Source organism: Macaca nemestrina, chromosome 1 (genome assembly GCF_043159975.1).
Source record: "Macaca nemestrina isolate mMacNem1 chromosome 1, mMacNem.hap1, whole genome shotgun sequence".
In the NCBI taxonomy this organism is placed as follows: Eukaryota; Metazoa; Chordata; class Mammalia; order Primates; family Cercopithecidae; genus Macaca; species Macaca nemestrina.
The window spans coordinates 211,662,997-211,734,816 of NC_092125.1; the positions used below are offsets into that span (position 1 = coordinate 211,662,997).

Sequence of the window (71,820 nt, forward strand, 5' to 3'; positions counted from 1 at the left end):
TTGCAGTGAGCCAAGATCACGCCACTGCATTCCAGCTTGAGTGACAGAACGAGAGTCCATGTCAAAAAATGAACTGAAATGAAATGAAATGAAAAAAGTAAGTAATAAACCTGTGGCCAGATTGAAGCTCCTTAAGGGTAGATCTGAGTTTAATTCACCTCAGACTGAATTCATCTCATTCAAGTCACAAAGCACCCAGCTTTACAAATAATGGGGTGCTTGATAATATTTCAAGAGTGAATGAATGACTACTCCCCAAACTGAGTATCGCTGAGTCTTACGTGCTACAGCACAGGAGTTGTGTAATGATTTATAAGAATATTTTCCTCTTCGGGGCTTCCATCATTTGCCTCCAATGGCTTAATCTCATCAAGCATCGCACATACAATTTCAAGTTATTTCTTGTGAGGCCATTATCATCGCTGGGTGGTGGTGGTTGTCGTTTTTTTTCATTTGGAATTATGTTTCTAAAGCATCTCCTTCCCTGCAGGTTTTGAGCCATCTGCGATAAAGGAGGTACTTAAGATTTCAATAACAACGAAAACAGATTAACTAAAGGTTTGCCTTTCATGTTGAGTATATTTCTGTTCAACTTTCAGGTGCTATGCTACAAAGAATATTTTGTTTCAGTCGATTGAAAATGAGGCCTCGTACCGGATGAAATGCATTGGTTCTCTTTTCAACTGTTTCCAAGTGTGGAAATCTCTTCCCTCAGATATCCACATGGCTTCCTTCATGTCTCCACTCAAATGTCATCTTTTAGAGAGGCTTTTCACTATTTATAATAGCATATCCATGCCCCCTTTGCCCCTTTACCTTGCTTTATCTTTCTTCATGGCACTTCTTATATGATATTATATGTTTATTCGTTTATTATCTGTCTCCCTACACCGCTGGGCGAGCTGCATGAGACCAGACCTTGTCTACTTTGTTGACCGTTCTATCCCCATGTCGGGAACAGTGCCTGGAACTGAGAACGTGCTCACTAAATATCTTTTTGTTTGTTTGTTTGTTTGTTTGTTTGAAACAAAATCCCCCTCTGTTGCCCAGGCTGGAGTGAAGTGGCGCGATCTCGCGATCTCGGTTCACTGCAACCTCTGCCTCCTGAGGTCAAGTGATTCTTCTGCCTCAGCCTCCCGAGTATCTGGGATTACAGGCTTGCACCACCAGGCCCAGCTAATTTTTGTATTTTTAGTAGAGACGGGTTTCATCATATTGGCCAGGCTGGTCCAGATCTCCCGACCTCAGATGATCCTCCCACCTTGGCCTCCCAAAGTGCTGGGATTACAGGCATGAGCCACTGCACCCAGCCCACTAAATATCTATTGACTGCACAAATCATGCATTGTTTGAAGAGTTTTGTGAAAACCTCTTCATTATACACCTATTCAGGTTAGCATCATTCTAAGAATTAACCCAAAAGACATTTTCCCCTTTCAGTGTTAATTTCCCACCCTGTTTATATATTTAGTCATCTAATATTTATTGAATTTCTGGTATGTGCCAACATTGTACTAGGTGCTGGGGGATTCTGGGACAAATGAAACAAGCCGTGCTTCATAATTTTAGCTTTTGCTGTCAACAACGAGGGTGACCTCACGTTTCTAAAATCAGCACATACTTATTAATAAGTTTTCTCTGTGCCAAACAAGCACAGAGGCAATCTCATTCCATTCATTATCTTTTTCAAACCTCACAGCAATCCTATAAAGTTGCTATTAGAGTGTCTCAAAATGCTTTCCTATAAGCATGCAGTTTATTGGCAATAAATAAAACAACAGGATTATCTCTTAGAATTCAGCCCGTGACTTGTCAAAACTGGATAGAGGCTTCTAGAGAGGAATATAGGGCACTGCCATGTGAACAGGTGCAGGCCCCCTGCAGAGACCCTTCACCCCACTCCACCTGCTCCCCAGGCGCATTTGATGCTCTGCACCTCAAACACACCTTTGCCTTCAACTTCACAGATTTGTTTAGTGACGATTTTCTCACTCAAGGCTTTTATCCAGAAGAAATGCAGGTGTGCACAGTCTTGAGGGCTTTTATTTCTTTTTCTTTTCTTTTTTTTTTTTTTTTTTTGAGACGGAGTCTCACTCCATTGCCCAAGCTGGAGTGTAGTGTTGCGATCTCTGCTCACTGCAACCACCACCTCCCGGGTTCAAGTGATTCTTGTGCTTCAGCCTCCCGAGTAGCTGGGATTACAGGTGCCTGCTGCCATGGCTGGCTAATTTTTGTAATTTTTAGAAGAGACAGGGTTTCACAATGTTGGCCAGGCTGGTCTCAAACTCCTGATCTCAGGTGATCCACCCACCTTGGCCTCCTAAAGTGCTGGGATTACAGGTATGAGCCACTGTGCCCTCCCATGAGGGATTTAAAACATATTTGTGTGTGATACCAAATGTGTTTATATACTGTCACCTTTTCCATGACATAGTCAGAATGATTCCTTCATGAGAAAGCATTCTGGAGACACTTTAATACTTTTTGCTCATTTTACTCATTTTAGAGACAAGGAAATGGAAGGTTGGAGAGGTTAAGAAACTTACTCATGGTCAATAAGTGGCCAACAGAGGCTTGGGAGGGCAATAGATCCAGGACTTGGTGACCGGGGGTGGGGCAGGAGTCCAAGATGGTCTCCATAGTTTTGACTTGGACAGCTGGGCTCTTGGGGTCCCATTGACAGTCTGTGGCTGTGATCTGCTTGTAGCCAGAGATGAAACCTGAAGCCCATGAGAATGAGGTTGGGATTGCCTGGTGATATGATTTGGTTCTGTGTCCCCACCCAAATCTCACTCTGAATTGCGATAATCCCATCGTGTCAAGGGCGGGTCAAGGTGGAGATAATTGAATCATGGGGGCAGTTTCCCCCATACTGTTCTAGTGATGGTGAGTAAGTCTCACAAGATCTGATGGTTTTATAAAGGGCAGTTCCCCTGCACATGCACTCTTGCCTGCTGCCATGTAAGATGTAACTTGGCTTCTCCTTTGCCTTCCTCCATGATTGTGAGGCCTCCCCAGCCATGTGGAACTGTGAGTGCATTAAATCTCTTTCCTTTATAAATTACCCAGTCTTGGGTATGTCTTTATTGGCAGCATGAGAACAGACTAATATACCTGGGGACTCCAGAAGACATGGACTAAGGGCCCATGACCCCTTTCAATTCACCTCCATCTTTTCCTAGAAAGCAAAGAGTGGGGGAAATGGCTCCCCATCGAAGAAGGGGGAAGCACCTGCTGAGGCAGGGGTGGGAGGGGCTACTGGGCATAGATTATATCAATGGTTTCAGCAAGCAGGCATTTCAGACTTTCTGGCATTTGCACAACTGAGGCTCCCTTAGGACCCTGGAAGAAATATCATCCAATAACCAGCAAATGCCCCTGGCCTCCCAGAGATGCAGTACTGCCAGTGACCTTGGTGGTAATAACCTTCAGAGGAAAATCCAAGCAAGCACAAAGCTGTTTGGACAAAACTCTCCAACCCAGGAGCCATAGCCCCACAGATTTCAAAGGGCACAGCTGCCTTCCTCTCTGGCCTGGTAGCAATTAGAATTCTTCACATCAAGAATACCAAGATGAAACAGGTGGAGATTTGCCAAAGATCTACCTTCAGCCAGCACACCAGCTTGTATTCTAGTGACTTTCAGGGTGCAGAGTGATGCTTCCAAGTCCCATTCCAGGTTCAGTTCTCCAACGGTGAATGAATTCATATCCACAACAGCATAGAGCCCAAACCCAAGCCAGTCTCTAAGACAGAATCTTTCTTTGTGTGCCATTGATTTGAGTCCTGCTTGGCAGTTTTGGTGAGCAGTGGTTTCTTTATGACAAAAGAGCTTCTTTCTCTCAACTGCGTCTTAACCATGGAGGCAGCCATCACACTGGAGGGGGCTTGCTTCCCTGCACAGGTCAAGGGCATCTTGGGGAGCATTTGGTTCACTAGGATAGAACCCTGGTCTCCTTGTCATGGGCCCAGCAGAGGATGCTCTGTCCTTTCTTGTCTGGCCTCTAGGCTTCAGCACATGCTGTTCTTTCAGCCTGGAAGGCCTTTCCTGCCCCTTTCTTCCCTGGCCGACCCTCTTTGTCCTGATGGGCTCAGATCAATGAGATCACTTCCCCCAGCAGTGTCTCTCCATCATTCCTACTTCTGCCAGCTCTCCGTCTTCTGGCTCCCACAGGCCCTGGGCTCCCTACTCCTGGTGCTAATCATGCTATCTTTTGGTATCTTTTTAAATTTTTTTGAGATGGAGTTTTGCTCTTGTTGCTCAGGCTGGAGTGCAATGGTGCAATCTCGGCTCACTGCAACCTCTGTCTCCTAGGTTCAAGTAATTCTTCTGTCTCAGCTTCATGAGTAGCTGGGATTACAGGTGTGCACCACTATGCCCAGCTAATTTTGTGCGTGTGTATGTGTGTGTGTGTGTGTGTGTTTAGTAGAGATGGGGTTTCACCATGTTGGTCAGGCTGGTTTTGAATTCCTGACCTCAAGTGATCCACCTGCCTCCGTCTCCCAAAATGCTGGGATTACAGGTGTGAGTCACTCTGCCCAGCCATCTTTTTTTTTTTTTTTTTTTTGAGACAGAGTCTTGCTCAGTCGCAGAGGCTGGAGTGCAGTGGTGCAATCTCAGTTCACTGCAAGCTCCGCCTCCTAGGTTCAAGCGGTTCTCTAGCCTCAACCTCCCAAGTAGCTGGGATTACAGGCGTGTGCCATCACTCCCAGTTAATTTTTTTTTTTTTTTTGTATTTTTAGTCTAGATGGGGTTTCATCATGTTGGCCAGGTTGGTCTTGAACCCCTGACCTCAAGTGATTCTCCTACCTGGGCCTCCCAAAGTGCTGGGATTACAGGTGTGAGCCACCTCACCCAGCCTATCTTTTGGTATCTACTTGCTTTTCTCCCTGTCTCAACAGGGCGGAGACAGGGGCCGTGTGCCAAGCTTCTTTATATCCTGTATGCCTAACACAGTGCTTGGCATGTGGCTAGCCCCCATAATGGTTTGTGGAGGGAGTGAAATAAATGTACAACGTTGTACTGATGCAAAAGAACTGGAGGATTTAAATTCTGCTAGTGACCTTAGAAGTGGTAGGATTCCTTTGTACTGAAAGGCGTGAGACAAATCAGGATAGGAACACCAGGAACTGGGTGCCTGCTGCCATCTGATGCCGATTTCTCTCTCTTCTTTTAAGACGGCATCACAGACATCAGCCTGGAGACCTGGCACTGAGACTCTGCTCAGCCACCCAATTGCTGTGTGGCCCTGAATGAGGCTTCTGGGCGTCAGCATTCTCCTTCATGGAGCGAAGCAGTTGGTCTACAGACATGAGCTAGAATACATAATTTGGGATGCTTACAAGTGCCAGGCACCATTCTAAATATTTTCCATGTATACTTCATTTAATCCTTACAACAACCTTATGACACGGGTGTTGTTATTATCCCCATATTCTTAATAGGGCAACTGAGGCACAGAAAGGTCGATTAACTTGCCCAAAGTCACACAGCTAGTAATGGATGGAGTTGAGGCTTTTACTCAACAACCTGTTTCCAGAGCCCACCTGTTAACCCCAAAGTCTCTTGGTTGGATGATGTATAAGACTCATTCCTGTTTTACAATAGAACCTTTATTATTCTCACATTGAAGATATTTACATCTGATGCCCTCAGAGCCCATTTTTAGCTGACCATCTCCCTGAAAGGCCAGAGGCATTCAGCATTTTTTTTCCTCTGCCCCTTGTGTTGGTTAGAGAGGAAATCAGTGAGGGTGCAGATTGGGGAAATGGGCAGGCCTGGATTGGCATCGCAGCCCCACCACTCACCCACGTGTGAAACACAAGCCAATTCCTTTACCTCTTGGAACTTCAGTTACAATGCCTGTAAAGTGGAGATGGGATCTTCTCCCTCTATGACTGTGAAGATGAAATAATACAGATAGAGTTGCCAGATTTAGCAAATAGAAATACAGGGTGTTCAGTTAACCTTGAATTCCAGATCAAGGAATAACTTTTTAGTGTAAGTATGTCCTATGCAATATTTGAGACACACTCATGCTAGTAAATTATTCCGTGTTGGTCTGTAGTTCCAATGTAACTGGGCATCCTATATTTTATCTGACAGCCTTACAGGCAGAGAAAGCACTTAGTGTGATGCCTGTCCCATTGGAAGGGATCAATACACTTTAGAAAGTTCTCTGCTGAAACCCAACACTTTGATTTCGTGGGACTCAGTTGGGAGGCCTGGACTGTGGGTAAAATCTGCATTCAATCCGGGTGCAGTGGCTCCCAGTACTTGGGAGGCTGAGGTGGGTGGATCCCAAGGTCAAGAGATCGAGACCGTTCTGGCCAACATGGTGAAACTCTGTCTAAAAATACAAAAATTAGCTGGGTGCGGTGGCGCACGCTTGTAGTCCCAGCTACTTGGGAGGCTGAGGCAGGTGCTTGAACCTGGGAAGCGGAGGTTGCAATGAGCCAAGATCTCACCACTGCACTCCAGCCTGGTGACAGAGCGATACACCGTCTAAAAAAAAATTCTGTATCCACCTGTTTGGACTCACCTGGCTGGGGATAACTGTGAACACCCCTGATTCATCCTGCAACTGTGCATTTGAGTGAACAGGTCTAGAATTTCAGTAGAGGAGTCTTGAAAGGGCCTTTTTGAAGCAGAAGCTGATGTGCCCACTGCCCAGGGGTAGTGTGGAAACTGCAGACAGCCCAGTCAGCAGTGCTCACAGCTAATCACCAGCCTGTCCAGGCTCACTCCAGTCCTTTCCCCATCCAAGGGCGCCATCTCGTGCCAGCATCAGGCTGCCAGCTGTATGTGTGGCTCCAGCAAAGACTGGGACCTGAGGAGGGGCCCAAAGAAGCCTGGATTACCAGTCCCCTTGCTGGGCTCCCCAGAGCTTCCTTCCCCATTTCCCAGCCGTTGTTCAGCTTCCTCTTTCCCACCCATCTCTGTTTTCTCTTGCTTTCCATCGATGCTCACATCGGCTTACTAAACAGCAACCGTAACACACCAGGGGCTCGGGAAAGCTGCAGGTATGTGAGAAACAGCACCGAACCAGGAATCAGAAACGTTTATGTTGAGACTAGGGAAACTATTTGCCAAGTTTATGCCCTTGGGGGAATCCACGTGACTCCTCTGCAGCCACTTGCTTTGTAAGATTGTGATAATCCCCCGCTTTTTGCAGGTTTTGAAGGAATTGTGGGGGAAAATTGGTGGTACATGCAAAAGTGCTCTGGACACCCTGAAGTGCCCTAACAACATAAGTAATGTTATAGTTTATGGTCACATAGCATCTCTAATAATGCAGTTTATCATTCATAACAGTCATAACAGTGATACTTCCTGGGCACCTAAGACCCCAGCTCTGACCAATGACCCAGAGACACCAATACCTTCCTCCCTCCACTGTTTGCCTCTAACTTTTAGACCCAGAACCCTACCTCCAGGCCAGCCCTTCTGTGCTGTAGATACTTCCAGCATTTGGGAACCAGAATGGCTCAGGCAGCAGTAAAGGGCTCTGGATCTACCCGCCCTTCCCCAAATTCCTTGGGCCTCAGTTTCCTCATCTCTTTAGTGTGAAGCACCTGCTGGTAACTTTAGCAACCTTTTTTTTTTTTTGAGACAAAGTCTCGCTCTGTCCCTCAGGCTGGAGTGCAATAGTGAGATCTCGGCTCACTGCAACCTCTGCTTCCCTGGTGCAAGCGATTTTCCTACCTCAGCTTCTCGAGTACCTGAGATTACAGGCAGCGCCATCATTCCCAGCTAATTTTTGTATTTCTAATAGAGACAGGATTTCATCGTGTTGGCCAGGCTGGAACTTTAGCAATCTCGACATAAATTCTAGTTCATATTTCCTTCAGATGCGGCTGCTATTCCAACTGCTTCCTTTTAGGAAGCAGCGTGGATAAATGGAAATTGCATGGGGTTTGTAACCAGACAGAAGTGACTTTGAATATCGGCTGTCACCAATGTCATCACTATGGAACTCTGGCAGGTGTCTTCACCTCCCTGAGCCAGTTCCTCCCCTCCATGAAACAGCGATAAAAATAGAATCAGTCTCCGTGGTTGGGCTTGGCTGACGTTGCTTTGTAAAGTGCCGTGCACGTTTCTGTCACTGCCTAGTTACCAGCTGAATGCAGCTCTTACATATTTCTTCCTCCTCTTTCAGCCACACCATCCATCTATTTATCCATCCATCCGTCCATGTATCCATCCATCCATTCATCCATGTGAAAACATCTGTTAAACTTCTACTGTGGGCCAGATCACAGGGCTAGTTGCTGGGGATGCAGAGATAATTAAGACATGAGTCTTGCTCTAGGAATTTGCAGTCTCATGGGGAGATAGCAATAAAAAGAATCACTTTCATTTACTGAGCATCTACACGCAGCAGACACAGTGCTAGGACTCCACACGTTCTCTCAGGAAATCCCAGGGGACAGGACCCCACAGGCATTGCTCTCAACCAGTGCTCTCGCCTCCCTCCTGGATTGCCTAGTCAGGTAAACCTGCCGCAGACAGGTAGGAAGGGCCATCGTGGGGGTCTGAGAGAGGTCGATGGGGCCTGAAGGAGAGAGTGCTTGGCTCCACGTGAGAAGAACCGGGGAGGTGGGGGCAGTCACAGAGGGCTTGCGGAGGAGGTGTCAGAGAGGAGCGTTCTGGGTGGTTGGGCCAGAGGGCAGAGGCTTAGAGGCACAGAGCAGCAGGGAGCCTCATCTTCAGGGTACACTGGGAGTTTGGGAGGGAGGGTTGGTTTGTGTGGGAGGCAGGATGGGAGCAGATGATGCTGGGGAGGTGGGAGTGAGGGGCCCAGATCATGGGGGACCTCGGTGCCCTGGCTTTGTTGAGCAGTTTGGACTTTGTGCTCTGAACATGTGTTTCAGAGTGAGGTGTGGAGAGGGGCTGATGTAACCACCCCAGCAGGAGTAAGGAGGCTGGAAGGAGGAAACCAGTGATGAAGGATTTGCCATAACCTTGTCCTGGAAGAAGAGCCATGGCCAAAGTAGATGGAGAGGAATGGCCATGCAAGGCAGCTGTGATGGATTCACCTCCATGCAAGACAGCTATGACACAGTTGATAGAAAGTATGAGAACATGGGCCACCCCTCCTTGGATGTGTAAGTATTATAGACATCCTAGATGTAAGTATTATAGACACCCACCAGGACAGGGAATTCCAGAAGAAGAACAGGATTCTGGGGGAAAAGGTGGTAAATTAATTTTGATGTTCAATAAGCTAGTCAGAGTGCTGCATTCCAGGCAGTGGGCTGGGCACCTTAATCCAAACCCAACAGTTCCATACACTCCTTTAACCACTCCCACTTTACAGACGAGGAAACTGAGGTCCAGAGACATTCAGTCTCTTCCCAAGATCACAGAACTCACGAGTGGCAGAGCAAGGATTTGAACCCACATCTGCCTGGCCCCAAGACTGGTGTGAAAAGGAAAATCGCGGAGGGGTTTTCAAGGTTCCCATCCTGAAACTCGAGCCTGGTGATGTTCAGCTGTTAGAGCTGGGCCCTTGGAATCGTCCCAGGAAGGTACTGACCACGCCCTTCAACCTGGTCTGCTCTTGGCCCCAGAAAAACCCTCTGGGGTTTCAGCCATTCTCTGAGACTCAGCCTTAGCTAAGCTTATCCTGGGCCAGAGTGGCAGGCTGACCCACAGAGGGGCTGTGTGTGTGGCACTGACTCCCCAGTCCCCGGCCAGGCCACACCATCTTGCAGAGCCTCGAATGTGACAGACAAGAGATACAGGTACTAGGGATTAATTTGCCACTTTGGGGTTTGGTGAGAAGAAATGAAGTGAGAGAAGGGGAGGGGAGAAAGTTGCGTGGGAGAGCTTGTGGCCCCTCAGAAGCGAACCAATTAATTAGAGGCACCAAACGAATAGTAATAAAAGCAGTAGCAGGGGCTACCACATTTAGGGGTTGCTTACTATGTACCAGGCCTTTTTAAATTTATGCATTATTTAGTCCTGTGGCATTGAGGATTCAATATCATTTCACAGAGGGGGAAACTGGGGCACAGAGAGGTTAAGTAACCTGCACAAGGTCACACAGCCATCAAGAGTTGGAGAGCCCATTACCATCACTCTTCTGCCTCAGCCCCTCTCACTCTACCTAGTGTGCCTGGCAGCCCTGAAGGCAGAGGAGAAAAATGGGGAGCGGGGAGGTGCAGGGCTGGTGAATCCAACCTCCCCGAACTTCCTGCTGGGCCTGAAGGGGCAGGTAGGGGACCTGAGCTCTGACTGCATTCCACCCTGATTCCTCACGTGACCTTGGATGATCTGTCTCCACCCTGGATTCAATAATCTGTGTGCAGAGAACGTTCATTTAGATGGCGTTTCAGTTTCTTTCCAGATTGGAATGATGTGATTCTAAGAGTCCTGGGTCAGAGGGAGTATTGGAGGTATCAAGGGGCTGGACCGGTGAGGACAGGAGTCTAATGTGCCCCTGATCTCTGTCCCTCTCCTCTGGGCTGCAGCCCTTGTGACATCAAAATGCCCCACCCCCTCCTTCGGCTTCCCTCGCTGCTGTGCAGAGGCCACCGGAGGGCGCTGTCTCCTCACACTTCTGGCTGAGTTCACCCCCGATGTCTGAACCTCCTCTTGAGGCTGGAGAGAAATTGAGAGGCCTGGAGCCAGTGTCTGGGAGGCCTCTGGACACAGCTGGACCCACTGAGGCCCCATGGAGCCAGTAGGATCTTAGCCTGTGGAAAGAGGTGCCAGAGCAATGACTGGGAGTCGAAGGCCTGGGCTTCAGGGCGAGAGCTTGTGGTGAGCTCTGGACAAATGGCTTTGTCTCTTCCATCCTCAATTTTTGCATCTATAGACTGTGGAGAGTGATATCCACCTCATGTCACTGTTGTGAGAAGTGCTACAAATGAGAATGCACTTGTGAGTGCTTCAAAGAACTCAGATGTTCTCCATGCCAGAGTGGGATAGATTGATTGATTGATTGATTGATTGATTGATTGATTGATTTTGACAGAGTCTTGCTTTGCTGCCCAGGCTGGAGTGTGCAGTGGTGCAATCTTAGCTCACTGCAACCTCCGCCTCCTGGGTTCAGGCAATTCTCCTGCCTCAGCCTTGCCGAGTAGCTGGGATTACAGGTGCACACCACCACGCCCAGCTAATTTTTGTATTTTTAGTAGTGATGGAGTTTCCATGTTGGGCCAAGCTGGTCTCAAACTCCTAAACTCAAATGATCTACCTCCCTAGGCCTCAAAAAATGCTGGAATTACAGGCGTGAGCTACCCCCCCCCCCTGCTAATTTTTATATTTTTAGTACAGACAGGGTTTCACCATGTTGACCAGGCTGGTCTCGAACTCCTGACCCCAAATGATCTGCCTGCCTCAGCCTCCCAAAGTGCTGGGATGACGGGCATGAGCCACTGTGCCTGACCCGCCAGAGTAGGTCTCAATGATTATCACCCTTGAAGAATCATCCAGTAACCCAAGGAGAAGATCATTTGGCAAGGGCCCCATATGACCTTCCAACTGGCATAAGCGCTGAACTGCTTCTTACATTCTCACAGCAGCACCACAAGGTATGAATTATTATCATCTCCATTTCACAGCTGGGAAAACCCAGGCTCAGAGAGGCACCATGGCTCCCCCGGGTCACCCAGCCACTGGGTGGCGTTACTGGAATTCAGACCCAGGTCTGTTCGGCTCCGAAGACTTGCTTAAACCACTGGACTGCCCCACACTGGCCATGCCAAGTCAGGAAAGAGTTTGATGTGACCTACTGAAGTCCCTCGGGCTGAAGTTTCAGATGAGTGTCCTTTATTTAGTCCTCGGGAGGTGTGAACCCGTATGTCTTTGGTATGGATACACATTTCAATGGAGTCAGTAACTCCCAGGATTGGTTTTGTCATTTTTTTTTTTCTCCCCTTGGACTTATGTATGATTCTTCCTCCCTGGGAAGCAGAGCTGACCCTGTGACATAGGTGGCTTTACCTGCAACTTGACCTCTTTCTTTCTTTTTTTTTTTTTTTTTTGAGATGGAGTCTCATTCTGTCGCCCAGGCTAGAGTGCAGCGGCTCGGCTCGCTGCAACCTCTACCTCCCGAGTTCAAGTGATTCTCCTGCCTCAGCCTTCCCAGTAGCTGGGATTGCAGGCGCGCACCACCACACCCAGCTAATTTTTGTATTTTTAGTAGAGATGGGGTTTCATCATGTTGGCCAGGCTGGTCTCGAACTCCTGACCTCTCTGAGGTGATCTGGCCCCCTTGGCCCCCTAAAGTGCTAGGATTACAGGCGTGAGCCATGGCGCCCGGCAACCTTCTCATATGAGTGGCAGATGGGTGGAAGAAGCTGGACTTATGTCCATTCACAGGCTCCCCACGCTGGTCAGGGTGCAGGGTATTTGCTCTGGTGGAGGACATACCTCCATGTTAAAATGCCCAGTTGAAGGCTTATAGCTTTTTTCACTTCTTATTTTCTCTCTTGATGAAAGATTGTGCTGTCGGCAGGGTTGTAGCTAAGTCGAAGTGTGGCTTTGTTTTCACAATTTCTGTTCGCTTTCCTTCCACTCTCAGGCAGCTTGAGAAGGGTAGAGGGGTGGGAAGGAGAGTGACAGCGGGTGCTGGAGTCTCCCAGCCTGGGGGGTTCTTGAAGTTCCAGAGTCATGGAATTGTGGCGCTGGAAGCGACCCTCCCAGGGCACAGAGGAGGCAACTGAGGCCCAGAGAGAGGACCAGACCCTCCAAGGTAGCCCAGCTAGTTAGCGACAGGCTGGGACCAGAATCTGCCTTTCTGCTGGTCCCACGCCAACTCATTTGCTAAGTCACCCAAAGCCTGGAGTGTGGTTAGTTTAGAAAACTCAGACAAGGAGCCAGGGGATGGGACAGTGAAGTGGGGACAGGGAGGTGCTGACCTTGTGCTTTGAAAGCGCTAGTGGGGAGTTGCTTGTCTTCATCTGACGTCAGCCCCTGGACAAATAATGGCCACGGAAAGCAAATATTATGAGAGTCCTTGTGTAAACACGGAGCCGGTGTTTCAGTGTCAGAAATGGGCCGAGAACTCCAGGCTGTATCAGACCAGCTCCCCAGCGCTGCCTCTCAGCAAATGCACCTCTCTCTGCTGGGGAAGAAGGACCCTCAACAAAGACGGGGGGCAGAGTCCACCTGAGAGGCCACAGTGGGGCAGAAAGGGAGAAGCTAGGAGGGTTCTGGAAGAACTGGGAAGATGCAGCATACCCAGGGACTGAATTAGTTTAGGGATGCAGGAAAAAAAAAAAAAAAAAGTCAATTACCAGGCACCCATCCTGCATCAGGCCTGACTGAGCCCTTTATAGACATTGTCTCATTTAATTTTCCCAGGAACTCTAAGGGATAGGCATTGTTGTCCCCATTTTGTAGATAAGTGCATTGAGGCTCAGAGAGGTTAAGCAACTTGTCCGCAGTCACACAGGTGGGAAGCAGCGAACAGGGATTTGATCTCGGGTCTGTCTGATTCCACTACCCTGGTGTGTTTTGCAGTCTGGACCGGGGCCTTTCTTCATCAGAGTCACCAGGAAACCTTGTCAAAGAGGAGATACCCAGGCTTTACACCAGCCTTTGGGAGGGCCTGAGAGTGAGCATCTCCCAGGGAAGAGGAAGGAGGAAAGCTGCTAACACCTGGGAATAATCGCTCAATAGCAGGAGCAGCTAAATTCTTCTTTAAAGGACTAGATAGTAAATATTTTAGACTCTGCAGACCTTTAGTCTCTGTTGCAACTATTTGGCTCTGTTACTGTCATTTGAAAGCAACCACAGACAATACGTACATGGATGAGGGTGGGTGCATTCCAATAAAACTTTATTTGCAAAGTGGCGCACTGGATTTGGCCCCTGGTAGTTTACTGCCCCTTGTCTATAGCATGCAAAGTGCCCCCATAGCCTGTCTCTCTGGTTGTTTTCCCAGCAGCCCTGTGAGGAGAGTATGCTTTTCTCCATTCTACAGATGAGGAGATGGAGGCCCAGGGAGGTTAGACATCCAGGGTCCCCCAGAAAGTGCATGTCAGAGCTGGGAGTAGAATTAGACCTCCTGATCCCAGTTCAGTGTGCTGGAAAGTATGAGCCTGGTAAGAAGGTCTGGGCCGGGGAGATTGCTATTCATGAATGAAAGCAGCCACCATTCACTGGGTACTTGCCATGTGCCAGGCACTGAGTCATGACCTCACATAAGCCGCTACCCAGATGTTGAATGTCATTGTCTCTGTCACATGGGGTGGTCACAGCCTCCCTGGGAGGTAGGAAGGCATCTGCAGCGTGTCAAAACCAGCTTATCTCGGGTGCCCCAATACACCTGACATGTTACAGCTGCACCACGGGAAGGTGAAAGCTGCTGACAAGATGTATTTGCCTTTCCATTCGTGAGAATGTACGCATTCTCTCTCCCTCTCTCTCTCTCTCTCTCTCCTCTCTCTCTCTCCCTGTGTGTCTCTTTTTTTCTCTCTCTCTCTTTTTCTCTCTCATTCCAAGACACATACACACACCCCAGTCTCAAACAATCATCAAATAGACATGTGGTCAGTTCAGTGACCTCCTTGTCCTAGGTAGAAGAACACAAAATCCAAGGCCTGGAGGTGACTTGTCTGGTTGACATGAGATGTCCCCACTGAGATCAGGAACCGGGAAACTGCCTGGTATGGGGAAAAGAATGCTGGACTTCCAGTTGGTCTGGATTCCACGCCACAGCCTGACCCTGATCGGCGGGTGACTTTAGGTGCCACCCTCCTCATTTCTAAAATGGGTGTCACTTTCCTAATTCACCAGTTGGGTGGGAAGTAGGTTTGTTCATTTGTTCAAACCATTCATTCGTCCATCCGTTCGCTTCCAACTATGTAGTAAGCACCTTCAGTGTGCCAAACACAGCTAGATCATTTGATTTGCAACTCTAAAGATTTAAGATTTGATCCTCCCTACACCTGTTTAAGAGTTAGTACCTAAATGGTAGGTCTTTTGACTCAAGGATGCCTTGTGCTAGAATTTCTCTCTAGGTAAAAAATGTATCTTTCTCCCATGCATAAAGTGGGCTTTGGCAGCCAGGTGTGATGGCTAATGCCTGTAATCCCAGCTCTTTGGGATGCCGAGATGGGAGGATCACTTGAGTCCAGGAGTTTGAGACCAGCCTAGTCAACATGGAGAGATCCTATCTCTACCAAAAAAAAAAAAATTAGCCAGGCATGGTGGTGCATGGTGTGCATGTCTGTGGTCTCAGCTACATGGTAGGCTGAGGCAGGAGGATTGCTTGAACCCAGGACTTAGAGGCTGCAGTGAGCCGTGTTTGCACCACTGCACTCCAGCCTAGGTGACAGAGCAAGACACTGTCTCAGAACAAACAAACTAAGTAGGCCTTGGCAAGAATGTAGTGCCAGTTCCGCATGCCAGTTTATTCATCCAGTCTTCCACTTATACATTGTCTATCCATCCACCCACCCACCTGCCCATCCATTCATCCACCCATCCATTCATTCATCCATCTATCTATCCATCCATCCATCCATCCATCCGTCCGTCCGTCCATCCATTTTTCCACATGAACCCTTGCATCCCTGCATGCAATCATCCATCTATTCAATCCATCCATTTATCCATCCATGTATTTATTAATCACTTCTATGTGCCTAGCTCAACTCTGTCCACTGACTCCAACCCCCAGGAAGGCCCCATGCCCATAGTCACCTTGGGTTTGAGGCAGAGGTGATGGAAAGCTCAGAGTCTAGGTAGCAATAATTTCCGATTCTCAGAATCCAGGAGCTCTCTGAAATGCCCTCAGGCACTTTGAGAGTAAGCAGAGCCAGAGACAGACTCATTCAGGCTGCACACACATCCCCTGTTTAGATGCAGCCCTTCCTCTTGGTTCTGCTCTAGCCTCTCCCTCTGTAAGAATACCTGAAGCCCCGGCCCTGGCCCTGTGTCAACTAAAAAGAATCTTACATGAATGGGTAAACCAACTGTGGCATATCCATGCAACAAAATAGTACACAGCTGTGAAAAGGAATGAGGCACTGACACATGCCTCAATATGGCTGAACCTTGCAAACACTATGCTAAGTGAAAAAAAAACAGACACAAAAGACCACGCATTGCATGATTCCATTTGTCAGAACAGGCAAATCCATAGAGACAGAAAGGAGATTAGTGGTTGCCAGGGGCTGAGGGGAGGAAAGAATGAGGGATGATTGCTAAAGGATACAGGATTCTTTTGGAGATGATGAAATGTTCTGGAATTAGTAGTGATGGTTGCACAACATTGTGAATAAAAATCACGGGATTGTGTACTTTAAAAGGGTGAACTTTATGGAATATAAAATATTTTGGAAAGATTTTAAAGTTATTAAAAACATTAAAAATATAAAAAATAATATTTCTATGTGTTGTTATTATTATTATTATTTGAGACTGGGCATCACTCTGTCACCAAGGCTAGGGTGCAGTGGCACAATCATGGCTCATTGCAGCCTTGACCTGCTATGCTCAGGTGATCCTCCCGCCTCAGCCTCCTGAGTAGCTGGGACTATAGGACTGCACCACCACGCCCAGCTAGTTTTCTGTATTTTTTGAAGATGAGGCTTCGCCATGTTGCCCAGGTAGGTCTCAAACTCCTGGCTCAAGTGATCCCCCTGCCTCAGCCTCCCAAAGTGCTAGGATTATAGGTGTGGGCCACTGCACCTGGCCTACGTGTTATTAAATATGCACTTCCCAGCCTTCTGGTGACAGAGTGAGGGAAGGTAGCACTGATGCTGTTTCCCAGCAGAGAAACTGGAATCTCAGAGAGGAGGGAGGGCCTGTCAGGCTGGCATTGCTAATTAGTGGCGGAGATGGGACAAGAAGTAGGGCCAGACTCTTGGTCTGGTGCTCTTTCCCTCATGTCAGACTGCCTGATGAGCAGATGGCACTTCCTGAGCCAATCTCCAACTCTGTCTGTATCTGCCACCTTTAGTCCAGGGGCCACTGCAGGCACAGCTCGCACTGGAGGAGGCTGTCATGACAGCTAATGGCTGCCACTTGAGGAGTTATGCTTGGTGCCAGGCACAGGGGCATCAATGAGGGTGGTCTTATTTCATTCTCAAAGACCTCTGTCATGGACCTTGTTAAGAGTGCCAAACCCCTTCTACATGAGCACGCCAGTCTTTCCTGGGGCGTCCTCAGTGAACATAGACTGGTGGGAGGTCATGGTGTCCCAACCCTAGAGACCAAAGAAATGGGCAGGAGATAAGCATAGAACCTTAACTGGGCCTTGAACATTGAGCATGCAGAGGCTCAGCGGCCTCTGCAGTCCTGCCCATGACTGTGGCTGTGGCAGCCGGCACCCTGGGCTGCTCCTGCTTGCTCTAGAGTCTACTGCCTTGATTGATGAATCATTATTTGACCTATTCCTCCATCACTCCTTGCATTCCATCTACTTTCTAGGCCTGGTCTTCCAGTTTCCTATAGATTCTGTGAGCTTCTGATATCCTTTCATTAAATTCCCTTTTGCACTCGTCAGAGACAGAGTCAGGTTCTGTTGCTTGCAACCATTCACTCTGACCGATGCATCCCTATGAGATACGAGATACTCTTATTTGGCCCATTTTACAGATGAGAAAGTTGAGGCTCAGGGTCCCCCAGATTATGAGTGACAAAGCAAAGATGTAAACTCAGGTCTGTCTAACTTCCAGAGCCCGATCTCTCAACCTCTACTGAGAAAGAAGAGCCAGCAAACCTTTCCTGTGTGTTTCCTATAAGCCAGACCTTGAGCAAATCCTCTAAGCAAATCTATAAATCCTCTAAGCCAGACCTATAAGCAAATCCTCTCAACAGCTCTATTAAGGAGGAATTGTCCCACTTTTAGAGGTGTGGAAACTGAGGATCAAGGAGACGATGTAACTGATTTATAGGTACCAGAGCTGAGATTAAAACTGAGGTTCACCTGGCTCCAAATCCCCACACTTTTATATAGAGGTAGGAACCAAGACCTGATGGTGGGTTTCCCCTCTTCCCAGTTGGTAGAAGTTCCCATCTCTGCTTTTGGCTACATCAGCACCTCCTGCCAAGTCCTGAGGGGTAGAAACCTGACTCTACCCATTAACACTTGGGTTCAGGGATTCAGCAGCCACTGGGAGGAATCCTGCCCCATAGCCCAGGTCCTCTATAAATCAGGGGCCCAGGAAGCCACAACACTGATAAATATTTATGTTGCCTCTAAGAAAAATATGTCTCACTTGATATATTTTCTTTGTGAAAAGGCAGTAAATGGCAAGGCCCCATTACTTTTCATGAGTCTGCCAGAGCTGTAAAGATGCCCCATCCCAGCTGGGGCTGGGGGCCAGCCTAGTGCCCCTTGAGAACCACCATGTCTGTGTGTCTCAGGCTGCAGCACCAGGTCAGAGGATGGCATTTTGCTTGCCCTCCTGTGAGCTACTGTCAAGACTCTGAGAAGGACCCACTGGGCAAGCTCGGTGGAGGATTTCTGTCCAAAAGGGAACGGGGCTGGGGGAGTGGAAGGAACAGAACCCCAGCCCCGATTCCTCCAACAGCCTCCAAACCAACCCTAGAGCAAATCCCAAGGCCATTCCTAAACCAGCTTCCAGTCAGGCTGGATACACATCAGCACCCACCTCAAACCCTCCTTTCAGCCCTTATCCCGCCTGGACCTGGGCAGCAGCTCCAGCTCTGAACACCATCCCACAGCTGCACCAGCCCCATCCACAGTCCAAACCAGACATCAACTCCATCCCAAGCTAAACTCAACTTCTGCCAACCCCAGGCCTAACCTCAAACCCACTGCAGCTACAGCCCAGTCCTAAAACTCAAACCTAACCCAGGCCCCGAATCCTGCTCTCAGCTCTGCTGTCACCTCAGCCTGAGCTTTCCCCGAAGCCCCAAGGGTAGTCAGTGACATGCTCTGGTCAGGGGCAGAGGGGTCACCAGCTGGCTTTCCTGTGCTCAGTCTGGAAAACCTCCTTTAACGAATTCAGCAAATATTTGCTAACGACCCCATGCATGCCAGGCCCTCTTCTAGGTACCGAGGATGCTTCTGTGAAGATGAACAATGCCTTGTACAGAGAGGAGAGCCCTGCTCCTCTCCGTCTCCCAGCTTTGAGACCTCCCCTCACCCTCCACCCACTCTACTCTCAGCCCTCTCCTCCGGTGGCAGGAGGCTTGGGCTGTGCTCCAGACAGCCACGATCTCACCTGGTAACTGAGGTAGTCTCCCTCCCTCTGAGCCTTGAACCCTCATCTTCATAATGGACAGTGAGAGAGGGAGGGTTGGAACAACTGGACTTTGAGTTTCTTGTGACCTTCTAGAAATCACTGACCTATGGACAAAGGTCAATATCTGACTGCTAAACAGATGCTGGGTTTTCTGTCCTGGACCTTGGTGGTAAAGAGGAGGTGCTGGCATCAGAAATGGAACAGATGGTCTTCTCTCTTCTCTGGATCAGGGGTGGGGGCTAGAAAACCCAAGCTCTCTCCTCAATCCCAACCCAGAGCCATATGGCCAAAGGGGTCATGCAGCCCAGGCGCCATGGCCACTCTCCTCTCTGACTCTTTCCCTGTCACAGAGGACGATGCCTCAGAGCCACATTGTCTAGGCCTCAGCTTAAGTGCCTGGGCCCCTGTCCTGGTCAGATTCTGACCCCTGCCCCTCTGCTGCTGGCAACTCTCCCACCTCCATCCCTGGCTTCCCAAGCCTTCTGCCTCTTCTCCTTCACCCTCAGCCCCTCTTGTCTCTCCCACTCCTCCTTTTCTCTCCTGGGATCTTTAGCTCTTTTATGCATTATTTTTTTCAATGCCTCTGGTATTCTGTTGGCCATTCTCTGTTCCCTTACCTTCCTCCCCCAACCTGGTCATTTTCTCTGCAGCATTTTTTCTTTTCTCTCTGTCTGTCTCTCTCTGTCTTTCTTTCAATTCTCTGTGTCTATCATTTGCAACCAAAAGAATGCTGTGGAAATGGGGCATCAGATCCATGGCAGCTTAGGAAATGTGAGGAATGTTGCTTTCAGTGCTGAAGAAATTCTTGTGATTTCATCCCCACAAAGTTATGTTAAGCGTCACTCTAGCGTCAGCTCGGTGACTTTCAACGCATTATTCCTTGAGGTTTATAATAAGACACATACTCTCATTGAATTCTCCCAGCTTTCCTGTGAGACAGGCATGTCCCCATTTCCTGGATGGGAAAATGCTCTCAGGGTGGGACAATGACCTCTCCAGCAGGCAAGGAGCCGATTCCAAGTCTAGGGCTTTTCTTTGCTCCCTTCGTGACATGGTGGACGGTGGCATCCGCCTCAAAGCCTGGGAGGAGTGCTTCTGGTTGATTCTGGTGACGCACAGGGGTCTCTGAAGCTGGGGAGTAGGTGATGTTTCCCACCTACTCCAACATCTGCAATCACTGCAGAAACACAAGGAGAATCAATATCCAACCCACCCCACCAAGGGCAGCTCTGTGGAGGATGCAGAGGAGAAGCTTCTGCTCGTCCAAGCCCAGGAACTTCCTAATGAAGAGAAGATCCATGGGGTGGGGGAGGCTGGTAAGGGAGGATAAGACCCTGCCAACTCCTACCCAAGGCTTTGGCACTCGGCTCAGAAACGTGGCTTAGTGAGGGAATACAGTCTGCTCAGGGGATAGACTTTGGGGTTGAGTGCTGGCTGCCATTTGATCATGCCTTAAGAAGAGTCTCCATCTTTTCCTTCTTTTTCTTTCTTGAGATGGAATTTTGCTCTTGTCACCCAGGCTGGAGTGCAACGGCATGATTTTGGCTCTCTGTAACCTCCGCCTCCCAGGTTCAAGTGATTCTCCTGCCTCAGCTTCCCCAGTAGCTGGGTTTACAGGTGCCCGCCACCACGCCCAGCTAATTTTTGTGCTTTTTTTTTTTTTAGTAAAGATGGGGTTTCACTATGTTGGCCAGGCTGGTCTTGAACTCCTGACCTCAGATCCACCCACCTCGGCCTCCCAAAGTGCTGGGATTACAGACATGAGCCACTGCACCCGGCCAGACAGTCTCCATCTTCTTATTGCGAAGTAGGTGTGCTGGCCCCACCTCCAAGTGTGGTGGATATGAAAGCCCTGCATTAAATGTACGGTGCGGGATGGGTGCTCCCTGCTAATAACACGGGCCATTTACATTGAACGCCAAGGACACAGCATTTAACAGAGGTCTCTGTTTACCTACTAACTCTGAAATAACTTCAAGGCTGTGTGATTCTCACCCAATTTTTAAAAGCAGTTTAACTTGAATTGTATTTATTCCACCGTCTTGAAAACAAACAAACATGTGACAACTGATAAATTACTCATTCAAATAGGATTGTGTATAATTGAGATGCAATTGAATGCAGACAAAAGATAACAAATATTGGCCAGGATGTGGAGAAAAAGGAACCCTTGTACACTGTTGATGGGGATGTAAATTAGTACAGCCATTATGGGAGACAGTATGGAGGTTCTTCAAAAAAGTAAAAATAGACCTACCATATGATCCAGCAATTCCACTTCTGGGTATATATCCAAAGGAAATCAGTATATATCCAAAGGAAATCAAATGAAATCAGTATGCCAGAGAGATATCCACAGTCCCATGTTAAGTGCAACAGTATTCACAATAGCTAAGACACAGAATGAACCTGAGGGTTCATCAGCAGATGAATGGGGCTGGGTGTGGTGGCTCATGCCTGTAATTTCAGCATTTTGGGGGCGCTGAGGTGGGCAGATCACTTGAGGTCAAGAGTTCAAGACCAGCTTGGTCAATACGGTGGAACCCCATATCTATCAAAAATGCAAAAATTAGCCGGGCGTGGTGGTGGGCGCCTGTAGTCCCAGCTACTCGGGAAATTGAGGCAGGAGAATCGCTTGAAGCCAGGAGGTGGAGGTTGCAGTGAGCTGAAATCGCATGACACAGCGAGACTCCTTCTCAAAAAAGCAAAAACAAAAACAGAAACAAAAAACAAACCAAAAAAACAGATGAATGGATTAAGAGCACATGCTAAATACACATGATGGAATACTATCCAGGGTTAAAAAAAGAACAGAATAATGTCATTTGTGGCAACATGGATGAACCCAGAGGACATTTTGCTAAGTGAAACTTGCCAGGCATAGAAAGGTGAATATTGTATGATCTCACTTACATGTAGAATCTAAAAAAGTAGAACTCACAGAAGCAGAGAGAGGAATGGTGGTTACCAGGGTTGGGGATTGGGGAGATGCTGGTCAAAGCGTAAAAATTTTCAATTAAATGGAGGATCTACACCCCCAATCACGAAATGCTGCAGATGTGATTCTGATCGAATGTGGACCTGCTGGAGGCATGGGCAAGCTGGCCTTCTGCAGTGCTCTGCGGATGAGGCAGCAGGACCTCTCCCAAGCCAAGGTGCTGGGGCTGGGCTGCTGGGGCTGGGCGGATGGCAGCTGAGTTCCACTTTCCGGGACTCTGGGACTCCCAGAGTCCCAGAGTCATGTGTGCCATGTGCCATGGCCTCGAGGGTGCATGCTAACACTTGCGCAGGGGCACCGCGCGGCTGTTATCTGCCTGGTTTGAATTAGATGCTGGGCTCTGCAGAACCTCAGGCTCATTAGTGGTTTCATCGCCCAGGCTGGCGCCTGCAGGATGGTAACATTTTATGATTTCCTTGCTTTTTCTTTCTTTCTTATTTCTGTCTCTCCCCCACCTCCTTTCTTTATTATTTCCAATTTCCACCTCATGCCACAAAAATGTAAAGGCTACCACGAGTCCTGCTGGGACATACTCACAGTCACCCGCACCGCACATGCTCGCCCCACTCACCACTGTCCTGGCAGCACACACACCAAGTGCCACAAGCCGTGGACCCACTGATCCCTCTCCAGGGCCAGGACTTGCAGGGGAATGGGGCTGTGTGTTTCCCTGCCCCACCCAATGCACACATTGACAACCACTGCCACCTGCACTTCTCTGGGCACTCAAGGTGGCACAGTAGGGCATTTCTGGAGTCTCTCTGCCTCTGTATCCCCCACCCCAGTTTTGAACTCAATCATTTGAACACCATTTATTCTTTTACTCAGCAACTTAACCTTTTCTCACCTGCGAAATGGATGTGATAAGAATATTTGGCTGGGCACAGTGACTCACGCCTGTAATTGCAACAGTTTGGAAGACCGAGGCAGGTGGATTGCTTGAGCCCAGGAGTTCAAGACCAGCCTGGGCAACATGGGAAGCCCCATCTCTACAAAAATTATCCAAGCCTGGTGGCACGCACCATAGTCCCAGATACTTGAGGGGTTGAAGCAGGAGGATCACCTGAACCCGGGAGGTCAAGGTTGCAGTGAGCCACGATCGTGCCACTGCACTCCAGCCTGGGCAACAGAAGGAGACCCTGTCTCAAAAAAAAAAAAAAAAAAGAATATTTTGTTCTCTACCATTGACGTTAGGCTGAAAGGAGAGAGTGAGCAGAAGGTATTTATCCCAAACTGGGCACAGAGTAAGTGCTTAATAAATAGCAAGCATGATTATTATTCTGCTGATGTCAGGGGCAGCCACTACCATTTTGAACACCTACCTCTGAGGCTGCGGGCAAGAATAGATGAGAAGTTGCACTAGGTCAGCCTGCAGAAATGCTCAGTAAGGGGTATTCACACTCTTCATCATCGTTGTCGTCGTCATCATCATCATCATCTCTCTGTAATTTCTGTTATTCTTTCCCCGCATTCTCCTCCACAAAGGGTGGGAGACAGCATGGTAAGACCAGAAGAAAGAAGGCTAAGCAGACCGGGAGGAACTGTGATGACAAGCCAGAAGAGACCCCTGAAAATAAGAGATGGGACAAGTTAGGCGGGGCAGGGGGAGCCGAGAGCGGCTGGGAGGAGTGGGAAGGCAGTGGGCGGGAGGAGTTCATTTCAGATGATGGTCATTAACTTACATCACTCCGTGCGCTCAGTTGATAAGAGGCTTCCTTTCGAGTTCCTTAGCCTTCGTGGGGATCTCTGAAGGAGGGCGTTATTACTTCCATTCAATGCAGCCACCGCAGGCACTGGGGCAGCGTGAGCATGGACAGTGGAGACATTGCAGGGCCTCCGGGAAGCTGCAGCGTGCCCGTGTCAGCTCGATCAAGGCAAGACCGTCTTTGCCCAGGCCAGCCTGGGGAGGGTTGTGCCAAGGTGCTGGCTAACGTTTCCTGGGGCCCACATGAGCAGAGGAGAGGTCTGTGGGCTGCTGGTGAGTCTGGATGGAGCTGGGAGCTGGAAGCTCCAGGCCTCGGGGATGCCTCCTGTGCAGTGGCCTCTTGCTGCCAAAGTGGGCGATCCCCGGGCCTCATCTTCCTCACCCTATCGGCAGCTTTTGACAGAGCTGATTTCTCCCCGCTGCCTTAAGCACTTGGCTTCCAAGACAACACTCTCTCGGTTTCTTCCTTCTTCCCTGGCCATTGCTTCTCAGGCTCCTTTCTGGAATCTGTCTCCTCTTCCAAACTGATAAGTGGTAGAGCACCCCGGGGCTGTCTACACCCACTCCCAGGGCTGTCCACACCCACTCCTGGTCTCTGTCCACACTCATCTCCGGGGCCCTGTCTACACTCTCTCTGGGTCTCTGTCTACACCTACTCCCAGGTCTCTGTCTACACTCATCCCTGGGGCCCTGTCTACACCTACTCCGTGGGTGGGCTTATCCAGGCTGAAGTTGTAGATAGGGTCCCCCCAGACACTGACATCTCCCAAATGCCGATCTACAGGCTAGACCTTTCCCTTAAGCTCCAGACTGGTGCATCCAGCCCCCTGCTTGGAGAAGGCCCGCCGCATCTCACACCAGGTGGATTATTGAAAACTGCTTTGCTTTCCATCCTCTGCTTCTCGGTACATGGCATCCAGGTTGCTCCGGTCCAAGCCCCTGAAGTTGTCCTGCCTCCTCTTTCCCTCACATCCTGCATCCAATCCATCCGCAAGTCTGGTCAGTGCTCATTTAATCATGAATCCTGACTCCCCAGGCACCCTCTTGCCACACTAATCTCGTCCTATCAGCTTGTGCCCCTGTTATGAAACCGGCCTTATACTGTCTCCTTGCTTCCCCTCTTACCTGCTGCCCTCTGGTCCAGTGATCTTTCAAAAGTGGACATCAGATCTTGTTACTCTTCTGCTTAACACTCTCGAATGCTTCCCAGCATACACGTGATAGAGTCTTGCCTGGCAGCTAACCCTCTTGTGTGTGACTGACTGCAACCTGCCTCTCCACCTGCATTTTCTATGGTTCTGTCTCACTGCAATCAAGACATATTCACCTCCTCGATCTTCCTTGGCCCAAAGCTGAAATGCCTCCTCAATGGCCTTCTCTAAATGACCTACGTTGGGTCTCCTGCTTGGACCTCTACATGGGTCAGTTCCAGTCCTTGCCTGCTGTATTTGTCTTCACAGGACTGAGGTCCACATTTAATTAGATCATGTGCTTATTTGCTTCACTAATTCTTCTGTCTCCTACCTGATTATAAGCTGAGCTGTGGGGACTTGTCTTGTTTGGCACCGTTTCCCCAGTGCCTAGCACCAAGCCTGGCACATAGTTGGTGCATAATAAAACTGTGTTGGGTGACTGAATAAATGAACATCCACTGAGGCTGGGTTGAGAGAACGTATTCATAGGAGCTTTGCACAGTTAAATGTTTGCTGAATGAATTAATGTGAGTCTTTTACATGTGTCCTTTTGACTGTCAGTTCCTTGAGGGCAGACCCATAGCTTGCTCTTCTTGGTATTTCTCATGATGCTTTAGTAAGCTGTGTGACCTTAGGCAAGTTACTTAACCTCTCTGGGCTTCGGTTTCTTCATCTATAAAATGAGAAGAATAATGGTAGTTGTTGGGAGGATTAAACAAGTTAATGTATGTAAAGCTCTTAGAATATTGCCTGGCCAGAGTAAGTGCTCATGAAGCATTAGCTGTTCTTATCCTGATTTTACACATAGTAGGTGTTTCAAAAGCTGTAAGGCAGGGGATTGAGCAAACAATGAGTTGTCTCAAGCTGAGCCCAGAGAAGCTTCTTTATATTGCCTTTACTTTTCCCATACCGGGAGCTGGGGAATTGTCCGATAACATGAACTGGATCGAAATTAGAAACCACACCATGCCGTCAACTCATGCTGAGTTTGTGGTCAGTTAAACCCCAAAGCCTTTCTTCACAGCCTTACTGCTCAGCCAGGGAACCCTCATCCTGTATTTGCGGGTTTTAACTTTATTTTTTGTGGTCTTTTGCTTTTTTGTTTTTTAATGTTCCGGATTATAAAAGTTATATATGCCCACTGTGGAAAGTTTACAATGAGCATAAAATTACAAAGGGCAGGAAAAAAGCAGGTTACAAATCAGCATGAATGGCTTGAATCCACTGTGTAAAATGCTTTTATATATTTATAAAGAGAGATAGGGACAGACAGGAATAGCGAGAGAGTGAGTGAGAGGCAGGCTGGCAAAGACATTCACCAGAGTGTCTGCAGTGGCTGCTCTCTATGGGCTGCATAATGCATGATTTTCATATTCCCCCTATATGCTATTTGATTTTTTTATAACAAACATGTATTACCTTTTTTTTAAAAAAACATTTTTTGATAATTATTTTTAAATGGAAATCAGATCATTCATCTCCTCTACTTAAAATGCTCCAAGGGTTCATTCATTCAAGAAATATTCATTGACTAGGGACTAAGTGCTGGGCTTGGTTCTCTCTCCTTCCCTTGTTTTATGGCCCTTGTAGCTGTCATCAGGAGCTCAGAGTATTGTGTTTGGTTTGTTTTGCTTTTTCTTTCCAGACAGGGTCTCACTCTGTCACTCAGGTTGGAGTGCAGAGGTGTGATCACACCTCACTACAGCCTCGATCTCCCAAGCTCAAGCGATCCTCCCATCTCAGCCTTCTCAGTAGCTGGGACTACAGGCATGTACCACCACATCTGGCTAATTTTTATATTTTTAGTAGAGACAGGGTTTTGCCATGTTGCCCAGTCTATTCTTGAACTCCTGGGCTCAAGTGATCAACCTGCCTCGGCCTCTCAAGGTGCTGGGTTTACAGGTGTGAGCCACCGTGCCCAGCCCCAGAGTATTGTCCTTTTCAGGCTATGGGGTTCATGTCTATACTTCCATAGAACATCATCAATTCTGTGAGGGCAGAGTCCTATATAATGTCCTATATAATGCCTGTCCCCTCATGGGTATGTTTTGCTCTCCCGGTGTGTTTGAGCAAGGTAAGAAAGAGATCCCATGTGGGAGGCCGAGGTGGGCGGATCACGAGGCCAGGAGATCGAGACCATCCTGGCAAACACGGTGAAACCTTGTCTCTACTAAAATTACAAAAAAAAAAAAAAAAAAAAAGAAATCAGCCGAGTGTGGTGGCAGGTGCCTGTAGTCCCAGCTACTCAGGAGGCTGAGGCAGGAGAATGGCGTGAACCTGGGAGGCAGAGGTTGCAGTGGGCCCAGATCGTGCCACTGCACTCCAGCCTGGGAGACAGAGCAAGACTCCGTCTCAGAAAAAAAAGAAAAAAAGAAAGAGATCCCATGTTCCTTTTTAAAAATCCCTCTGGCTGCTGTATGGAAGATGGACTATAGCAAGGCGAGGGTGCAAGTGGGGAGCCCAGGAAGGGGCAGTCGTAATCTTGCAGGTGACAGGTGATGGAGGCTTGGACTTCATCATAAGGAGTGTGGTGCAGAAGGGCGAGATGTGGTCAGATTCCAGATATATTTTGAAGATGGAGCCAATGGATTTGCTGATGCGTTGCATGTGGGGGAAGGGTGAGAGGAAGAGGGGTGGAGAATGACCAACAATTGGGAATTAAGTGGGAGCTTTCAGATATATGAGAGTTTTCTTCCGGGATTTATGTTTCCACGGCACGCACACAAGCGATGGAAGCCCGCAACAGCCAGCCAACCCCTGGCAACTTCCAAATTTCCAGATGCTCATTGATTTGCTGTTGTGTAGACTCTCCCTACTCAAAGTGTGGATGGAGAAAACACAGCACTACCATCGGCTGGGAACTGGTTAGATGCTCAGCCCTGCCAGGTGATTCGTGTGCTTGTTAAAGTATAAGAAATGGCCGGGCACAGTGGCTCATGCCTGTAATCCCAGCACTTTGGGAGACTGAGCGGGGAGGATCACTTGCGGACAGGAGTTTGAGGACGCTGAGAGCTATGATCATGCCACTGCACTTCAGCCCAAGTGACAGAGCTAGACCCTTCTCTAATAAAACACACACACACACACACACACACACACACACACCCCCACACACAGACAAAAGTTTAAGAAACACTGATGTAGGTCACACGTCTGAAAGGGTGGAATTCTTTATCTTCTCTTTGGGTGTTTTAGATTTTGTGAATATAAGGACATTTCTTCCATAAGGAAGGTGATTTTTAAATGACAGCATTGTGAGTGGAACAGAGAAGAGGAGTGTGTGGGTGAGGGCAAGCCTCAAAGTTAACGTGAGAATTGGCTTGCAGATTTGGAAACACTGACATTTCTCTACTGTCCTTTGGGCAGCTAGAACCACTTTCCTTTCCTGGGATACAGAATAGCCAGCCTTCACCACAGAGGGGTGAACTGAGAGCTAGCAGCAGGGTGTAAAGAAAAGTGGACAGGCTTTGGGGTCAAACAAACTTCAATTCAAATCCAGGCTCCTCACTCACAAGTTATGTGATTTCACCTCTCTGAGACTCAGTTTTTCTTATATCTAGAATGGGACTAATAGTTTCAATAATATAGAATTATTGTGGTGATTAAATTAGATAGAATGCATAATGCATTTAGCAACATACTGAAAGAGAAGACCAGCTTAATAACTATTAGCTACAGCCAGGTGTTGGTGGCTTGTGCCTGCAATCCCAGCTACTCAGGAGGCTGAGGCAGGAGGATTGTCTGAGCCTTGAAGTTCGAGGCTGCAGTGAGCTATGATCACACTTCAGATGTACTCCAGCCTGGGCAATACAGCAAGACCTTATCTCCAAAATAATAATAATAATAATAATAATAATATAATAATACATTTGAAAAAGACTGTTCGCTATGGTCATAAGTGGAGTTATGATGGAATCAGGATGCTTTTGGTTAAAAGTAACTGAAAACCTAACTCTTTTCGTTTTCAATTGCTGTTGCAGTAGATTACCACAAACCTAGTGGCTTAAAATAGCATAAATGTATCTTACAATCCTCTAGGTTAGAAGCTTCTTGTGGATCTCATTGAGCTAAAACAAGGCATCAGCAGGCTGCATCCCTTTCTGGAGGCTCTGCGAGAGAATTTGTTTCTTTGTCCTTTCCAGATCCTAGAAGGCCTTGGCTCATGGTCCCCATCCTCCGTCAACAAAGCCAGTGCTACTGCATCTCTCTGACTGGCCTTCCTTAGTCACATCTCCCTCTGACCGCTCCTTGAAATGATTCTCCGTTTATAAGAACTCATATGATTAGATTGGGTCCATTTGGATAATCCAGAGTACTCTACCCATATCAAGGTCCTTAATCAATCTGAAAAGTCCCTTTTGCCATGTAAATGCCTGTATTCACAGTTACGCTCCTCTCTTCTTTCTTTCTTTCTTTCTTTCTTTCTTTCTTTCTTTCTTTCTTTCTTTCTTTCTTTCTTTCTTTCTTTCTTTCTTTTCTTTCTTTCTTTCTTTTTCTTTCTTTCTTTCTCTTTCTTTCTTTCCTTCCTTCTTTCTCTCTTTCTTTCCTTCCTTCCTTCTTTCTTTCCTTCCTTCTTCTTTCTTTCTTTCTTTCCTTCCTTCCTCTTCTTTTCTTTCTTTCCTTCCTTTTTTTCTCTTTCCTTCCTTCCTTTCTTCTTTCTTTCCTTCCTTCTTCTTTTCTTTCTTTCTTTCCTTCCTTCCTTTCTTCTTTCTTTCTTTCTCTTTCTTTCTTTCCTTCCCTCCTTCCTTCCTTCTTTCCTTCTTCTTTTTTCTTCCTTTCTTTCTCTCTCTTTCTCTCCCTTTCTCTTTCTTTCTTTTTTTCTTTCTTTCTTTCTTTCTTTCTTTCTTTCTTTCTTTCTTTCTTTCTTTCTTTACTTTCTTTCTTTCTCTTTCTTTTCTTTCCCTTTCTTTCTCTCTCTCTCTCTCTCTCTTGCTCCCTCCCTCCCTCCCTCCCTTCCTTTTTTTGATGGAGTTTCACTCTTGTTGCCCAGGCTGGAATGCAATGGCATGATCTTGGCTCGCTGAAACCTGTGCCTTCCAGGTTCAAGTGATTCTCCTGTCTCAGCCTCCCAAGTAGCTGGGATTACAGGCATGCACCACCATGCCTGGCTAATTTTGTATTTTTAGGAGAGATGAGGTTTCACTATGTTGGTCAGGCTGGTCTCAAACTCCTGACCTCAGGTGATCCACCTACCTCGGCCTCCCAAAGCACTGGGGTAATCACAACATGAGCCACCGTGCCTGGCCTGTATCCACAGTTTCTAGAGATAGTGCATCTCTTTGGGGGTGGCATTATTCTGTCTGCTGCACCAACTCAAACTATTAATAGCTCTGAGATTTATTGCCTTGTGTAGTAAAGGACTGAAGGTACTGTGTGTGGGCTTCGGGCATAGTTTTATCAGGACTTGACCTTTGTTTCTCTGTTTCTCTATGCTCTGCCTTCCATGCTTACTCCTTAAAATGGCTTATTTGATAGTCACAGGAATGCTGCCAGCAGAAACCAGGGTAATACAGTTCCTTTTTCCTCTTCTGGGAGAAAGAAACCACTCTTCCCATACCCATGAAACGGGTATTCTGAGCTATGCTCTGAGAAGAACGTCTCTGATGGACAATCGCTATGGATGGTAGGGAAGTCGCGATTACCCTGATTGGTCATCCTGGAGATAGGAGTGGGGTCAGTCCCACCTCCTGGGACTGGGCCATCGTAGTGGGGGAGGGGAGGTAACCCCAGTGACCACTGCAATTATCCATGTCCTTAGCCTACCCCCTCCTGGAGAAGGAAGCACTAAAACAGAATGGAAGGCAAGTGCTCCTGCTCAGGGATTAGAATCAATTTTTCTGCTGAGTTCTGTGTCCTTGGCCTGCTGGACTCCTGACCCCCACCCTATTTGCCTGGTCCTTGGTCTGATGCTTAGCCCACCTCCCTGGCTCCCAGCCATCAGCTTGCTTCTGGCTGCAGAGCCCTTGCCCCTCGAGCTCTTGCGTCCTTGCCTGGGGTTCATTGCAGGCCCAGAACATCCCACAGCTCTGTGCAGGCCCAAGCCCCTGTTTGACTCTCCCCACAGCCTCTAAGGATGCTTGCCTGGCTTCTCTGGGCCCTGGGCATTGTGCCTTCTTCCACGTTCCACTTTTTTTTTTTTAAGTTGGAGTCACCACTTTGGGAGGCCGAGGTGGGCAGATCATGAGGTCAGGAGTTCAAGACCAGCCTGGCCAACATGGTGAAACCCTGTCTCTACTAAAAACACACACACACACACACACACAAAAAAAAAATTAGCCAGGCATGATGGCAAGTGCCTGTAATTTCAGCTACTCTGGAGGCTGAGGCAGGAAAATCGCTTGAACCCAAGAGGCAGAGGTTGCAGTGAGCTGAGATCAGGCAACTGTACTCCAGCCTAAGCGACAAGAGCAAGATTCCATCTCAAAAAAAAAAAAAAAAAAAAAAAGTCAGAGTCTCGCCCTGTTGCCCAGGCTGGAGTGCAGAGGAACGATCACTGCAGCCTCCAACTCCTGGGTTCAAGCGATCCTCCCACCTCAGTCTCCAGAGTTGCTGGGATTACAGACAGGCTGAGCCACCGTGCTCACCTCTCCACAACTTTTCTTATGCATCTGCTACAACTATTATTGGTTGTTAATCACCACTGTTTGTCTGGACTCTATGCCCAGCATCGGGTTAAGCATTTTAAATTATTAGCTCATTCATCTTTACAGTCACTCTTTGCAAGAGGAAGGTATGATTCTTACCCCATCTTACTGACCGAGGAGAGGGAGGCTTAGAGAGGTTAAGTAACTTGCCCCAGGTCACATAGCCAGGAAAGGATGGAGCCAACTCCAAGTCTAGCTCTTAACCAGTGTGTTATCCTGCTCCTCACTGGTGCACAAGGCCACAGGTAATGACAATCCAGATTCTGGGGTCATTGTGTGTGTGAGGAGAGATGCAGAAGATGGAGATACCCGCAATGGATGATTCATCTCAACACAGGTGGTGGGAGAGCCCAGCTTTGCAATGTCCAACTGATTAGGTGAGCGCCAGCCCTGGGATCTGGGCCACTAGAGCTGGAAGCAGCTCAGCCAGCAGCGCCAGGCTGCTAGAAGGGCTTTCCCCCCGACCTTGAGCTTATTTTTACTCTTAATTTGGTGCTTTGGGATGGGTCTGTCATCCCAGCCTTGTGGAGAAGCTATGCCTTCCAGCCAGAGGACTGTCAGGACAGGGGCCTGCTGGCCCTGGCCCAACCAGGAAAGGAGTTTGAGCTGCTTCTCTCCTGCGCTGTTGGCTGGGATGGAGCCCAGCACTCCTGCCGAGAGCTAAGACACCTTGGTCCCTGGGCCCTCTGGACAGCTGCTGCCCACTTGGCCTCCCATGCTCAGCTTGGCCGGATCATGTTGGCTGAGCGGGTCTGCAAGATAGAGAATAAATTAACGCTTCCGTTAAGGGCGAATAGCCTGCTTTTATTGTTTGGTGATGTATGAAGTATGGAGAAGTGTTTAGTTTGGTTACAGGGCGGGGAAGAGAGTGATGTGGGGGCAGCAGCCGTGAATGTGAACAGCCATGGACGGGACAGGAAGAGCAGCTGTCTGGAGCTGTCCACCGGGCAGAGGCGGCGGTTCTGAGGAGGGGGCTCCGTGCTGGAGGTCCCAAAGACTGCTCACGGCTTTTGAGTGCCCCACTGGGACTGCAGGGAGTGGGCTTCCAACCCTAGCTAGATGCCATCGTATGACTTGGGGTAAATCCCTGACCATCACTGGACCTTACCCTCGTCGTCTGATAATGAAGGCGTTGGCTGCAATGGCCTCTCAGGGCCTCCCTGGTCACCACTGCCTAGGATTGGCTCAACTGTGGCCGAATAGAAGCTGTCCCTGATGTTTCTGACATCATCACCAGATGCATGGGGAAAAGCAACACTCTTGCTATTTCAAGAAAGGCAATGCTTAGCTTTAAATTCTGTAACTGCTAAGGGGGAATTTCACACCTAAGCACCACCTTTTCTACCTTGGAGAGGTTGGGGTATATTTCACTGTGTCCCCACTGGATTGCTGGGAACTCCTGGAGAGCATGGACGGGATTGGAGGATGGGGAGGCAAAGGCTGGAGAGACCCCCGAGGAGAGCAGAGCCAACCCTGTGTGTGTGCACGTGTGTGTGTGTGGGTTGGGGCAGGAGTGGGGATTAACTGACTTCCGTTAAGGGCTGCACTTAAAGACTCTGATCCAAGTAGGGCTGGTAGTAGGTTTTCAATGTTGGATACAATGACAAGCCATGGATCGGCGCCGATGGCCACCACCAATGCCAGGGTCCAGACCCAGGGCAAAGGATGGATGACCAGAAGGTGGAGGCAGGACTCCACCCCCTGCAGGTGGTAGCTGGGCACTGTAGTTCTGTGTTTAGGCTACAGATTCAGAAGAAGCAGTTTTGCAGCCTGGCACCGACTCCTGCTGAGCTATCCTGGGCTGCTGACTTCACTCCTCTGAACCTTGTTTCCTCATCAGAAAGAGGGGAAAGTAACAGTCCCGCCTCAAAGAGCAGGAGCTAGGATTATGTCAGAGGCCGGGCCACGTGTCAGGTGTACCTGGGCACGGGTGGGTGGCTCGTTAGGACAGGAGGCCCATCCAGCAGAAGACACTTGCAGCCTCTGCCCCACCTCTGGGCTGAGCCAAGCGAATGTGGGGAGGTCTCACCTCTGCCAGCTCCCACTGTGCTTGGGTCCTAGGGACAAAGATATGAAAGTGGACTTTGCGAGTGGCTTAGGCAGCACATAAGACGCTTCTCGAGAAGTTATTAGCAATGCAGATCCCAGCTCCAATCTTCCCAGGGCTCCATTTGGTTTGGGGCAGGCCCAGGAATCTGCATTATTCACATGTGTCTCTGAGGTTTCAGCTGCCTCCTGAGAAACTCTGTGCCAGGTGGTGTCTGTGCCAGTGTGGCTGCCTCTGCCCTCTTATGAGGTAGACCCTGGTGCTGCTGCGTCTCTGGCTATGAGAGAGGGCAACCTGGTGCACCCCAGGTCAATGGCAGGGAGCTGGATTCATTCAGGGCAGCCCAGTCTGGGGCCCTCAGGACTTCTCTGCCAGCTCCTTCCAGGCTCCTACCAGCCCAGAGAAGCGGCTCCAGCCCCAGCCCAGGCACAAAAATGGGGCTGCTGGCAGCCTCCTCCTTCCACGACATGGATGGCCAGACTCTCCCTCTGCTCCCACAGACCCTGCCTTGTCCCCAGGGACTTGTCTGCCTGCAGGGTGGACACGCTTCCCCGCCTCCCCGTCAGATTCCAATGGGACCAGCCAATGACTCACAGCCCCAAGCAGAGTGCTTGGCACCTCCTAGGCGGACAATGCTTGTTGCATTCCCCGGCCCTTAGAGGAGGCAATCAATGACAGGGCGTGATTGGGGGCCACCCACCCACCGAATTATCTCCTTTGTGGATGCCTGAAATTCCACTATTAATACTTCATTCTTTTGGAGGATATTATGGCCTTATCTCAGTTCCACTCTTTAAATATAAGCCCCTTGGGATGTATAACGTACCTGAGTATGGACGAGCACGTCAAAACACGTTCCTTTCCCAAAAGAGGGATCCAAGTTCTTAGGCTCCAAGCTCAGCACTCTTTCAGTCACTCAACAAACATGATCAGGCCCCAACTCTGTGTTACAACCCTATGTCTGGTGTTAAAATCTGCCAGACATGGTTCTGCCCTCAAGGCACATAGCAGAGCTTCCTCTCATGTAATCGGAACGCGCTAGTCTCCGCATACATAGCATCTTGCAGACGCCTAGCACGCAGTGAGAGCTCACTAAATATTTGTTGAATGAATGAAGCTCTAGATCTACAAAAATAAGGCACTACAGTAGCGGGGATGTGAGCACAAACTCTGGAGCTGACTTCCTGGGTTTGGTTTCCAGCTTTGTCACTTACCAGCCATGAGACCTTAGGCAAGTTTCTGTACTTTTCTCTGCCTCAGTCTCCACATTGGTAAAATGGGAATAATAATGGTTGTTATGAGGATTCTCTGTGTTTATCTTTGTAAAGTACTTAGAACATTTTCTGGCACACAGAAAGCACGATGTACGTGTTTGTTAAATAACCAAAAACTCAACAATCATGATTGAATACACATGGAAGGCATTCGGTAATGTTTGTTGGCTGATCTAAGGGCTTACACATGGCAGGGATGGTGTTTTACTACTCTCCGTATCCTCGGAGGCTGGCACAGTGTAGACATCAGTAAATGCTGGTTTACTGGACTAACCCTGCCCTCCTGGATCTATCTTTGATTTTCCAACCAGGAGCTGTGTGGCTCAGAGTGCTGGATGCCGCAGCAGGGCTGGTGCATTTGGGCTGGGTTCTAGGAGATGCAGTCATAAATCTAGTTGCTGTCAAGTTCCTGCAACAGGTTTTTTTTCTGCCTGTTTGGGTGTAGACAGAAACTGTCAATACAGAATTGATCTTTACAAGGCAGAGACTAATGCACAGGGTGGTGAGACACAGGGAGGAGGGAACTGGGAACAGCTCGTACTTCTTACAACTTCCCCCACGGTTCTGGGCATGTGATTAGCATTTGGTAAATACGTATTAATGATGTCCGAGTGTGGTTTAGAGCAGCCATTCTTTTCTTGACCATCCTGATCGCTGTGATGTGTCACCTCCAAGCCTTTGTTTAGGCTGATCCTACAGCTCAGAACATCTGTTCATTGCCCTTTCTCTTTTCTAAGTTTCCTCTCCCCTTCAGGGTTCAGCCTTGTTCACATGGCTTTTCCCTAGATCTTGGTCGAATTTTTGTTCAATACCTTCCCTTCCTTGCAAACAACACCCTAGCCCCACCTAACTACTTACAGTTCTTTCATTTATTCATTCAACAAACATTCACTGAGAGCCTACAATAGTTGCTCAGCAAACACTCATGGATTATGTTAGATACTGCACTGGGACCTCGGCACACCAAGCTTGCAGTGTGGGGGAGAAAACGGAAAGCCAACAAATAGTCACGAGACACGAAGGAGGTGGAGGCTTGTCGTGTGATCACAGAACATGGAGACCTAACCTAGTCCTGGGGTTCAGGAATGGCCCATGTTAGAAGGTGAGGTTTAAGCTGAGTTTCCAAGAACAGATCTGAGCTAGAAGGGTGAAGGAAGGGAGAGAGCAGGGCAGATGTTTAGACTTGATACTGAGGATAGTGAGGGGTTTGAAATGGAGAATCAGATATTGGGATGTCAGTTTTCAATATGAAATGAGGTTGATGTTTTAAAATATAAAACTGGTGATTTTTACTATTTTTTTTTAATCAGCTACACTGAGGTCTACTTTACATATAATAAAATTCACCAATTTTAAATGTATAATTCAATCATTTTGGGCAAGGGTGTACAATCATGTAATTACTACCATAATCAAGATATAAACATTTCCATTACTCCCCGAAGTTCTCTCATGCCCTTTTGCAATCAGCCCCTCCCCTCCACTCCACCCAGTCCCAGGCAACCACGGATCTGCTCTAAAATCTACACACTAGGTTTGTCTAAACTTTCTCATAAATTGACTCACACAGTGTGTTGCCTTCTGTGACTAGCTTCTTCCACTTATTACAGTGCTTCTGAGATTTCTCTGTGTGTGTATCAGAGCTGGTTCCTTTTTCAGTGCTGAGTAATAATCCATTACATGGTTGTATCTTTCACCAGCTGATGGCCATTCAGGATGTGAGGAGGCTGCTTTGAATCCTCCCCTCCTCCTACACTAAAGCATATTGTCTTGCAGCCTTTCCACCTCCAAGAAAAGTCCAGGAGGCTTATTGCCTGGGGATGCGGAGAGCAGGTATTCATTAGAATGAAGAGGCCAGGCTAGCTTTCTTAGGGTTGCAGTGGGAGAAGTGTCTCAGAAGCCAGCTGTGTGAAGAGAGAAGTTTTTTAAAATATCCAAAGCTCCCTCTGAATTCACAGGCCGGGCCTGACCAACTTGGACCAGAGAGCTTTACTGTGAGCCCTAGGGAGAGGGAACCTACATAGAATGCAAGAGAAGCTCCCGCCCTAGAGAAAATGGAACCTAGACATCCTTCCAGGGAGCAGGGAAGGAGCAGGAGGTGGAACAGGCCCCAGCCCAGTGCTGAAGCTCGGCTGGGTCTGTTGGGGAGGAGAGGAGACAGAAACTCTCATGGGCACTTTGGGGAAGTGAAGGGGGAATTTGAGAGCATCCGGCCCTTGCCATCCCCTGCCAGCCTTCTTGACTCACTCACGTAGACACCAAGGGAGGTGTCTAGAGCAGCAGGCCCGAGAGAGCCCTGCTGGTTCCCAGAGGCCTATGAGTGACATTCACAAGGTCCATAAGTCCCCCTGTATCACTCAGTGGCTTGGGGATCAGTGGGGAGCTTCAGAGGAGCCCAGAGGATGAGGACAAGGAGGCCACAGGGAGGTGATGGCAGGGCCTACCATCAGCAGCAGGAGTGTGGGCACACGTCTGCAGGCCAGGAGGAACGAAGAATGCACCAGCAGATTCAGCGACCAGAGAGGCCAAAGCTCAGAGATAAGTGACTCAGTACACCCAAGGTCCTGAGGTGGAGTGGGGTCAGAGGACACAGATGGACGAGCAGCCACTCCCTCGCCACTGTGAGAGTAAGCATGTGCCCCCTGAATGCACAGCCTAGATCGGGAAGGAAAGCTCTGGTGTGGGTAGGAGGAGAACCCTTGCAGGACAGCATCACCTTGGCCTTGAAAGACCAAGGTACCAATTCTCATGGCACATGTGCTTTGAGACCAAACACCTGGGTTCAAATTCAAGCTAAGCCCATTACTAAATGTGCAACCAGAGGGAAATTCCTTACTCTCTCCAGACCTCTGTTTCCCCATCTGTAAAATGGGACTCATACTACTACTTACTTCATAGGGTCACTGAAGCCTTTTTAACTGGTAAAATCAAGTTTCTTCATTTGTTTGTTTTACCTGTCATCAGCAGCATGAGGAGCCTTATGAGGAAGTTGGGGTCAGTTGGAGAAAATAACTTTTGCTTCTGTACCTGTGTGGTACCTCTCTGTTGGGGTGGGAACAATTCTTTCCTGCTGTAGAAGGCCATCTTGGCCTCAAGCGTTGGGGGTGGAGTGGCAGGGGCTACCCTGGAGGCCAGAGGACTGTTGTATTTGACACCTGCCACTGATGCAGTCAGAGTCTATGGAGGTGGGACCCGGGCATCAGCATTTTAAAAGATCTGCCCCCAGCCCCAGATGATGTCAATGTGCGGCCAAGGTTGAGAAAATCAGAAGGGGTTTAATGTTCACACAAACCATCTGAGGATGTTGTAAAAAAATGCAGATTTCAGTCTTTAGGTCCAGGGTAAGGCCGAGAGTCTGATGTCGATGCTACTGGTCCACAGGCCACATTTTGAATAGCAAGAATTTCCAGACGATATTGAGGAGGTGGAATCAACAGGACTTGCTGATGCCTGGATATGGGGGTGGGATGGGGACAGTATTCCAGGAGAAGCTCGAGTTTTCTGGCATGAGTAACCGAGCTTTGGAATCAGATGCCAATGGGGGATGAGTTGTAGGAGGTGGGGTAGAGGCTATGCCCAGTCTTGTGCCCATTCAACAGAGTTGTCCATTGGCCTGGAGCTCAGCAGCCAGTATGAATTAGAGATCTCGATTTAGAAGTCACCAGTACACTGCTAATATCAGCTTGGCTCTACTGAGTGCTGACTATGTGTTGGGCTCCAGTGTAAGCATTTCACATATATTAACTCACTTAAAGGCCCCAGTGACTCTACGAAGTAAAGAGTAGTATGAATCCCATTTTATAGATGGAGAAACTGAGGCACGGAGAGAGTACGGAATTTTCCTCTGGTTGCACATCTAGTAATTGGCTTAGCTTGAATTTGAACCCAGGTGTTTGGTCTCAAAGTGCATGTGCTGACCAGCATCCCATGTGCCACAAGAATGGAAGGGATCCCCCCAGGAGCCAGTGTCCAAAGAAGAAAGGATGTTCTAGGTGTTCCAAGGAATGCCAGTCTCTAAAATTTACTTTGTATCAGATGCTTACGAGGTCCTGAGGATACTTAGGACCTGTTGGTCACTTTTGGTCGCAAGTGACAGGAGCTCAACTCAAACGCCCTAAAATAGAAAATGGGATTCACTGGCTTGAGTAAGCTGAAAAAGCAAAAGATAGATCCTAATCAGGGGTATGCCTGGATCCAGGCACTCGAATGACGTCAAGAACTTGTTTCATCTCTCAGCTCTTCTTTTCGGTGTCAGAGTCATTCTCAGGCATCCTCTCCTCAATGTGACAATGGTGCCCCCAACGGCTCCAGGCTCCTGTCCTACCCCTTTAGCAATCCTCATGGAAAGAGCCAGGTTGTTCCTGCAAAGTCCAGGGATGATGCTCCCTGGCTCTGATTGGCCCAGCATGGGTCATGTGCCAGCTCCTGAGCCAATCGCAGGAGCCAATCATGGAGGCTCAGTAGAAATGGTAACAGAAGCCGGAGGCACACAAGGCAACTGAACAGATACGCCGTAATTTTGCCTCAAAATCTTTGTTCTTGCTGTTCCCTCAGCTGAGACTGCCACCTCTGCCCCCTGCCACACAGACTCTCGTACTTGTGGAATCCTACTCATTCCTCAGTGCCTGGCTGCAGCATCTCTGTTCCTTCTGGTGCTTTCCCAGCAACCCCTGCCGGAGTCTTCCAGATGTCTCCTACTCACCGAGTTAGATCCTCTTGTCCTCCCTGTCCTCAGTCCTAAGGCAGTGTCCTGTTCCAGCTTTTCTTGGGCCCAACAGGCTTTTCACAGGCGGAGCTTCCTGCTCACCCTGGCACTTCCCTTAACTGTGCCTCGGGACGCCTGTGTGGCCCACGCTCACGTGTGCACAGCCTAGTAGTGTAGGAGAGCCGTCGTTCTGTGTGCAAACCTCTGACCAATGAGAGATGGGAGCCAGTGCATAGATGGTCTCCTTTTCGCTCCACCGTTCGCCCGCAAGGGACGTCCCAGGGCGCAGTTCACAGATCTGGCCATCATGACTCTCGTCTGCAGCTGGCTTGATCACACAACCTTCTACAGCTCCTCCCTTTCAAGTAATAGCGCAAGAGCCCTCTGTCTCAGGCTTGGTTTTAGAGAAGGAATCTGGGTTAGGACAGAATTACTCTTTTCCAGTACTCCCGTAACTCTTGGGCTTCGTGTCTTGAATAGTCAAATTAAGTTCACAGCAACATATGGTTACTGCTTTATGTCTGCCTCCTCTAGCTCACCAGGCTGCAGGAAGGCTGGACACATTACAGTGCTTAAGGAAATGCTTCGAATGCTTGGAAATGCAGGGGATGACTTAGAGTGATGTGTGAATGGACATTTAATATCAGTATGGGAAGGATGCTCTCCCTTTTCGCTCAGACTTTATTGAGGTATATTTGAAGGCCAACAATCTGCACATATTTAAAGTGTTCAATTTGCTCAATTTTGACTTGTGTATACCAATTATGGGGCCATCACTATAATTGGGACAACAAATAATTCCATCACTCTGAAATCCACGGATCTGCGTTCTGTCACAATACAGGAATTCTATATAACTTCAGTCGCAGAGCATGTATTTTTGTCTGGGTTCTTTCATTCAACAAAATTATTTCAAGATTTGTCTACGATGCCATGTGTCTCAATAGTTTATTCCTTTTAACTGCTGAATAGTAGTCCCTTGTATGGATATACCACAATTTGTTATTAATAATTCATTCATCTGTTGATGAACGTTTGGGTTGTTGTTTTTTGCTATTACAAATGAAGTTGCTATGAACATTTGCATTTGAGTTTGTGTGAACACACATATTTCCTTTTCTTTAGGGTAAGTACCTAGGAATGAAATAGTTGGGTCGCACGGGAGGCATATAATTAACTAGTTGAGAAACAAACTACTAAGTGGTTATACCATTTTACTCTCGCACCAACAGTGTAAGTGTTCCATTTCAATAATATTTGGTATGGTTGGTCTTTTAAATTGTAGCCATTCTTATAGGTGTGTAATAGGTGTGAATGGTATCTCATTGAAGTTTCACAGTCATGGGTTGCATAATGACATTTTTGTTAAACAAAGAACCATATATATGAGAGTGGTCTCATACGATTATAATACCGTATTTTATCGTACCATATATATTATACTACTGCACCTTTCAATGGTTAGATATACAAATACTTAACCACTGTGTTACAGCTGCCTCCAGTATTCAGTACAGAAACATGCTGTACAGGTTTGTAGCCTAGGAACAATAGGCTCTGCCACGTAGACTATGTGTGTGGCAGGCTCTACCATCTAGGTTTGTGTAAGAATACTCTGATGTTCAAACAATGACAAAATTACCTAACGACACACTTCTCAGAACATATCCTCATTAAGTGATGCATGACTGTAATTGTTCTCTAATGATTATTTTGAATATTTCTCACATGCTTACTTGCCATCCAGATATTTTCTCTGGGGAAACATCTGTTCAAATCTTTTGCCCATTTTTTGTTAGGTTATTTGTTTTCTTATTTTTGAGAGTTCTTTATATATACCAGATACACATCTCTTAACAGATATGTGATTTGCAAATAGTTTCTCTCAGACTGTGGCTTGTCTTTTAATTTTCTTAACAGAGTCTTTCAAAGGATAAAAGTTCTTAATTTTGACAAAGTCCATCGTATCCATTTTTTTAAATTTTATTTTATGGATAAGGCTTTGGTGCTGAATCCAAGAAAGTTTTTCCTAACCCAAGATCACAAAGATTTCCTCCTATACTTTCTTCTAGAACTTTTATATTTTTATGTTTTTTTATATTTTTATGTTTTATACTTAGGTATATGTTTTATACTTAGGTATATGATCCATTTGAGTTCATTTTATGTTTAGTGCAGGATACAGCTCCTAGGGGAGAGCCTTCAATCTATCACCATTAAGTATGCTCTTAGTTCTAGATTTTTCATAGGTAACTTTTATCAGATGGAGGCCTTCATATTTTCATGGTTCTTTGTGTCTTTTTTTTTTTTTTTTTTTTAAGATGGTGTCTTGCCCTTGTCTCCCAGGCTGGAGTGCAATGGTGTGATTTCGGCTCACTGCAACCTCTGCCTCTAGGCTTCAGGCGATTCTCCTGCCTCAGCCTCCTGAGTAGTTGGGATTACAGGCACCCGCCACCAGGGCCAGCTAATTTTTGTATTTTTAGTAGAGACGGGGTTCCACCATGTTGGTCAGGCTGGTCTCGAACTCCTGACCTCAGGTGATCCACCCACCTCGGCCTCCCAAAGTGCTGGGATTACAGGCATGAGTCAACACACCCGGCCAGTTCTTTGTGTCTTGAATAATGTTGAATTGTTCCTTGGACATTGTGACTGTTCTTGTTTGTTTTTTCTTTTTTTATTTTCAGACAGGATCTGCCCATGTTGCCCAGGTTGGTCTTGAACTCCTGGCCTCAAGCAATTCTTCCACCTCGGCCTCCCAAACTGCTGGGCTTATAGGCATGAGCCACTGCACCTCGCCGTCATGACTGTTACATTGTGTAGGGGGGATCATTATTGTCTCCTAGAGAACATTGAGCTTTTTCCTAGAGCAGCCAAACAACCTGCTAGATTCAGACTTATTTGGGTGGTGGTTGGACTCCCAGTCCAGTCCTCTGAGGCTTAGCCATGTTGATTTGGACCTGTTCAGTGTGTATGCAGTTCTGGGATAGGCTGAGACTTGTCCGGTGGCTCGGATCTCAGTCTAGTTCTCTGAGCCCTGCCATGATTGGAGCTGTCTAACAACCTTTGATGTTCACAAGGCAAAAATCAGCCTCCTCACCTGGGGGATGAGGCGTTCGGAGCTCAAAGCCCCAGAGGTGCTCAGGGGCAGAGACCACCTGTAGGGGGCACCTTCCTCACCTGCTGTGAGGGCTAAGGAAGCCCAGATCAGTGATGATGGAGGCGGGAGGCTGCCCAAGCCTCTTTTCTCCACACAGTGGAGTCGTGAGGCCAAAAGTTGACCTCTCCAGCCACACCCTGGCTTGGGCTGAGGTCTCTAGCTCCTGGCCTGCCTCAGGCTCTTCTCCCATGGAGGGGCCACCCCACCCCCCACTCCCAGATGACACACACTCTGACTCAGATAGCCTGTCCTCATCCTTCCGGCCATGACCCAGGGGGCTGTGGTGGGGGTGGAGGAAGGGGAGGAACAGTCCAAGGAAAGGGTGATCCCATCTCTCTTGTCTCTGGGGCTCACCATGAAGTCAGCGGAGTCCCAGCTGCTGATGTCAGGAGCGAATAGGACTAACAACACACATGTATTGAGTGCTTGCTCTGCACCAGCACCATGCAAGTGCCTTACATACATAACCTCCTCGATTCCTTATCATAACCCCTTGAGGCAGGGGCTGAAATGACACCCATTTCACAGATGAGGAAACTGAGGCTCCAGAAAGTGAAGTCCCTTGCCCAAGGTCATACAGCTGGTCACGGCTGAGACAGGACCTCACAGCTGCCTCCATCTCTCTGTAATCTAGGCTGCTCCAGCAACTGAACCAGCTCCCAAATGCTCTACTGTGCTCCCTCAAAACCCCCTACCCGCCTCATGCCACACACAGATGCAAGACCCCTACCACGGGATGCCCAGAAGAATGAGCCGCCTCCAGTCTCCAACCCAAAAGAGAAGGGGAGCAGATTCCCAGGGGCCCTCCGGCTAAGCAGGCGCCAGCCTCCAACCGGAAATTAACTCAAAGGAAGAAGGGAGCCGGCTCTGGATGCAGAGAGATGAGGCTGATTGTTTTCTGTTCTTCATTAAGTAACAAAGGGAAAAACCAACTGTGTGTGGTGTGTGAGCTTCCCCACCAGCACCACCCCAGACTCCCGAAACATCTTTATCCACTTACCCAGGGATTCAGGAAATTCTCTTCCAAGCCAGTTTTATTGGAGATTTTGGATGCAAAGCTCACAGTCTCCCAATCAATAACAGATGAACAATGCTCACATTGCATTTTTTGGGGAGGACGTTTAGCCCGGGCTTGTCCCATCTGAAGAGACTGCCCTTGGACATCCCTATTTGATCAGACATTGCTGGAAAATGAACTTCAGGGTCATTCTAGAAACCAGAGTCATTCGCATGAGGGTGCAGCAGGAAGGGGCGTCCTGGTCTGGGCCAGGTCTGGGGAAGCCCCATGTCTTGCAAAGGTTAGGGTCTGACCCCCGAGGTTCCCCCTGGCCTCGACTCTCTCTCCCGCCTCCTCCCTGGCATATCCTCCACATGTGCTCTGCGTGGGTATCAAATCTGCAGCCCATAAAGAATCAATCAAATCCAGTCTGGGCTTAGCCAAGGGCTGCGGCGCCAAAGTGCTAATGGAGGAAGGCCGGGCAGCCAGAGGGGATGGCAGGCCTGGCGGTGCAGAGGCAATTTCAGCATAAACCTTCTTCTCACCCACACTCCATCCCATAGATACATGGAGCTGCAGAAGATGGCCCAAGAATGCGAACCGGGACCATCTCGTGATTCTCCATCTCTGCCTTCTCCAGAGGGGTTGGGAGGGATTGTGGGAGGGGAGCAGGGACACCTCCAGGGAACATAACACTTTTGTTACTATCAGACCACCTACAGTGTGAACAAACTAGAGTGGGAAGCAGAGTCCACAGCTCATATCCTTCATCTCAGCAACACTTATTGAGCACCTACAGTATGCCAGGCAGGGGAAGGGTAAAGTTTAGGCAACTCCTGCTTGATGGAGTTTACATTCTAGCAGGTTTATTCAGTATCTCCGTCAACATCGTAACTCTCTCATCAAGAGAGAAAAGAAAAACCAAGGAAAACTATACACGTTTTGGGATTCATCAAGGCATGATGGTTTCTTCCTAGTGCCGTTTTGGAGATTCCATCATTCCCATGGCCAGGTCATTCATGCCATTCCCACCCGTCTGTTAAAAAATCTGCTAAATATGTTGGCCCTGCCTGAGTCATGCCCATCACCTGGAAGATATTTGTTGAGCACCAACTAGGTTCAGGGCCCTGGTGGACGTATGTTCTGGAAGCAAGAGGCAGGCCAGGATTGGAGCACCCAGTGGTGAAAAGCATGCTGAGGGGGCTGTAGGAAAGCTTCAGTCTGCAGAAAGGGAGCCCCTCCACAGCAGGGCGGAACCAGCCCAGGTCCGCAAGGCACAAATTCTGGTGCAAGCCCAACTCTGCCAGTGAATCACTACGTGACTTTGGGCCAATCTGTGTTCCCCTCTGAACCTCAGTTTCCCCATCTGTAAAATGCGATGATGCATATATGAGTGTTCTCCAGGTACGGTCTTGCTTCAGAATCATCTCAGGGTGTGGGACTTGGTGAAAGTGCAGGTTCCTGGGCCTCACAGCAGGCCTCTGGCAAGGGTCCTCAGGAGGTGGGTCTAGGAGTCTGCATTTGTAACACATTCCCCTTGGGGTTTCCAATGTCCCAAAGTTTGAGCAAGACTCCTAGAGGAGACAGTGTCCAAGTGCTTGGCCAGCTTGTCAATTCTGCTACAAAAGAAGGCAGATGATGAGGGCGAAGATGGTCAGGGAAAACTCCCTGGAGGAGGCAGAAATGAACTGGGCCTGAAAGCCTAATAACAGGAACGGTAATTGTGCTACTGCTTGCAAAATGGCTTTCAAGCACCAGGCCCTGTGCTAAGTGCTTTATGTGCATTACTTCATTTAACCATCACGATAGCCCTGGAAGAGAAGACTTCTTATCCCCACTTCATAGACGAGGAAGCTTAGGCTCTCCAATGGTTAAGTGACTTGCCCAAGATATCTGAATGCCCTCTGAGACACACTGCAAAATCCTCCCTAACACAATACCACAGGCTACTCAGGGTCCTCTTGAAACCTGGAGCCATAGAGGAGGTCTTTCTGGAACAGAAGGCTTTGCTACCTGAGGAGGCCTAGAGGACAAGAGTGGATCGTTTCCTAGCATACATCGTTCACTCACTCACTCCCTAAATCAGTCATTCACTCACTCGCTGTTTTCTTTCTCCTTTATTAACTCATGTACTTATTCACTTATTAATTCATTTGTTTAATCACCCAGTCTATTTGCAGCAGTCTGTATTTCTGGACTGTATTCATCAGAGTCTTTTATTACAAGTGGCAGAAACATAACTCAAATTGATTCAAGCAGAAAAAGAAATTTATGAATACTTTTATCTGACATGTCCAAAGGAGAGGACAGCTTCAGTCAGAGGTCGATCTAGGCGCTCAGATGTTATTGTCAAGAAACTCTCCCTACAGCCTTTGGCTCTGCTTTCTTCTGTGTTGGCATCACTCACAGGCCGGTTTTTTGCTTTTTCCTTTGCTTGTAAAGTTGCCCACCAGCAGCTGCAGGCTGGTGTCCTATCAGCTTAGCCACCTCTGCTCAAGGAAGAGGACTCTTTCCCAGGAGCTCCAGCAAAAATCCCAGAGAGACCTCTCATTGGCCTAGCCTGAGTCACATGCTTATCTGTGAACCAATCACTGTGGTTAGAGGTATCAGGGATCTGATTGGCAGGCCTGGTTCTGGGGTGATGGTGTCAACCCCAGTAATCACACATACTGAGCATGGAGGAGGGTTAGTTCCTCAAGGAAACTTGGCATGTGTATTAGGCCATTCTTGCATTGCAATACAATACCTGAGACTGGGTGATTTATAAAGAAACGAGGTCTAATTGGCTCCTGGTACTGCAGGCTGTACAGGAAGCATGGTGCCAGCATCTGCCTTTGGTGAGGGCCTCAGGAAGCTTCCAATCATGGTGGAAGGTGAAGGCTGAGCAGGTGTATCACGTGGCTGGAGCATGAGCAACAGAGTGACGGGGGACATGCTGCACTTTCAAACAACCAGATCTCTTGTGAACTCAGAATGAGAACTCACTTGTCGTCTAGGGGATGGTGCTAAACCATTCATGAGGGATCCGCCCCCATGATCCAATCACCTTCCAGCAGGCCCCACCTCCAACACTGAGAATCGAATTTCAACATGAGATTTGGAGGTGAGAAACATTCAGACCATATCAGCATGCTAGCACTAAGAAGATAAAACTCTTTCATTACCCTTTCATTTGCCCCTAAATGCTGGCAAAATTTAGGGGTGCCTTCTACACAGGAGTCAGGGGTCCCACCCAGTTTCAATTTGACTCCAGACACATCTACTCTATCTTTGCAATTTCCTCTCGGTTTCATGACGGAGTTAGGGGAAACGGCCTCTTCTGGTTTGGAAATGCCAAGCAAGCCATGACGTCCCTCTGTGGCTGGGACAAAGATACCGACGGCTACCGCTTCCTGGGCATTCACTGAGTGCCTGGCTAAATGCTCCACAGACAGGTTCCCCTTAATCTTGCCAGTGGCCCGAAGTGGGCAGGGTGGGAGAGTTATTCCCATTTTACACTCGAGGAATCTGTGAGTCAGAGAAGTGAAGGACTTTCAGCTGTTGTCACAGCTGCCAAGTGACGGAGCTCGGCTTCAACCCTGGTTCTATGCGATGCTGGAGCCCACGCTGTCCATCTCTGCTCTGATGAAGGCAAATTCCTGCCCACAAGTGAAGTTTGGTTCTGTTTGGAGTAAGAGAGTGGGGAGAGGGCAGGGCTGCCAATTTGGAAGTGATCAGAAAGAAACTGCCACAGTGTTGGAGGTTTCCTGAGACTCACCCCCCGGAACAAGGTCCTGATTTCCATTGCACCAGCCCCACGGATGCAGCTTGTGTGGGGGCAGGCTGCATGGGGACAGGCCTGCAGGGAGCAAGGCTTTGGCAGGGCACACCCTCCAGGGCTCATCTCAAGCTTCCTGGTTGTAGGGTAACCGAGGTCACTAGGCAGCTGGGGAGGGGTGGGAACCAAATGTTTGCAGAGCATCCACTGTGTTCCCAGAACTGTGCTGGGCTAAGTCGGATACCAGGAATCATGACTGTCATAATCATTGCGGGCAGAGATTCTTAGGATGTTAGTGCAACAAGCAACCCCAGAGGCCGGTTTGCTCGGGTCTTTCAAACTCATGGCCCTCAGGGCCAGGCAGGCGACATTCATGAGTACAGCAGGAGGGGCATGAAGCCTGGTATGAATGAAGCATCGCTGGGAATGGGAAAGCACAGCCCCCTCTGGAAAGGGGACGGCCACCACTCAGCATCTGCCATGTGGAGCCATGGGACCTGGACTGCCATATCTCCTGATTTTTCCAAGAGAGCCTAGAAATTTCAGGTGAATGCCTCCAGTCTTTAAAAACAGATTTGGGGGCCAAGCATGGTGGCTCTTGCCTGTAATAGCAGCACTTTGGGAGGCCGAGGCAGGCAGATCACCTGAGGTCAGGAGTTCAAGACCACCCTGGCCAACGTGGTGAAACCCTGTCTCTACTAAAAATGCAAAAATTAGCCGGGTGTGGTGGCACACGCTTGTAATCCCAGCTACTTGGGAGGCTGAGGCAGGAGAATCGCTTGAACCCAGAGGTGGAGGTTGCAGTGAGCCAAGATCACACCATTGCACTCCAGCCTGGGTGACAAGAGTGAAAACTCCATCTCAAAAAATAAAAAATAGAAACATTTGGGCTACGCGTGGTGGCTAACACCTATAATCCCAGCACTTTGGGAGGCCAAGGTGGGAGGATCACTTGAGCCCAGGAATTTGAGACCAGCTTGGGCAACATGGTGAGACCCTATCTCTACAAAAAGTACAAAAATTAGCTGGGCTTGGTGGCCAGCACCTGTAGTCCCAGCTACTTCAGAGGCTGAGGCAGGAGGATTGCTTGAGCACAGGAGGTTGAGGCTGCAGAGAGCCACATTTTTGCCACTGCTCTGCAGCCTGGGCAACAGAGCAAGAACTTGTCTAAATAAATAAAAAAATAAAAATAAAAACAAATTTGAATTACAGAAGGACACTATGTAGGCTCAACTAGCATGTCTGCGGGTTTAGTGACCTCACCTTGCTTTACCACTGGGGATACTGAGGGCCAGAGAGGGGGCGCAATGTGCCCACAGCCAGAGCAAGAACCAGATCCTTTGCCTTCTAGGACTGTGATCCTGACCCTGGGCCACTGGGCCGCTTGCGTGTTCCAGCATGGAGCAGTTCACACAGCACTTCTGTGCCCAGGATCTCAGTTAGTTTTCATCTCAACCCCAGGAGGAGGCAGGGTCGGGGAAGTCACCTCCATTTTATAGATAAGGAAGCAGAAGCTCAGAAGAGCCCTGAATGGTGCCCAGATCCCACTGCTAGTTAAAGGACTGTAGACACCTGCTTCCCCCTGCAGGGTCTGCTCTCCTGTTTGGTGTTCAGTCTTGTGGTCTGAGTTTTAGCCTGAGTCAGGCATTCCAGAAGCCTGCAGCTTATCAGGAGAGCAATGATATGTATGGGTAAGAGACAAGACTCAAATGAAATATACTCAGTGGAGTGCAAATGTGTGACACAGGCAATGAGCAGGAAATCATGGCAGTAGCTGACTTGGGTAAGGTCCAGGGCTAAATGCTTTACACGAATTATCACATTAAGTCTGCCCAACTACCTCCATGAAAGAGGTACTATTATTTTACTAAGGAAAACTAAGGCACAGAGGTTAAGAGACTCATCAATGTCATACACAGGAGTTGATAGAGCTGGAATTTGAACCCAAATGGTCTGGATCCAGAAACCCTATGCTCTGTAAATATTACTAGGAAGTGGGCATTTGGCTGGCACCAGCAGGGAGGATGCATAGGGACCCCCTAGGAAGGTGGCTCAGCATGAGCAAATGCTTGGAGGTAGGAATCTGCTGGTTGATTGATGATCAGTGAAGAATCCAGCTTGCTAAAGATGTCAGAGCTGGGCCAGTGCTGAGACCATGGGACCCAAGCCCCTAAGTGTCAAGAGGATGTTCTGAAAGGTTTAGGCTGAAGGCCACACAGCAACTTGGTGGGAGAATCAGGACCAGATCCCAAGTATCTGATCTCCCACCTGCTTTTCCTGCTGCTCTCTTCACCCCTAGTTTTGCTCACACAATGGCCAGGTATGCTTGAATTTCCATGCATGGGATTTCCTCAGGGTGGAACCCACAAGTGTCAAAATCCTATCTGTCTCACCTCTCTATTGCTTCATCCTGCATTATCCTCCCAAAACTGAGTGGGTTAAAATAATAACAGTTATATGATCTCTTGTGAGTCTGCAATTGACTGGGCTCAGCTGGTGGTTCTTCTGTTCCACATAGCACCCTCTAGGGGCTGCAGTCATCTGTGGGAAACTCAACGGGGCTGGCATATCCAAGATGGCATGTTCACATGGCCAGTGATTGATGCTGGCAGAAGGCCGGGAACCATATGTGCCCTGCCCATATGGCATGGGCTGCTCACAGCATGGCAGTTGGGTTCCAAGACAGGGCATCCCAAGAGTGAATATTCTAAGAGATTCAGGTGAAAGCTGCAAGGCCTTTTCTGACCTAGTTTCAGGTTTTATACAGCATCACCTCTACAGCATTTTTTGGTCAAAAAGAGGTCACAAGCCAATCCAGATTCAAGGGGAGAGGACTATACTAGGTGTGGACACTGGGAAGGATAGTCCATATTTGGAGGCCAGTTACTGCATTATCCTCCCAGACATTTTATTCACTTCTCCATCCTAGTTTCTTTCTTTCCATCCCTCCCTTCTTCCATTCCATTCCATTCCATTCCATTCCATTCCATTCCATTCCATTCCATTCCATTCCATTCCTTTCTCTTGCTTCCTTTATTCAACAGGGTCATACCCAGGCTGTAGCACAGTGGCATAATCACAGCTCACTACAGCCTCAAATTCCTGAGCTCAAGCAATTCTCCCACATCAGCCTCCCTACTAGCTGGGACCACAGGTGAGCATCACCACACTGGGCCAATTTTAACAATTCTTGTAGAGATAGGGTATTGCTGTGTTTCCCAGGCTGGTCTCAACCTGCTAGCCTTAAGCAATTCTCCTGCTTTACCCTCCTGAGTTGCTGGTATTACAGGTATGAACCACCATACCCCACCTCCATCCTAGTTTCAGGAACTCTATTCAGTTTACTCTCTGTTCGCCAGTGATTTGGTCCAGCTCATCCAGGTGTTTTTCAGGGCACTAGTCTAGTACAATGCCTGACATATAGTGAGTACGTAATAAATATTTGCTGAAGGGAGGAAGGAAGAAAAGGAAGGAGGAAGAAAAGAAGAAATGAAGGAAGGAAGGAAGGAAGGAAGGAAGGAAGGAAGGAAGGAAGGAAGGAAGGAAAGTTTTCCTACAAAAGTTGGGGTCATAATCCAGCCTTTTCCCTGAATCAGCAACACATCCAGCCCCTGCCCACTTTAGGCCTTTGTCTTGCTGTTCCCTTTGCCTAGGGTCATCTTCCTCCAAAGTTTTCCTTGGCAAGGTCCCTCTTGTAATCCAGGTGTATTAGTCTGTTATCATGCTGCTATAAGGACATACCTGAGACTGAGTAATTTATAAAAGAAAGAGGTTTAATTGACTTACGGTTCAGCATGACTGGGGAGGACTCAGGAAACTTACAATCATGATAGAAGGGAAGCAAACATGTCCTTCTTCACATGGCGGCAGCATGGAGAAAAATGAGCAAAGGTGGGGAAAAGCCCCTTATAAAACCATCAGATCTCATGAGAACTCACTCCTTATCACAAGAACAACATGGAGGTAACTGCTCCCATGGTTCAATTACTTCCCCCTGGGTCCCTCCCATGACATGTGGGGATTAAGGGAACTACAATTCAAGATGAGATTTGGGTGGGGACATAGCCCAACCATATCACCAGGTCTCAGCTCAAAAGTCACCTCTTCAGAGAGGCCCTCTCTGGCCACCCAGTCTTACCACCACCACTAGCTATTCTCTTATGACCTGAGTTATTTACTTCAGAGCACTTACTACCACCTGACAATGCATTAACTTATGCATTTATTTATGTAATTGTTCATTATCTAGCTTCCTGTGTCCCTCTTAGGCCAGGTTTCTCAACCTCAGACTATTGACATTCTGGGCTGGATAATTCTTTGTTGTGGGAGAGTGAAGTGCATTCTATGATTGTAGAATGATTAGCAACATCTCTTGTCTCTACTCGCTGGATGTCAGTAGCATCCTCTGCCATATCATGATAACCAAACATATCTCTGGACATTGCCACATGTGCAAGCCTGGGATGTGCATGTTCATGCCCTGCAAAATTTGGCCTGGTTGAGAACCACCATTTTAGACCATTGGTTCTAATACTGTTTTTTTGTTTATTTGGTTTTTTGTTTTGTTTTGTTTTATTTTTGAGACAGAGTCTCGCTCTGTCATGCAGGCCTGATTTCAGTGGCAAGATCTCGGCTCACTTCAACCTCCACCTCCCAGGTTCAAGCAATTCTCGTGCCTCTGCTTTCTGACTAGCTGATATGAGAGGCGCACACCATCACACCTGGCTAATTTTTGTAGAGATGGGGTTTCACTATGTTGGCCAGGTTGGTCTCAAACTCCTGACTTCATGAGATTAACCTGTCTCAGCCTCCTAAAGTGCTGGGATTACAGGCATGAGCCACCATGCCATAATGTTTGCATTTTTAGTAGAGACAGGGGTTTTGTCATGTTGGCCAGGCTGGTCTCGAACTCCTGGCCTCAAGTGATCCACTCCCAAAGTGCTGGGCTTACAGACATAAGCCACGGTGTTCAGCCTGGTTCTCATACTTTTGCATGCATCAGGATCACCTGGAAGACTTGTTAAAGCCCAGACTGCTGGGCTCCACCCTAGAGTTTCCGATTCAGCGGGTCTGGGGTGGGACCATGAATTTGCATTTCTACGAGTCCCAGGTGATGCTGATGCTGCTGGTCCAGGGACCGCACTTTGAGAACTACTGGTCTGAAAGCTCCACAGAAGGAGAGAGATCGTGTATCCTGTACCCTAATGCCTAGAATAGTGACTGTGCATAGTTGGTGCTTATAAATACTTTTTAAGTAAACCATCTTAAAATCTCAGCAGTAAGGAGGCTGTTCCTGAGCCTCAGTGAAAATCAACTGGCAGGGAAGGAGCAATTTTGGCATGCTGGGCAGGAGCTGTAAGAAAGAATACTTAAACTCCTAGTTTTAGAAAGCCTACCCTCAGTGCCCGGAGCAGGTGCCGGGAAGCCCAGTAGGATTTCAGAAGACGCTCTGCAAGTTCACATTTCATTTAGCTTTGACCTTGGTGGGCGTCTTGGTTTGGCCCTGCATCTTGGATTTCTCCTGTGATTCTCTCTAATCAATTTCTCCTTGTCATCAAGGGGTTATTTGCTGTCAGGAGAGCTGACAGCAGGTTTGCCATGAAGAGTACCCCTCCCTCTGGGGCCCTGCGCATTTCAGAACCTCCCTCTGTTCTTTGCTGCCTCAGGGCTGGGGGATTCGGCAGAGGGGGCTGCCATAGCCAGCATGTTTTCAGTCTAGAGTCTCCTGGGAAGGTAGTGGGTCTGCTGGGGCTGAGACAACCTCGTATGGCTGTAATCATTTTTGTTTTTTTCAGAGACAAGGTCTCGCTCTGTCACGAAGACTGGAGTGCAGTGGTGCAATCATAGCTTACTGCAGCCTTGAACTCCTGAGCTCAAGCGATCCTCCCACCTCAGCCTCCCAGAGTGCTGGTATTACAGGCATGACTCATTGCAGCTGGCCTAGATTCTATTTTCTTTGTTTTTGTGTTTCGTTTTTTGTGTTTTGTGTTTTTTTGAGACAGGGTCTTTTTCTGTCACCCAGGCTAGAGTGCAGTGGCAAGATCATAGCTCACTGCAACCTCAAACTCCTGGGCTCAAACAATCCTCCTGCCTCAGCCTCCTGAGTACCTAGGACTACACTTGCACACCACCACACCCAGCCAATTTCTTTATTTGTTGTAGGGATAGGATCCCGCTATGTTGCCCAGGCTGGTCTTGAACTCCTGGGTTCAAGTGATCCTCCCACTTTGGCCTCCCAAAGTGCTGGGATTACAGGCATGAGCCACCATGCCCAGCTTGTAATAATATTGATGATGACAACCGGAACTGCCATTTCTGGAGCTTACATGGGCCAGGCAGAGTGGAGGCACAGCGCACATTACTTCATTTGCACTTCACCAGGCCTCTATGAAGTGGGTGCATGTTGTTATCCCTGTTTTACAGATAAGGAAACTGAGGCTCTGAGAGGTGTCATCACTTGCCTCAATTTGCATCGGCAAGGAAAAGAGGCAAAGCTGGGATAAACCTAGGTCTTTTTGACTAAAGAGTCCCAGACCCTTTTGGTAGATGCTTAAAACCTGTCCTGTGGGAGGGAAATGGGTTTGGTGGCCATGCTGGCTTCCCTGCTGCTCCTAAATCCCATTAGGCTTGCTCGGACCTCAGAGCCTTTGCATTTGTGGTCTCCTCTGCCTGGAATGCTCTTCTCCCAGGTGGGTGTCTGCAGACTGGGCTTCCCAACCTCCTGTAGGTCTTGGATCAAACATCATCTTTTCAATTAGGATGCTGTCACCTCCATACAACTGCAAAGCACCCCCCGCTCTAGTGTCCTCTATCCTCCTCACCTGCTTCATTCTCCTCCACAGCATTGCCGTCATCTGACATACTGTATGCCAAGCTTGTCCAAGCCACAGCACATGGGCCACATGCAGCCCAGGACAGCTTTGAATGCGGCCCAACACAAATGTATAAACTTCCTTAAAACGTTAAAATGATTTTTTTTTTTTGCAATTTTTAAAGCTCATCAGCTATCATTAGTGTATTTTATGTGTGACCAAGACAATTCTTCTCCTTCCAATGTGGCCCAGGAAAGTCAAAAGATCAGACACCCCTGCATGCTTTACTTACTATGTTTGTCTGTCTCTTTCCACTGGAATGTCAGCCCCATGGGGACAGGAAGCCATGGCTTACTCTGTTCATGGCTGCATCCCTAACACCTGGGACAGTTCCTGGTGGATATCAGGAACTCCTGGAGCATTTGTTGAGGAAAGAAGGGAGAGGGGAAGGAAGAAAGGAAAGGAAAGGATAGGAAAGGAAAGGAAAGGAAAGGAAAGGAAAGGAAAGGAAAGGAAAGGAAAGGAAAGGAAAGGAAAGGATAGGAAAGGAAAGGAAAGGAAGAAAGAAGGGAGGGAGAGAGGGAGGAAGGAGGGAGGGAGGGAGGGAGGAAGGAAGGAAGGAAGGAAGGAAGGGAAGAAGGAAGGAAGGGAGGGAAGAAGGAAGGAAGGGAGGGAAGGAGGAAGGAAAGAAGGATGGAAGGGAGGGAAGGAGGAAGGAAGGGAAGGAGTGAGGGAGGGAAGGAGTGAGGGAGGGAAGGAGGGAGGGAGGGAGGGAAGGAAGGAAAGAAGAAGGAAGGAGGGAAGGAAGGAAGAAAGGAAGGGAGGGAAAGAGGAAGGAAGTGAAAGAGGGAGGGAGGAAAAGAGGGAGGGAGAGAGGAAGAAAGGAAGGAAAGAATGAGCAAAGGAGGGAAGGAAGAAGGAAGGAGGGAAGGGAAGGAGGAAGGAAGGGAAGGAGGGAGGGAGGGAGACAGGAAGGAAGGAAGGAAGGGAAGGAAGGAAGGAAAAAAGGAAGGAAGGATGAGAGGGAGGGAGGGAGGAAGGAGGAAGGAAGGGAAGGAGGGAGGGAGGAAGAGAGGAAAAAAGGAAGGAAGGAAGGAAATGGAAATTCTGAAAAGTCCCCCAATTTTTCTTACAGCAAAACTTCTCAGAGCCTTCATCATGCTCACATATATACTGTACATTTTATTTATACTGTACACATATATTTTATTTATACTGTACACATATATTACTGTACATAAATATTCTACATAATTTATGACAGCTTTGATCATTCCTCACACTTACTGGATGGCAGAGCACTTCTTGGTAGAGCTGCCATTAACCTGACTGTCCCCAGGCATGTTCTACACTCCCCTGTGCTCTCAGGCTCTCCCTTCTCACTCCTGCCCTGCCTCCTGCACAGAGTGCACAACCAGGCATTGAGGCACATGGACACCTACCTGCACACTCGCTTGGTGGCTGTGTTGGAGATCTGCCTGTGTGACAACATTGGCCTGCTTGTGGAGATGCATGCCGCCTTTGAATGGACCAATTGTCAAAGGCAGAGAAAGGCCAGCTCACCTTTGAAAGAGGCCACTCACCAGGCAAAAACAGGGTGGCCTGAACTTGGGACAAACAAAACAAGGCAGACAATGAATCCATTGGAAGCAGTTGGGAGCCGCAGGGGCTGTGAGAACTTGGCTTTGCTGCACTAGAAGGACAACAGGGAACCAGGTCACACTGGGACAGAAGTTTCCATGTCTTTTTTATCTGCAATCGAGCCAACAGTCCCGGGGGCCGAAGGACTCCAGAAGTCAAGGATGGTCTCATTCATCAGACCTTTGAATTCCCGAGGACGAGGCTGGACCAACCTGGGAGGCTTTGTGCCTTCCCTTTACCTGCAAAGACCTCACCATTTAAAGAGAAATGGTGTCAAGAGGATACCTTTTGGAATCAACAGGGCTTGGTTCAAATCCTGATTCAGACAGTGGCTGCTGAGTGACCTCAGGCAAGTTGCTTCACCACTCAGAGCCTCGGTCTCCTATAAAAAGGAGCAATCACACCTAACTCACTTTCTCCCTCCTATTCTTCCTGCAGTCAGTCAGACTCATTGATTCATCTGTTCATTTGTGTGTTCATTCACGCATTCACTCCTTCTACACTTACCATTCTGGGCTCCTTTTCTTTTTCTTTTAGAGATGAGTTCTTGTATGTTACACAGGCTGGTCTCAAACTCCTGGCTTCATGCAATCCTCCCACCTCTGGGCTCTTCTTTTTTGTTGTTGTTTTTTGTTTGTATGTGTGTGTGTTTATTTGTTTGTCTGAGACGGAGTCTCACTCTGTTGCCCAGGCTGGAGTGTAGTGGTGCGATCTCGGTTCACTGCAACCTCCATCTCCTAGGATCAAGTGATTCTCCTGCCTCAGCCTCCCCAGTAGCTGGGATTAGAGGCATGTGCCACGCCCAGCTATTTTTTGTTTTTATTTTTTTATTTTTAGTAGAGATGAAGTTTCACCATGTTGGCCAGGCTAGTCTTGAACTCCTGACCTGAAACGATCCACTCGCCTCGTCCTCCCACAGTGCTGGGATTATAGGCATGAGCCACTGTGCCCAGCCAACCTCTGGGCTCTTCTGATGATCCACAGTGATCATCCTTGGATGCCAATTCCCTTAGCATCCACCATCCCACACATGGCTCAGAGGAAAGAGCCCTGGACGAGGCACATGGGGACTGGCTCCCATGCTGCCAGCATCCTGCTGTATCCCACACAGTGGTATTGGAGGTCAGTAGCTTCCTTTCTAAATAACTTTTGTTTCCTATGATTTCCAAATAAATAAGAAAACAAAAACCTCTAGAGATGCACTTCTAATATGTTGTGTATCTCCTATCAGTTTACATATGTGTGTGTATACATATCACATATATATGTAACAATGCATTACAGCTCTTAACACTATGCTGGGCTTTGCACTAAGCAAATTAAATGCATAATATCCTTTAATCCTTCCGATAGCTTTATTATGTATGTACTATGATCATGCCTCTTTTCTAGATGGGGAAACCATGGCTCAAAGTGGTTAAGAGCTTGCCTGGGGTCACACAGCTGCTAAGTGGTAGAAGTCCCCGCAGATGGCAGGGGGCAGGTGGGGCACAGTTACTTGGCTGGGCAGAGAAGGCAGGAAAAGTTGCAAAGAGGAGCAATTTTTAAAGCATGCAGAGAGGTACTCAGGTGAGCACTGTCTTAAATAAATAATGTATGCACACTGTACAAATTGAAGAATAGCAGATCAACAGAAGAGACTAAAAATGACCTCTGAACCCACCCCCATCCAAAAATAATCAGCTAGAATGCTGATAAATTTTTTCACTCCAGTTCCATTTAATTCTAATGCCTCTCATCTCCACGCTAGAGTACCTCTTCTAGAAGTGCTTCCTGACAGGTTCTTTCACTTGATGAGATGCCATAGCCACTTCTGCATGCAATGAAGTATTCTTTTGGTGGAGGGGAATAATTGTAAAAAATTGCATGACTGTGGGGATCATTTATCTCCAATAGACAGATTTGTCCCCAGTTTGGGATATTTAAATTGGATCTATATTTTAGCTGTTGTCAATTACACTGGGATGAACATTCTTGTAGATAAATCTTTTCTCACATCCTCAGTTATTTCCCAAAAAATTGCTTAGAGATGAATTGCTTTGTCAAAGAGTGTGCAAAATACTAAGCACTTTGTGCCTATTGCCAGGATAGGTTAGGAGGGCAGCTTTGCGTTCAGATGTGCTTGACCCAAACCTCTCAACTCTGCCTGCTTCAGTGGACGCAGCAGCCTGGCATTTGGAGTTAGAACTACAATCCCAGCAGTATTTGGCTCAAGCAACTCTCCTGAGGTCCTTTTCTCCACAACCCCAGCAGAATGTGGATATTTTGTCTACGGTATTGAATTCATTAAGGGGAGTTGTGGCATTAATAGGTGTAAAGAACTCAGCGTGAGTAACATTCGATCACTCCCTAAACAGCTGAGTGAATGAGATCAAGTTCTGCCCAGGGCAGGAGACCTGAATTCTAATTCTAATCTGCCACGGTCACTCTGAGGGACCTTGTAAAAGTCACTTCACCTGTTGCCTACTTTTCAAAATAAGGGATTTGGGCCAGGTGCAGTGGCTCACACCTATAATCCCAGCACTTTGGGAGGCTGAGGTGGGTGGATCATTTGAGGTCAGGAGTTCGAGACCAGCCTGGCCAACATGGCGAAACTTTGTTTCTACTAAAAATACAAAAATTAGTCGGGCGTGGTGGCAGGCACCTGTGATCCCAGCTATTTGGGAGGCTGAGGCAGGAGAATTGCTTGAACCTGGGAGGCAGAGACTGCAGTGAGCCAGGATCATGCCACTGCACTCCAGCCTGGGTGACAAGAGACAGACTCCATCTCAAAAAAAAAAAAAAAAAAAAAAAAAATGAGGGGTTTGAATAAGACCATGGAGGAATCTTCCAGATCTAAAATGTGAAGGTTCATCCAGCCCCTTGATTTTTAGGTGTTTACTCACTAAGTTAATTGGAAATTAACTTATATTTAAACATTTGGGAACTTGAGGCCCATCCTGGAAAGTATCTTGCTTAAAGTCACGCTGCAAGTGAGCAGCAGCGTCAGGGTCAAAGCCCAGGTGTCTGGTTTCCCAGGCCTTGCAGCTTCCTTTCTGCAACATGGATGATGACGGGAGTGTGCACACATCTCTCTGGAGGGATGTGTTTGTGCATGTGTAGTCACATGTCTGTGCATGTACACCTGTCTGTGGGTGCCCATTTCTGTGAGTGCTCATGTACCTGCCTACACACAGTTCTCTGCACACATATATGTCTTTGTGCACATGTATGTGTTTGTGTGTGTGTCCGTGCATACACATTTTCTGCATGTATACATTTATGTGTGCACATTTTCTGTGTGTATGTACATGCCTGAGTGTGTACATGGCCTTTATGTGTATATTTGTATATCACTGTGTTTATGCCCATGCTGTTGGTGAGGATGTGTACACATCTCTGTGTACATGTGTATTTGTGAAAGTCTTGTGCAGGGTGAGATGTTGACTCCAAGGCAAGCTCTGGCCTTGGTTTTCCCCTCTGCATGGGGAGCCTCCTGACTGCTTGGGGTTCCAGTAAATGCTTCCTTTGAACACATGGGGTATCAGGTCATCCTTCAGCGTCAGCCAAATCAGACATTTTCATGCGGACAAGGCGTCTCCTGCTCTGGGAATGCTGCTTGGACAACCCTCAGCAATGAACGAACAGGGACTCCCGCTTGGAACTGGCCTTAGAACCACCCGTTCTCTCTTACTTCAGCCAGGCAATCACTCCGTGAGTCACTTCAAAAACACACATGGGGTGCCTAGCACAGGCCACCCTTCATGCTGGGGTGCTGGAGAGACTGAGACGGGTATATTAGTCTGTTGTTATGCTGCTATAAGGATATATCTGAGACTGGGTAATTTATAGAGGAAAGGTTTCATTGAATCGCAGTTCCTCAGGGCTGGGGAGGCCTCAGGAAACTTACAATCATGGCGGAAAGGGAAGCAAACACGTCCCTCACATGGTGGCAGCAAGGAGCTGTGCAGAGCGAAGCTGGGGAAAGCCCCTTATAAAACCATCAAATCTCGTGAGAACTCACTCACTGCCACGAGAACAGCATGGAGGTCACCGCCCCCATGATTCAGTTACCTCCCGGGGGTCCCTCCCATGACATGTGGGGATGATGGGACAGTTCAAGATGAGATCTGGGTGGGGACACAGCCAAACCACGTCAGACGGGCAAGGCAGGCATGGGGAAAGGGGCTCCTTTGAGAGAAGCCACAGTCCAATGCCATGGAAAGAAGCGACCAGCAGTGAGTGTCCTGAAACTTCACGGGGCTCTGATGGACATGAGAACCCAGGCCTGCGGCAGGCACAGGTGGGTGGGGCACATGGGACAGGCCTACCTGGGCAGGCAGTGAGGGCGGACAAGTTGCATGAACTTGGACCTGGAGTCTGTTTAGAGCAGGTAGTCGTGGGTGGTAAGGACTGTCTCCTATTAGTGATGCCTGCTCACTGTGCAAAATGAAGAAAAGCAGATGAACAGAAGGAGAAGAGTAAAACTGAACTCCAATCCCACCGCCATTCAGAAACAGTTGAAATGGTGATATTTTTTCTGTGTGGCAGGGGGAGCGTGCATTTTTGCTAATCAAATTGGGATCACACAGCTGTATTATTTGGCAACTTGCTTTGATGTTCATGCAGTACAATGTGCCATGAACATTTTCCATATTGTAAGCATAGCTTGGCGGCTCCAAGCATGAGCAGTGAAGTCCTGGGTCAAAATCGGTCCCGCCACTTGGAACAGGTAATTACCATCTTCTCTGAGCCTCACTTCCTGCATCTGTATGAGGAGAGAAAAGTGCAGGCCAGAGTTCCCCCTGCAGGACCAGCTCTCCAGATCAGCCTTGCCTCACTCCACCCCAACCAGGGGCCATCTTCCTAAGTACCTGGCAGCTTCTCCCTTAGCCTGGAATGCCGCTGCCCCCACCTACTTGGAGGACACTTACTCTTCTTTCAATAATCAGAACAACCCTGAGGATTAAATGAACATGGTGATGTACATAGACAGGGTACCTAGCACAATGACCGGCACATCTCAGGAGCTTACTTTTCTACAGTATCTTTGTTGATGGCTGCATACTATTCCAGTGTATGAATTTCCCTCATTTGCTCAATAAATCCCTATTACTAGACATTTAAGAAGTTTCCAGCTTTTTGCTTCTGTGAAAACACAACTGCTTGCTTCAATCATTGAAAGAAGAGCAAGTAGGTAAGGCAGGAGCATTCCAGGCTAAGGGGGCAGCAAGAAGCAGCCAGGCACTTAGGCAAATGGCTCCTGGTGGGGGTGGGGGGTGAGGAAAGGCTGAGCTGAAGAGACAGACGGGCATCAGGTCCAGCAGTGGGGCTGTGGCCTGTGTCAGAGCTTAAACACTGGCCTCTGAGTGACAAACCTGGACAGGGATTAAGTAGAGTGAAATTGGCACTCTTTGCAGGCCAGGGGGCAGGCCAAGGAGTGAGGAGATGGGAAGGGACCTGTGGAAACATTGGGGTGATAAGGAGAAGGGAGGGGGAAGCAGGGACAGGGTGCGAGCCTGGCACTGCTCTGAAACTATCCCAGTTCTGCTACTTAGTAGCTGTGTGACTGTGGGCAAGCTACGGCTTAACCTCTCTGTGCCTTAGTTTCCTCATCTAGACATGAACTACCTCTACCCCTTGGGATTGTGGTGAGGGGTAAATGAGTTAATGTGGATGGTCCCTGGACCACGCCCGACAAATAGCAAGTGCCCTGTGTGTTAGCAATTATTATTACGATTCCATGATTGTAGAAGACAGGCGAAGACGGGCTGCTACACAATGGCCTTGCAGTCACCAGGTTGAGCACACATAGGAGCAGGTGGCCCAAGTTGCCCAGGTGTGGTGGTTTCAGTGCTGCTTCCCCCGCTGGCTCCTTGTCCCCAAGTCCACAGCGATGGCACAGCAGCAGCTCCAGGTCCTGGAGGACGGCCCGGCTGGGCTCTCTGCCTCCTGACTTCTCTCTTCTCGGTTCTCTGAACTCTTTCCCTTCCTGACATCTCCCCACAGCCCTGCCCTTTCAGCTCTTCCTTATCTACCCTGTCCACTCTTTCCTGTGGATTTCGATCCTAGAGGATGCGGCCTGGAGTGTGGCCGGGGAGACCTTCACGGTGGTCCGGGACTTGGCTGGAGTTTTCACAGCAGCCAGCCAGGTGCAGATAGCATCTTTTGCCCTGGGAGAAGTAGCATCTTCTACTGCACTGTGCTGAAAGAGTGTCTGTTCTTCCTCACTTCGAATGATGTTGAAAAGGCCTTTTCTGTTGCCATAGCCTCAGGAGACACCAGGCTCCTGGAAAGAACTGACAAGGAAAGCAACCTCAAAGACAACGCCTCCCGCTGACCGAGTGCTTTCTGCCCTTGACTTCACTGATGCCTCTTAACAGCCGGTCACCATTCACAGAAGACGGTAACATAGACGGCAAACTCCATGTGCCCCTGACCCTGTCCCTGAGTTAGCGACCATTCCGTGGGCTGCCTGGGCTGCAGACACAAGGGCGTGATCCTCTGTCCAGCCCCACTCAGGTACCACTGGGTGTGGGGAGCTGAGATAGTGGGAGAAATGCTTTGAGGGCTCGGCTGATAGGGCCTGGGGTGAGGTCAGCCCTGGGAGGTCCCGTGGAAGAAGCGAGTATTCCAGAGGCATTGGCAAGAGGGTAGGGGGTTCACTGCTGGTGCTGGAAGCTGGGAGGAGGCCGGTGCCAGGATTGACAATATAAACGTCCTGAGCACTAGGGAGAGACTGGCCTGGATGTGGGAGGCAGGAGGGACCTGTGTTCTTAGGACAGATGGTCACATATCTGCAGCAACAATAGCATTGGTGACAGTGACAACTTGCTGAGTACATAGTTCTCATTCAGTATTCCCCACTTTCCTATGGGCAGGTGTTCTTACCTGTGTTTTCAGATGAGAAAACAGGCTCATAGGAATGAAGTGACTTGACCAAGGCCACACAGCTTGTATGTGGCAGAGCCGGATTCAAGTCTACTCAACCCCAAGCCAAGGTCTCATTACAGGATTGGTTCAGGATCCAGGAAAAGGTGCACATTTCCAGTGATTTCCAAATCTGCCTGCCTGAAGACTCATCCTTAAAATACAGATTCGCAGACCTACTCCAGAACTACTGAATCAGCCTATTCCAGGATGAGGGCGTGGCCCTGGTATTTCTCACCTGAGTAGAGTCAGGGTAGAAACCTTTAGACAGGAAAACCATTTGGATCCCTTTGAACTGTGAGATTCCTTGAATCACAAACAAGACCACATTGGAAGTGAGCGCCTCGTCACAGACAGCAAGCCCAGAAGCAGGCCATGTTTCCTCCAAGGGGTGTGGGGGAACAAGCAAAGATTGAATGGATGGTCATTGGCACAGAGGAAAGCATTTAGGCTTTGGACCTGAACAATCCTGGGGTTTTTTTGTTTGTTTGTTTTTGTTTTTTGAAACAAAGCCTCACTCTGTTGCCCAGGCTGGAGTGCAGTGGCACGATCTCGGCTCACTGCAACCTCCACCTCCTGGGCTCAAGGGATTCTCATGCTTCAGGCTCCCAAGTAGCTGAGACTAGAGGCACGAGCCACCACGCCCGGCTAACCTTTTTTTTTTTTTTTTTTTTGTAGAGATGGTATTTCACCATATTACCCAAGCTGGAATCCTGGGTTTTAATCGCACTGCCCCTACTTCCTTCTCTGCAAACACAGAGAAAAGGTATCTGTATTGTAATATGAAGGCCTAGAGAGAATAGCTGGGAAGCCCAGATCACATTGGGGACCCAATGAGATCTCTGTTGCCAGAGTTCCAGGATCAGAGGCTGGGGCTTTATTTTCCTTCTCTTGGAACCTTTTATAAATAGCACCTGGCCTAGGTCTTAAACCATTCATTGGAGCTCAATATACAGTTACTGAACAAGTTCCAGGTATATATTTAAATATAAACCCATCTTTTGTTAGTCATTAGCACTTTAGTGTGAACTAGTGTATGGAACTACTAACTCTGCCAGCCAGGAGAAAAACCAAGTCAAACTGCATGGGAATCGAGTCAGGATTTGGGGAAAGAGGTTCTGAAGGAAAAGACGGGTCTGGGGGAGACGTCAGACCTAGAAGAGTCCCTCCAGTTCTCACAGGTAGAGAAACTGTAAGAATTTTAAGAAATTAAGAAAATTAAGCATTTTCTGCTTAAATGCAGAAAATGAATTGTCTGAGTTTGCACAGAAAGATGGAAGAACTAGAACCAAGTGTCCCAAAACCCAGGCTGCTGCCTGACCTCCGTACAGACCCTTCGTCATCCCAAATGGTGGAGAGGGTGATGGCTGCCCTTCTCAGAACTCATTCATTCAGAGATGAATATCTGGCAGAGGTGTTTGGGTCCTTAGAGAACAACTTAGTTTCTCTTCTTCTCCCTGCTGGGAGGAAGAGTCCATCTGAGCTGTCCTGTTCATCTCTCCACTAGCTCAGCAGGTGGGAGTCAGCCTTCTCCAGCCTCCTGATTTTTGTTAAAACAGAGAAAGGGATGGAGAAACAGCCTCGCAGAGGAGGGCAGGGATCATTCTCAGTCCTCATTGCAGTTGGTTTGTGCCAAGGGCAGAACTTTCTCCCCCGAAGGCCAGTCGCATTCTCTGGTCCGATGTCTACCTAAGTTCCTGCTCCTTCCAAGCTCCCCACCCCCTCTCAGCGGCTCCTTGCCTTCTACCATCCCTCCAGTGATATCACAGGGTCAGGACTGATGCTAAATACAGCCTGCTCACTTTTCCATTCCAAATAGCTGCTTGACACCTTTTAGCAAGCATCTCAACCTTAACACATCCAAAAGCAAACTCTTTACTTTCTAGCTAAAACTTTCCTACCAAAATCTTCCCCCTCTCAAATGACATCACCATCCACCCAGGTGGTGGGGTGCCCAGCAGCAAGGGAGATGCGTGGGGGCTCCGATACCATCCACCGCATGAGTCATCCTTCATTCCCCGCTCCACTCACGTCCCACATCCACGCATTGGAAACACCATCAGCTCTGCCTTCCTGGGGCATTCCATTATGACAAGTTGTCACCACGCACACTTCTTCATCTTAGTCCATGTCACCACTGCCTGTTGCCTGCACCAACCCCATACCCTCTGCTCAGCCCATCTCCTGGTTTCACTTTGGCCTCCACCAACCATCCTACAACCAACCACCAATCCAATCTTTCTTTCTTTCTTTCTTTCTTTCTTTCTTTCTTTCTTTCTTTCTTTCTTTCTTTCTTTCTTTCTTTCTTTCTTTCTTTCTTTCTTTCTTTCTTTCTTTCCCTTCCTTCCTTCCTTCCTTCCTTCCTTCCTTCCTGCCTCCCTGCCTCCCTCCCTCCCTCCCTCCCTTGCTTCCTTCCTTCCTTCCTTCCTGCCTCCATCCCTCCTTCCCTTCCTTCCTTCCTCTCGCTCTCTCTTTCTCTCTCTCTCTGTCCTCTCTCTCCCTTTATTTTCTTTCAAGACAGAGTCTTGCTCTGTTGCTCAGGCCGGAGTGCAGTGGCTCGATCTCGGCTCACTGCAACCTCCACCTCCTTAGCTCAAGTGGTTCTTGTGCCTCAGCCTTCTGAGTAGCTGGGATTACAGGCACCCACCAACACGCCTGGCTAATTTTTGTATTTTCAGTAGAGACAGGGTTTCGCCATGTTGGCCGGGCTGGTTTTAAACTCCTGACCTCAGGTGATCCACCCCCCTTGACCTCCCAAAGGGCTGGGATTACATCTGTGAGCCACTGCACCCAGCCCAATCTTTTAAAAACATAACTCACATTAGGTCACCATCCCTCTGAAAACCTTCTGGAACTACTCATTGTACTTGGAATAACACCCAAACCTGACCTTGGTCTACAAGGTTCAGAGTGATCTGCACTTTCTTTACCTCTTGTACTGAATTTCTCATCATTCTCTTCCTCACTTGCTAACTCCTGATCCCTTTACATCGACCCCTTTTTATTGTTCTTTAAATTCACCCAGCTGGTTCTACCCTCAGATCCCTTGCATTTACTGTTTAATTTGGATGCTTCGCCCCCAGCCTGGACTGGTTCTTTCTCATCTTGGGGAATCTCAGTTCACAAGTCCTCCAAGTCCTTCTTTGTCCTATCAGCCAGCTGAATTTCTTTGTAGCGCTTTGCACTGTTGGCAAGTATTCTGTCGATTTTTTTCCCCCTGCTTACTTCCTGTGTCCGCAGCTACAGACTCGGCACTCTGAGTGCAGGAGCCTTGCCTGTCTCCCTGCCTAGGATACTGTATACTCACTGTCTAGGACAGTGCCTGGCACATACAGGCTTACAATAAAAATCTGTTGAATGAATAACTGAATGACTCTCCTCCCCTAGTCCCTGTCTGTATTAGTCTGTCTTTGTGTTGCTCTAAAGGAATACCTGAGACTGGGTAATTTATAAAGAAAAGAGGTTTAATTGACTCTGCAGGCTGTCCAGGAAGCATAGTACCAGTGTCCCCTTGGTTTCTGATGAGGCCTCAGGGAGCTTCCAGTCATGGTGGAAGGTAAAAGGGGGAATCAGTGTATTACATGACAAGAGATGGAACAAGAGTGAGGGGAGGTACCACGCTCTTTTTAAACAAAGAGATCTCCTGTGAACTCACCGAGCAAGAATTCATTCATTACCAAGGAGATGGCACTAAGCCATTCATGAGGGATCCACTCCCATGATCCAGTCACCTCCCCCAGGCCCCACCTCCAACACTGGGGATTGCATTTCAATCTGAGATTTGGAGAAGACCAGTATCCAAACCATGTCCCCTTCTTTAACTGCTTTCCTCTCCTGGTTTTGGACAGAGGACACTGGCAATGCTGCCCTCTATCTGGACTGTGTTCTGGGGGGTCTACCTCCCCCAACCCCCAGGAAGAACCCTGGCCCCATAAGCGTCTGTGACATTGACTCTTCCCTCTGGACTCAGGAGGACTACATACTAAGCCTGCCCCACCAGGGCAATCACAGCAGAAATGGCATCAATAACCTCCTCTGCTTTCATATGGGCTGGCTAGACCTGAAACTTTTCTCTTTCTCTTGAAGAATCTTATTGAGGGCCACAAAAAGGAGCCAACACAGTCCAACATCCTTACATTTTTCCAACAAATTCCCTACGGCTTTAGCTCTTGAGGCACAAAATCAGAGTCTCAGTATACAACTAGTATAGTTCAGCCAAGTGCCTCCTGTTACCTAACAAGGATTTTCAATTCCCCAGCAAGGATTGGGGAACCTCCCAGGCCTGCATCTCCCCTCAACTCAGCTCATTCCACGTTTTAGGTTGTCATTTATAATATATCATTTTGGGGTACCAATTTCTAAGTATATCATTACTGTTTTAGTTGCTAATGATTAGAAACATGACCTTAATGAGCTTAAGCAAAAAGGGAAGGCGTTGGCTCATATAATTAGAATACCGAGGGTATGACAGTGTCAAGCATGGCTGGATCCAGGGACTCAAGTAATGTTTCCAAGACTCTGGCCATCTCTGCATTCCTCTCTCTGTAGTTTTCAACTCTGCTTCCTTCTGTGTGTTAGCTTAAATCTCAGACAACCTTTACCTCACAGAGTGAGAAGAAAACTCTGCCAAGTCTCTGCCGAACTCTATATTGCTTATGATCCAATAAGTTGTTTTCTCCCACGGTCCATACATCTGACCTTGTGGAAGGAATCTAATTGGCTGTATTTGGATCAGCTGCCCACTCCTTGGGCCAAGAACTATGAGGGGTGAGACCCATGGCAAATCAACAGACACAGTAGGGAGCCCTGCCATTGATATATCCACTGGAACCATGCGGGATGGGAACCTGGGGAAGACGTAGCAAGTGACGTCCCTTGCACCTGTGCTCCAAAGGTTATTCTTGATTCAAATGGAAAACAAAACAGTAATGACTATAAACCCATCAAAACCTGTCAGCACTATAGTTGTTTCCACGCAGGTCATGATGCCAGTACTGTTTCCATGCCAAGGCGCGCATAGGCTGTGAGTCCTGAGCAAAGCCCAGGGCTAAAGCTGTAATTCCACAGCTTTCTCTTGCACCCAAAAAGCTGTCCAAAAGTACGTGGGTGAGAACCATGATAACTCAATTCCTTCTGAGTCTCAGTAACTTTCCGTAGAATTAGCTGGGATACACCTCCCACAGATTTTCACTTGCTAGGCAAAACACTTGAAAGCTGTTGTTCTAATGAATGAACACAGTGATTCCCACAGTGTGTCCCGTAAGATATAGTTGTCATGGGAAGGAAAAAGAACTACATGGTCAAATACATTTAGGCAAAATGGATGATATGGTTTGACTCTGTGTCCCCACCCAAATCTCATCTCGAATTGTAATCCCCACATGTCGAGGGAGTGATCTGATGGGAGGTGAGAGGTGATTGGATCATGGGGGTGGTTTCCCCCATGCTATTCCCCTGATAGTGAGGGAGTTCTCATGAGATCTGATGGTTTAAAAGTGGCACTTTCCCCTACATGCTCTCTCTCTCCTGCCGCCTTGTGAAGAAGGTACTTGCTTCTCCTTTGCCTTCCACCATGATTGTAAGTTTCCTGAGGTCTCCCCAGCCATATGGAGCTATGAGTCAATTAAATTTCTTTCCTTCATAAATTACCCAGTCTCAGGTAGTATCTTTATAGCAGTGTGAGAACAGACTGATACACTAGATTAAACAATATCAATCCAGCTTCTTTCATGGAGGATTTCTCAGAGCCTTTAGGTACTAATGAATATTGTGACTTTCCAAGAGGCAGAAATAGTTTGCAGCATTTCCCAAAAGAACTTCACCCGAGAAGTTCTTTTTTGGCATATTACCTGGTGGCTCTCATGACCCATAGGACACACTTGGGGAGTGGAAAGATGACAGGACTTGGAGACAGCACAACCAGGTTTGGGGCCCAGCTCTGCCATTGGGCGGCTGTGTGACCTTTATATTTTGAGCCTCCATTTGCTCACTTGTAACATGGGATCATTATAATTATTGCCTTACCTGTTTTATTTTTGCCTTGTTTTGAGGATTATTTATATGAAGTCATCCATTGAGAGCCTGGCACAATGAGCTATCCTTCTCTGAACTAAATTCTGCTCTTGCAGCAGAACCATCAAAGGATATGAACAGTGTCCTTGGTGGTGATAGCCTAAGAGTGTCACCCACACACTGAATCCCCCAGGTACAGAAATATGGTAACCTTGGGAACTCAATAGCTTGCTTGCGTCTGACATCCTGCAACTGCCCTCCAGCAAGCAGGGGCCTCCGGCCTACGTCACTGGGAGCTTTAGGAATGGGAAATGTCAATGTCTAATGGCTCTGACCAATAGGGTGAGGTGCATGCATTGAAGGAGGGGAGATGTTAGTTCAGCCGAAGCAGAAATCTTTGGGAACCTCTTTGTCCAGTGGCCATTGCTATCTAATTATCCTGTGAACTGTCTGAGTCTTAACTTCAGAGCCCCTTATGTTTACATTACTGAAACTTTAAATGTTACAAACTTTGAGTCCTACCCTATGAGTATAAGGCATGCAGAAAAAAATTTTTTTTTTTTTTTTTGAGACAGAATCTCCCTTTGTCACCAAGGCTGGAGTGGAGTGGTGCAATCTCAAGTGATTCTTGTGTCTCAGCCTCCCAAGTAGCTGGGATTACAGGCATCTGCCACCATGCCCGGCTAATTTTTGTATTTTTAGTACAGATGAGGTTTTTTCACCATGTTGGCCAGGCTGGTCTTGAACTTCTGCCCTCAAGTGATCCACCTGCCTTGGCCTCCCAAAGTGCTGGGATTACAGGCATGAGCCACCGTGCCCAGCCCAAAAAAAATTTCTGTTAAGGATGCTGTATTTGACTACACTTAAGTTTTGCATTCCATTAGTCATGGATACAGAGCTGACTAGAGGGTAAGTGAGACTGGAGGGGCCTGTACCCGGAATCTATCCCTTTGGGATTCATCTCCCCTGATTCCATGGCTTTGAAGAAGAGGTGGGAGGAGGCCGCTCAGGAGCTATCAGGCCCCTCTTCCCTGCTGAAACCAGGGGAACCAAGCAGGAATAAGAGGTAGATGCAGATGGCCCTGATCCCCCAGGCCAGGCTTTTAAAGCTGTGAGCTTCACCCACAAGGCAACACATTCGCTTTCTCTTATAAACCGAGTTATGTTTCTGTCTCTTGTAGCCAAAAGTGTACTGATTAATCTGAGGACTATTTGAGCCATTTATTAATAAGCAGTTGTTCAGCCAGGTGCGGTGGCGCATGCCTGGGATTCCAGCATTTTGGGAGACCAAGGTAGGAGGATCACTTGAAGCCAGGTGTTCAAGACCAGCCTGGACTGTAAAGTGAGACCCCAGCTCTACATAAAATTTAAAAGTTAGCCGGGCACAGTAGTGTGCACCTGTAGTCCCAGCTATTATACTTGGGAGGCTGAGGTGAGAGAATTTCTTGAGCATAGGAGTTCAAGGCATAGCAGCGAGTTACAATTACACCATTGCACTCCAGGCTGGGCAGCAGAGTGAAACCCTGTTTGAAAAAAAAAAAAAAAAAAAGGCAGTTATTAAACAAATGTTTATTGAGCACCTACTATCTGCCAGGTCCTAGTATGAGTTCTGGAAATGCAACAGGGGACAAAGCAGGCATGTTTCTGGTCTTCCTAGGCCTATCTGAAGTATAGACTCAAAGGGTGAACTAACTTAAAAATACTACCTTTAGGCCAGGCACGGTGGCTCACACCTGGAATCCCAGCACTTTGGGAGTCCAAGGCAGGCGGATTGCTTGAGGTCAGGAATTCGAGACCAGTCCGGCCAACATATAGTGAAACCCTGTCTCTCCAAAAAAAAAATACAAAAATTAGCTGGGCGTGGTGGTGCATGCCTGTAGTCCCAGCTACTTGGGAAACTGAGGCAGGAGAATCACTTGAACCCAGGAGGCGGAGAATGCAGTGAGCCAAGATTGTGCTACTCTACTCCAGCCTGAGCAACAGAGCAAGACTCCATCTCTTAAAAAAAAAAAAATCACCTTTAATTCCCGGTTATAAAATGAATAGGGCCAGGTGCAGTGGCTCACACATGTAATCCCAGAGCCTTTAGGAGGCTGAGGCAAGAAGATTGCTTGAGGGTGGAATTTGAGACTAGCCTGGGCAGCATAGCAAGACCCCGTCTCTAAAACAAAACAAAAAAAACAGGCAGGGGATGGGGGCTCACGCCTGTAATTCCAGCACTTTGGGAAGCCAAGGTGGGAGGATCACTTGAGGTCAGGAGTGCAAGATCAGCCTGGCCAACATGGTGAACCCCCATCTTTACAAAAAATACAAAAATTAGCTGGGTGTAGTGGCGCACGCCTGTAATCCCAGCTACTGGGGAGGCTGAGGTTCAAGAATCACTTGAACCTGGAAGGCGGAGGTTATAGTGAGCCAAGACCGTGCCACTACACTCCAGTCTGGGTGACAGAGCGAGACTCTGACTCAAAAAATAAAATAAAATAAATAAATAAATAATAAAAATAACAAAACCAAACAATAAAACACAGAAAAAGAAAAAAGTAAGAAATAAAAACAAACATAACTCCTTGGAATATAAAAAACCGTAGAAAGAAGACATATACAAAAAAAGTAGAAGAAAGATTTAAAAATTGACCCATTATCCCATCACCCAGGGACAATTACTATTAACATTTTTATGTATTTAGGGTTTTCAAAACAAATATGCATTTTAAAATGAAAGAATGTGGAATTTACAGTCTTTATCTTGCATTTCCATAAAAGGCATCATGAATATTTTCCCATGTCATTAAATA

At 48.0% G+C, this 71,820-nt stretch overlaps 1 long non-coding RNA gene across 2 annotated transcripts; it reads left to right on the forward strand.

Annotated features, from left to right (window-relative positions):
- The first annotated feature begins 7,623 nt into the window (after positions 1-7,623).
- LOC139363868 (uncharacterized) lies at positions 7,624-16,277 on the forward strand. Of its 2 annotated transcripts, none has more exons than XR_011624960.1 (3): positions 7,624-10,886; positions 11,570-11,816; positions 13,473-16,277. It is a non-coding gene; the product is annotated as an uncharacterized lncRNA (long non-coding RNA). The 2 variants fall into 2 exon arrangements; XR_011624959.1 differs by having other exon boundaries at positions 7,626-9,106; positions 10,351-10,886; positions 11,570-16,277.
- The last annotated feature ends 55,543 nt before the right edge of the window (positions 16,278-71,820 follow it).